Below are 72,089 nucleotides of genomic sequence, written 5' to 3'. Positions count from 1 at the left end.
TTTCAGCACCGAATTCACAGATTCAATGGTGGATAGGACGTGTGTGTGTTCTTGGTGTTTTAGTGTGTATATTTGAGAGAGAGAGAGAGAGAGTGTGTGTGTGGAATGATTGGAATTAAGTGTGTGTAAAAGTTACAGGTATGAATTGATTGTTCAAGGCTTAAAGTTCTCATGATTTCTAAGGTGTGAGGGGTTATTTATAGTCTAACTATACATTTATGCTAATTATCACATTTAGTCCTTCAACTTTAGAAATCATTCATCTATGACTTAACAACAAGTAAGTCCACTAACTTAAATTACAATTTATCACTGTTTTTTGATTTCTAACACAAATTGTTTATATAGTATGTGTCTTTTAACTAAATTATACCCTGTAACATGTTTATTAAAATAACGATTTATCATTATAGAAGATTGAATAAATGTTAACGTATTGTGGAGTATTTAAGTTAACCCAACACAATACAAAATAAATGTTTTGTTTTGTATTTGCTAGGTGTAATATAGAGACAACAATAACATTATAGATTATAAGTTATTATTGCTTTTCGATGTAGAGAGTCATAATTATGTAACTACTGATCATCAGGGCCGGTCCTGGTACTGGGCGGAGTGGGCGACGAACCTGAGCAGCAAACAAACAAAGGGCAACGATTTTTGATCTAACTTAAATTATATATATATACATACATATATATATATATGGGATTGGAAATAAATGAAATATACATTTGAAATTAATCAATGAATATATATATATTTAAAAGAATTTTTCAGGTTGCGTTTTAATGAAGATTTGAGAAATTGCGTTTTAGTTCCAGTGAATAATCGAGGAAGATGAAGTCTGCACCACTACTTTTTGTGTGGGGCTATCTACCCATAGTTGTTAGTATTGATACACGATACGTCTCGTACGAGTCGTAACATAACTCAAAGAAAAAGTAACATCTCGGTTAGTGTCTCAGACAAGATTTTGACTCAGTTCAATACGATACGAGCCGATACGACACGTATCGGTCCGATACGATACAATTCGTTATAAAAATAATATTAATTTTTCTACAAATACTCTTATATATTTTTTACTATACATTATATATTTTTACTATATATTTTTTATTTTTATGGTTCTTACGATACGAAACACGATACGATTCACGATTTAAAAAATCACAAAACGAGTCGACACACAATACACGATTCAACAACTATGATCTTACCCACTTCATGACTTTTTATATTCATTTTTCATTAAAACCCCTCTTTATTTATACATACTCAACTATAGCTCCTTGACTTTGTAGTTCTTCTCATTTGTTTGATATTAGTAATTTTCAAAATAAATACATATATAATCATCCATCAATGAAATGCAATAGTAACAACATGAGTATATTAACATGTTATCAGGTATAACGTGGTTAAAAAAGTATATTTTTAGTATGGAGACATTAACATTCATCAAATCTTAGATTAATTAATACAAATCGGTATAAAACTTCCTAGACGACTACTAAAAATTTTTATGGCGATGAAAAATAAGTATGTTAGCATGTTTGAAAATGATAAAAGTATGAAAGACTTGAATGAAAATAAAAATTTTTCACAATTCACAAATAATTTAAATATAACATATGTCGGGACAAGTTTAAGTTGACTAAGTTTAACTCTCAAAATAAGTTGTTGGTAATTAAAAAATATTTAGTGGGCATTTTTTTTATCATCTCGACCTGAGCATCCAATTATTTAGAACCGGCTCTACTGATCATCGTTAAATTCCATATGTGCCCAATAACTTCAAAGAAACATATCACTACTGTGACTATTTTTATAAGATTACACGTGACGATTTCGAATTGTCTGAAGATTTGGGTTTCATATTTTATCTCAGACGGTCAAACTAAAAGATTAATTTCAAAGAAAATGAGTTGAAAGCCATTCAAAGTGTTCAATTGCATAGCACCTCACTTAATGAAAGATAAAAGCGTCAAATTATTCCTGCAATAACGTACGTAGTGTTAGAATCATATTTAGCACATTCGAAGTCATTCGAGTTTCATAATTGATGAACCCGTAGCCAATAAAGGTTTTATATAAGGAAAATGTAAAACGTTAGTTATATATGGCATAAATTAATTATATTTCTATGTAATATGGTTATGATTTTGGTATACCATGTAACATCAATCATTATCAATTGCTTAATTTCGTGCTAAGAGGATTCATTTTATTAGATGTTTAACATTTATTGGTGCTTACGCTAATTTGTCGCAATAAATAAATTTGAAGGAAGAAACATTAACAAAATCCGCTGTAGCACAATTAACTTAAAGCGTTTATCACCACGGCTCCTCTCTTTGGAGTCCCAGGTTCAAGTCCTGTCAGTGAAAAATAATTCTTTTTTAAAGAGCTGCTCTTTTCAAAATATATTTGGACCAAATTGTTTATATTTTTGTCTTATAATCAAATTATAACCTGTAACATTTTCATAAAAAAAACGATTTATATATCATTACTGAAGAATGAATACATGTTAGCATATTGTCGAATATTTTAGTTAACTCAACACAATAAAAGACAAATGTTAGGTTAGTTATTTGCAGTAATATGAACATTATAGATCATATTAGACTGGTGTCTGCTAAGATTTTACAACCCGTTCTTGTGTTTTACGGTGTGTGAGAATGGTTTAAAATGGACGCTATATGAGTTCATATTACCCATTTTGCACATTATGTTGCTATAGAGATTCTTTTTCCATATAAATAAACTATGTATTAATACAAAAACAATGCATATCATTTGAATGATGCAATTCAGTCAGACAATCTCGTATAGACTAAAATAAATAGATAAGGTTTGATTTGCATTGTGTCAACTCTATCTTTATATGATTAGTGATGCAAACTGCTAAGCATGTAAAGTTTTATAAAAGAATGATTAAGCGGCAACGGCTGCATGTTCATTGTTGTTTGGTAATACAAGCTAAGTATCACTTTTTGAGATACTAAATTAAGTATGCTCGCTTTTTTCAGGACAATTTGGATGTCTGCAGTTTCATTCAAATAAAATGATATTCTGCAAAAGCAAACTGCTTTGAAGGCATATTTGAAATTTGTGAAGCCCTCTCTCTTTCTTGTAAGATAGGTTCTGTTTCTTTGTTCTTCTTGCCGCTAACCAAATTAAATGTTTCTATCTGCAGGGAGAGCGGAAGTTTTTTTGTTAATCTCAGCATCACAGAGGTGGTTATGCTTCATGTAGTTTTTATTATATCCATTGGTTTTACTTCCACTAATGTCAGTTCGGCCGTTTTTTAGCATGCTTTGTTTGTTATCTTGGTTACTGGTAAGATCTCGGCTTGGTTTCATATGTATCACTCAAGGTCTCAAGCTATAAGACCCATAAGATGGAATCTTAATATATAACCTGATAAATTTGTTCACCTCAGAGTCTATGCCACGGCAGAGGGCAATGGTGTTTTTAATGTTCTACAAGAACATGGGAGGTAATAATCGGAAGCAGGTAGCCTATATATATGATCTGTACCAGTTAGCTTTTAGTTTAAAGATAGTCGTTTTCCAAGTCTTTGCTTTCAAAAGATACTCATTGACACAAGGCTATATTCTTCCAGGGGCAGATGCTAACTCTGGTGGAGTAAATGTTGCTACTGTATCGTACTTTGTTGCCTACCCCCGTTTGCTACCGTTTTTTCTTAAATAAAGAATACGGAAGTATATTTTCATCAGTTACAATAGGATTGTAGGGGCGGGGAGGGGCGCCCGACCCCCCAAAATGTTTTACATCTTGTCATACAAGAGGTATATAACTTGCAAGTCTGACCCATTTACTTATCAATGTGCTGAACTGGTTAAATTTTATCTATGACAGGCAGAATGGGTAAAAAATAAGTACATAGGGAATGGATCAACTAGGATGAAATGAACAGATTGGAAGTCAAACTGTATTTTTAATGCATCGGACATGCTAAATCATTTTACTCACATGACCAAACCTGACCTGTACTAAAATTCACCTGTTATGACCTGTCACCAAACTCTCTGACTGATCATTTCGAACCCTGCAGATGAATTTACCGAAATACAATAGTTGATTCATATCAAAATACTTCTTATTCTAGTTGGAGCCTCTTTCTGTGTAGGTTTTGTTGGTGTTGGCTGCGTTAAGGGCCTTATCTTGTAAAGAGCTCCATTACGGCTTATCTGCATCTACTGAGCAGCTTAGCTGAAATAATTTGTACATGATGCATATTGTGGCTTACATGCTTTTACAGAATATAAAAGGAAAGTTTCCTTCTGAAAACAAAAAAATAGTGTTAATTTCAACCCCCACCCCCAATACATATATATAAAAACAGTTCCGTTAAAATTGCAATCATTTCGATGTTATGTCGTGCTCTTGAATTTTTAATCTAAACCTACCTGTTGGTCGTTCATCGAACAACATGACTAATCTCACTTTATGATAAATAAAAAGGGTTAGATTTGTTTGAATCATATTTAGCCCAACCGGAATTCTCCCATTTGGACTTGCACTGAAAACTCTGAAGAGCTATCCATTTTGACCCACTACTGCCTGAACCCACTATCTTTAACACCTTCATTATGTGTATGTATAGTTTCAGTAGTTGTCGTTTTACAGATTTGATCGCGAGAGAACATGTCCGTTACGCAAAGCTCTTGTGAAACCAGCAGATATCAAATCATATAGTGATGGATCAACAAGTCTCTTTTTCCAGTTCTTTTGTACTAAACAGTTGATTATGTACAACTAACTACTCTTAATAGAAATGGATTTATGTCATCAAAACCTTGGTGTCATAATTCAGTCGGGTTTTTCTTCTTCAATTGCTATAACCTACGCAAACTAATTTGCAGACAAAGATTGCAGACCAGTACTACGCTAGACTGATCATCGAGCAAGAGCCCCTATAACGATTGAACCGAGTTGCTGCTATCACAAAACTCTATTCGTTCTCAAGAGCATGTAGATGGAAAAGGAACTGGTTGGCAAGAACATATATAATAGAGAATAGACTGAATAGTCGATCAATCAACATTGAGAAATTGCCAAGTCTGGCCCTAAAATAAGCATACATACATGTACTACCAAAAAATCCACATTTTGAACAATTACATTTTACAGCTTATAAGTTACAGGTCTACACATATAACAGTTTGATGAGACATCTCCAATTACAACTGGGTTTATAATCCAAGGAGTCGTTGGGGTTACCAAGTTTGTACTGTGTTGTGAGGGAGTTGATGGAATATACTTCTGAGACCTCTTCTATCTTCTCATCTATGTACACCACATCCTTCATCGTTAGTTGGTGGTATTCCACTATTTCCCAGAGAAACCCACGTTGACCCATTCATAAGCAACTGGGTCAAAACTATTACATCTACAGAAGCATAAGATGCGTTGACATACCAGATAATGATCTTCAGGGCGATCCCCCTTCTTCTCCTCCATTCTCCCTAAGAATTTAATTTACCTCTTCGAGCTGAGCACAACACTCCTTTGCAAGATCAAGATCCGCCTTCACTGGTTTCAGCTCCCAAAGTAGAACCTTTGCTTTTACAGTCATCACCATTGAAACCTGTCATGCAACCCAAACCCATATCATACATCTCATTTACTTTATGTAATGTGTTCTGGGATTGCCTTGTAGACTTCCTTGCCACAAACACCAAATTACATATACATCTATTGCATAGGACATGATCGTGACTGGTTGTGGCAACTTCGACTCATGTACTTCAAAATGGGTTGCACTTTATCTTTAAGTTATCATACAGTATGACATATACATAAAAATAGCTTAGATGGGTCAAACAAGTAACATAGAGTAATTTGTATTGGACTAGACTTCCCAATCAGCTTTTTCGGAAGACTAACTATTGTTTACATAGTATATGTATATCGTCCTTAACACAATAATAAGGAACACAGATGGGATAGAGACAAAGTGCTTCAGGTCAAGCTAACAAGACTGTACCAAAATTTACCCATTTTGACCTTAACCTGCACACATTGACCAAACCTACGACCCTCCCATTTTGCTGCCCAAATAGAAATATAGCACTCCACATTATAATAAACCTAAATGTGCAAGACAGACATGTTATATGAACCAATGATACACTAAGCCACCTTACGTTGATAGGCCTTCAGTGGTTTTTATGTATCAGTTTGCATCTGTGGTTGAGTGCTCATCTGCAGTAATTGCCTTGAAGTCCCAACACTTGAACTTGGAGTTTCATGTATCACTATCCTGTTAGAGATACCAGTCTTTTTCTTTATATAGTTTGCGTGTTTCCTGAATGATGTACTGCAGTACCATTCTCGACAACTGTCATGCCCTCTTGTGAGAGTCGCATAAGAAAAATCTGAAGTAATTGCCAGAATATGTATTGACCATTGAAACATTTCTTAAACTGGAAACTTCTCTCATAATTTCTTTTAGCATCAAGGACCCCATTACAAATTATGTCAACTTATCAAACAAAATGGATACGATGGAAGCTTACCCCAAGCGCATGACCAATGGTGCCACCAATGTAATTGAGGGATGATGTGAGTGCATTTAGCCCCTAAATCAAAAAAAACTTGAAAGTTACAAACTTTATGCAATGAAATGAACACAGTGTATTTGATAATAAACGTTTGTCATGAAAGTTGTAACCCAAGACTGAGCTTAAACCAGATTGAAAAGTAATAAAGGTTACTTGTGTACAGATTGATTAGCCAGATCAAATAGTGAGAAAAGCAGCATAACTATTATCATCACTAGTGCCTGGGCCCTGGGATGAGAAAATTAAAAAGAAGGTTTATGTTAATATAAGATGCCACACGTATGAATTTGAAGATATATGACAAGTACATAAAAGAAATATTGTGTACATTTATAAAAGTTTCTATAAATCTTGCATGTTTCTATAAATCTTGCCTGTAATAGCATAATGACAAGTACATAAACGAAATACTGTACACTGGATAGTGAATACACATTCAGATTATATAGAAATACTTTACAAAACACAAGTTAACTGGAGATGCTTATACTATTACGTTCTTTACAACCTATTCAAAAACTGATTCAAAAGTGAACTTCTTGACTGTCACGTACTCATCTAATAAGTGCAGCATAAGCAAATGGTTCTGCGTGTTTCTTAATTTCCTTCTTGACCACATGGGGTGTACCAAACACGTTCCAAAATCGCAGCGTCTCATCAGCACCTAGAGATGCAACCCTATACCCATCTGGACTCTGAAATAGATAGCATAAAAACATAAGTACAAGGGATGATTAATTTACATTAATATCAGTTTAACTAGATGTCAGATTTATGGGTAGAAAGGTTAACTTCACGCACCTGAGTCATATGCAGCACTCTTAAAGTATGTTCACGGAGTTCAGTCAACTTATTCATAGAAGGATACTTCCAGAGAGTGAGTTCGTTGTCACTGAAACCATGAGAGCTCAAAAGTTCACGTTCGTGTCTACTCCAAAGCAAGCATGACACCTGTGACCCTGTGTCCACTGAATTCAAGCACGCACCTGTGTTGGAATTCCAAAACTTGATGCACTGATCATCTACTCCGCCACCAGAAGCTAGTAAATTTCTCTGAAACGGACACCAATCTAGAGCTTTTACAGCAGATGTATGGCCTGAGAAGCGGTGGACTCTTTGATTAGAAGAAAGGTTCCATATATAGACAAGGTTGTCGTTGCCACCGCTCGCTAGTTGTTGACCTGATGGTGACCATTTTAATCCACACACCTCTTGATTATGCCCTCTGTATGTCCCAATAATATTTGAGTTAATTCTAACATCATTGTTATTTATCAAACCGTCCATGCTGCCGGTTGTCAAGATATCATGATTCCAGTCGAGAGATCCGACCCTTGAATGATGGCCTTGTATCCTCAACTGATCAAGTAAGATATTGTTAGAAGTCTGAACTTTTATAAAAGTGAAAGTGGAAAAAGGGCAGTTCAGGGCTGGTTGGGTAACAGTAACTTTCACTATATACATGAAAAAAAATCTAATTTATAAAAATAAAAATCTAATTTAGAATAGAGGTGTTGAGAATTTAGATACCCTTTTTATTACCCATATCCATTTTCACTAATTCTTATAGCTTTACCCATTTCACCCGTTTCAGATAATACATGAATCAAATTAACTTATTAATTGGGAAGTGCGTCAAGAATTGCCACCAATAGATTATAACACCAAGTGACTATGCATCATCAGAACCAAAAAATAAACACATTAAAATCAGGTCTGTTTTTAGTCTCTAAATCAATGCCTAGGTCAAAGATGTATTGAACATTTGGACTGCAAACTATTTTGACAGAAATGTGTAAAACTAGCTGTTTTGGCAACAAAAGTGACAGAAATCCACAAAATAAAGCACAAAAAAAAACACGTACCATTTGTGCGGTAGTAACATCCCACAGCTGAACCTCAGAATTGTTCAAACCGACAGCTACATGTATTCCATTAGGTGCCCACTTTACACTTGTAACTGGGCCACTGTTTTCATCAGCTAATTGAATTTCATAAGGGGTTGACTTGTCTGATGCATCCAACAGATAGATACTATTTCCAAGACCGATAGCAATAGAATTGCTGCTACCCCAATCAACTAATTTCAAATAGTAGTCATCCACAAGATCAGGTGTATCCAAAGTCCTATCTGACTGTAATTTCCAAATAAAAATAAATATCAATACGAGTATACCAACTGACTACAAATCAAAAACGTGCTGTTATTCATATTCAAAGTTTCTGATTATAATTAGTATTGGTTATAAGTTGAAGAAAAAAGACTTACTTTAGAAATATATCTCCTAGGCTTCACATATGGCTCTAGGGAAGGTGGAGAAGTCTCATTAGGCGGCTTGTTTTTGAAAGAAAGGATCCGTTTCCTATTCATGTTGAAAACTTCAGCAAGCATCTCTAGGTAGTCTTCTCCCCATGGTGAAGGAGAGGAGCTTTTCTTTTGAACCTTCCCACCCGTAAGCATGTAATTCGCAAAGTTAAAATCCATTGCAGAACGATTGGGGATGAATCTGTCCAGCTGTTAATTCAGAGCGGAAAGAATAAGTAAAGGAACAAAAAAGATATAAACATAAACCTACATACCCGCAAATTTATATCAAAAAACCACAACAAAAAGACAAGGTGTAACACCATGACACATAATAGTGCCACAAAATCACTATTATCACAATATACAGAGCACATGTTTTCGCAAGATATGAATACTGCTTTTAGTAATCAAATTAAAAGTCTTAACTTTACTTCTGAATTTATCATAAGATAGCTGAAGTAGATAAAAAGCATTAACTTTCATGAATAGCGCTTAATCAGTAGCAAACTACGCGTAATCTATATCTATTCGCATATTGTGATTTGATTTTCATGAAAAGCCCTAATCACATCAAGAACATTCGACCCATATAACTTTATAAAACCCGAATACCCAAGAAACCTCATAAAAATACAAAACAGGGTACTATTAAAAACCCTAATTTTCATAAACCCTAATTAAGAGAAAAAAAAAGACTCAAAATTTATACAAGAATTATAGAAATACATAGATAATTAATAATAAAAATATGTAAAATCCTAATACCATTAAAAACCCTAATTAAGAGAAAAAGACTCAAAATTTATACAAGAAATATAGAAATACATAAATAAATTAATAATAAAAATATGTAAAAACCCTAAATTAAAAAAGAATCTTACATTCTCATCATGACGAGTTCAGGTTAGGCGATTTCTCGATGAAATTGAAGTTGTTGTTGCTAAAGAAATCAAACCTGCATCCATAATCAACAAGATTTAATTATTATATGAAATAAAATAACAGAAAAAAAGAAAATAATATCAAGAAAAAGAGAAGAAATAATGGTTAATAAAGCAAATGCAGATGAAATAATATAAGAAATAATACAAAAAGAGACGAAATAATGAAAGCAAATGCAGATGAAGATTGATTGATTGATCGGTCGCAAGAAGATGAAGAGGATGGAAATTGAGAAATAATAGTAGAGAATTGTGAATTTCGATTTTTGGTTTCAATGGCTGTGAAAGAATGTATATATATAGGTTGCTGTTTTTCTACGCGCCAATGTAACAATATGGGCTGAATAAGACGGCAATGATTAATTATGGGCCGATACGCGGTAAAAGTAACAATATGGGCCGAACACGCGGCAAATAGTTGAGTTATTTATTTACTCGTATATCCTATTTAAAAAGTTTTTGTGTTAACAGTAAAATACAAGTAAATTAAGCAACTAATCAATGTATCAATCACTACTCCCAAAATTAGTCGTGGGCCTGATCATCTAATTGCCACGTTAATAGAAAAAAAATACTAAATACAATAAACTATCAATAACATTCAAGTACCCAAAAAAATTTGAGTTCTTCAATATACATATTCAACATTTAATTTACACCCTTTCTAATTTTTTTTTTTTGCTTTCAAACGTTTATATATTAATCTAATATAACTATCACTTAACATTTAATAATCTTATACGAGTATGGTATCCACGTAATGCGGCTGCGAGCCGGCGATGACGGTGACGGATGGTGACGTTATCAATTGGTGTAGGTAAAGATTTAAAGGGGTTAGTAGAGATATTTTATAATATAATGGACTAATAGTGTAATTTAATACTAAGGGTTTTGGTGATGTAATTCATTAAGGGTGTTTTGGTGAATTCACATGTCCTATTTTATTTAAACTTTCAACATGAGATTATAATTTTTATATAGTAGTATAGATTGGGTTTAACACTTAAACACAACCTTAAACATTTCTTATTTAGGTTCCACATGTATCAGTCTACCCTTAATCTATCATTAGCTTACATGACTTCTTAAAAGATTATATGTTGTCTTTGTCCTTGGCAGATAACATTTTTGTTGCTTCAATTAATTCCCGTTACAACTTAATCTACAATTGTTATTCCTATTTCTTTTTACTTTTACTAGCTAAACACCTTATCATTTGCGAGTCAAAAGCTATAAGTTGGTTACAACTTTTGTTTTCGAAGTACTTAACCTACTCATGTACTAAATACACATTACATTATAATATAATTATAGCACTTTGCTAATCAGTAACCATTAACCTGTTTTAAAACATAGTATTACCAAAAACGTTAACAACATATAGCCATGTTGCATCCTAAAACTCAAAACCAAAGAATAGGTGTTATCCTCGGCCAAGCATAACACTAGTTACATAAAAAGACAATCATTTTTTACTAATTTTTCTATCAAGGTACTAATTTTTTAATCAAGGTAATGTTATTTACAATTTTTAATTTATAGATGTAACTTTGTTTTCTTTTTTGAAATGTACCTTAAAAATAAATTTTATTACTAGATCCCATCTACTAATAAACTAAAACAGGATTAAGATATTTTTAAAATGAAAAATGGCATAATCCTTGATTAACATGTGTTCTTTTAATTTATCTATTTTATTAATTAGTTTTTTAATTATATATAGATTCAATTTTCTTATTAGACTTAGAATTAAACTCTAACTCTTAACTTATAGATACAAAACACATAATAACATGAAAACTTCAACTTCTATTACTTAAAATAAGTTAATAACATGAAAACTTTAAAAAACTGAGTTTATGATCCGAAATCAAAAGCTTATTTACCGTCATCCATTATGCTTACAATTACCGATTTTGATGTAGTTTAAAAATTTTAAGGTAAATCCAAAACTTAAACTAAACATATATTATATTTATCGTTACTATTTATTATAACTTAGATTCAATCATTGGTTTACTTTAACCAAAATTTATTTCATACTCAAAAATTATGTATGAGACATTTGAATTCCTTTATGATACAATCTATATAGCTACCGTACATCGTAAGAGTATTAAGACTAGTAACACAGTAAAGGAAAAGAATTTAGTCATGACTTTAATTTTTATGATGATGTTTTATAACCCTAATTTATCTGACAAACACATACAGGTGAACTTTGTTTATATGGTCTGATATATTTAGTTTACAAAGTTACGTCTTTAAATTGAAAAATTAAAAAAAAGTACCTTGATTGGAAAACAAGAAATGTTTAGAACCTTTATGTCATTTACTTCTTACAAAAGTCTTTTGTTGAAAAAGGAAAACATAATTGTGTCCTTAAAATAAAACGATAAAAATAAAAATAAAAATAAAAGTACTTTGATTGAAAAACGGTAAAACCTTAAGTACTTTGCCCATGTTATAATGGTGAATTTGATTTTTGTTTGTGAAAGAGATTGTGAAACAAAAGTACTATAAAATAATAAGGATTTATGAGCCACAAAGGCCATATAAAATTGACTATCTTACAGCTATTCATAATCCAAAAGAACAATACGATGACAACCAAATGATACACCTCACTAGATGAACTCTTTGTTGCTTGAATATTCTTGGTAAAAATGATTCTATCCTTGTTAGTATACAAAAAGTGAAAATTAAAGGAAATAACTGAGATGCTAAGTCGAAAAAAAGATGTCCTCTTGAGCTCTCAAAATTATAAAGATAGCAAAAACTGCATGAAATGAACCAAGTGTATGACTAGACCCAAACACTGTAGATAAAGTTAATACTAAATTTAGTCTAGTAACTCAAATGATACATCAAACAAACACATAACTAGACTAATGTATGTCTATCTATTTCTCCATAAAGCTTCCATGTAAACCATCAAAATCTTCATCACCAGAGTCACCTAGAGCACCCACTTTGAACTTGTATAACTCCCCATCATTAGGTTGGTGCCTAACGTTATAGGGTCTGAAGAAAGCCTCAAGAAGGCCTTGAAGCAACCGTTGTGGAGAGTCTGACTGGGGAAAAATAAATAAGTAAAACGTAAAATGTGACATACCTAACGGTTGTGTCGTAGCTTTCATGTTTTCATTCTCAGTCCCTATGGCCATACTGGACCTTAATTAGGCTTATATACGTTAAGTTGGGCCTCCTTTTTTTTTTTTTTACTTTGAATACTTTCGCACTTAATATCTTTAAAAGTGGACATGTATTGTTCAAAGGGTAAAGTTACTCCCGAATTAAGGGAGAATGATCTTGTAATTAAAATGTAGATGAATTGGTTTTACTTATTGGCGATTTTCTATTGGTGTAAAGTATTTGGTTAAAGTTCATGTCACCAAGTGTATATTTAAGGGTTTTTTGTGTATGTTTTGTCAGGCCCTTGAATGGAGATCAAGGTCATGTATTTATAGGGGCTAAGGAGGGATCCGACCCTGGTCCTCTATCCATGACGTTAGAGATACAGGAGGTCGTTATTCGATATGTCGTTTAGTGTGTATGAAAGTTGACTTCGAGGAATAAGACAACATGTCTAAGAGTTAGAGATTCTCTAAAGTTATTCCAATTTTACCTTTAAACTTTAAATTAAAATTAATGGTTAAAATTAAAAGATCAAATCTGAATCCTAACCTTTGATTTTAATAAAAAAGTAAAAATGATCCAACTTTATCTATATAGTAAGATTTAACTTTAGAGGATTTTTGTTTAATTTTTAATTCATTCATTAAGTCCTAAATGAAGTGTCCACGTATGGGTTAACCAATACAACAAGAATGTAATTTTAAGTTAGAAAAGTCTGTTTGCATTATACTTGATATCTAAAATCAAAATAACGGTGATTAATAAAGTTACAAGCATGTCTGATACACACTTGACAATGAGTTTATATTTAACTCAGTACATAAGCGTTTCTTCTATGCTAAATAGTATTGACTCGTTATCGAGCCCAACAGGCAAGAGCCCCTATATCGATTGAACCGTGCTACTCCTATCACATATCTCTATTGGTTCTCGAGAGCATGTAGCTGGAAGACTGGAAGAATAACTCATAAGCATAAAGCACGAGATATTACCATAAGTTTTATAGGGGATAATTGGGGCACACTACAACAATGCCTTAATATTTTTATTCCATAATACTTTACAGTCGTAATTACTGGCAGATGCTTCATTATAAACAAACTTTCACAATTTATAAGATGAACTAGTCGTATCAGTTTTCTATACTGTAAAATGTCACATAATACGTGTTTGTAAATATAATTTTATAACGCCTAGGTCATCATATTATAGTATGACATATACAAGAACATCATAAGAGCATAAGATAGAGAATGATCTGAATAGATGATAATCAACATTGAGAAATTGTCAAATCTGAATCTAAAATAAGCATACATACATCATACATGTACTATAAAAAGTCCACATTTTTAACAATTACATTTACGACGTATAAATTATAGGTCTACAAGTAAAACAGCTTGAGGACCCCAAACCTATCAAGAAAGAAAAAAAAATCATATTTTGTGTTGTACATCAACAAAGGGGCTGGTGGGAGTAATGGGTAGAGATGAGACATCTCCAATTACATGCGGGTTTATATTCCGCGGAGTCGTTGGAATTGTCAGGTTTGTACTAGTTGTGAGGGAGTTGATGGGGTATACTTCTGAGACCTCTTCTCTATTCTCATCTATGTACACTACATCCTGCATCGTTAGCTGGTGGTATTCCACTATTTCCCGGAGAAACCGATTTTCCCTTGCATACACAGAATTCTCCTGTGCCAACCGAGCTTTCTCTGCTAAAAGTGACTCCAGTTGGAGCCGAATCTGCAAGCAAAACAATTAAAGTAATATGACTCGGCTTTCAGCTAGTATAATATCAAAGATGATGACATTATTACCATCGCTGTGTTTTTAATTTCTTTCTTTTAATTTAGGGTAAAAAATGGGAGGAGGGAGGGGGCTTGGAAATTCAGGTAGCCTTTTTTTTTGTCCGTTTTTAATGTCTAGGTAACATACTAATTATGATTACAGAAGCCATCTCTGACAACAATAATCTTACGCTTTAGAAACAAGTTACGTGGTTATATGCACATTTTAATATATATTTTTATAAACTTTAAGGGCTTTCAACCTATTTAACATGTTCCTCGTATAGCAAGACAAACCCAAGTAGGTCATACGCAAATGGCCAAATGGATCAAAACTGTTATCTCTACAGAGGCATAAGATTTGTTGACATACCAGATCATCATCTTCAGGGCGATCACCTTCTTCTCCTCCATTCTCCCTAAGGATTTTATTTTCCTCTTCTAACTGAGCACAACGCTCCTTTGCAAAAGCAAGATCCGCCTTCACTGTTTTCAGCTCCCGAAGTAGAACCTTTGCTTTTGCTGCCATCGCCATTGAAACCTGTCATGCAACCAAACCCATATCATACATCTCATAAATAGTATGTCATGTGTTCTGGGATTTCCTCGTAGGCTTTCTTGCCACAACAACCAAATTACATATACATCTATTGCAATGCACATTATAGTGACTGGTTGTGGCAACTTCAACTCATGTACAATGGGTTGCACTTTATCTTTAAGTTACCATACAGTAAGATATATAAATAAAAATAGGTTAAAAAGGATCAAACAAGTTACCTAGAGTGTAATTTTAATTGGACTAAACCTCCCAATCAGCTTGATCGGAAGACTAAATATTTTTTAAAAATTATATGTATTTTAACCATCCTTAACACAATAATACTGAAAAAAGATGGGATAAAGTGCTTCAGGTCAACCAAACATGACCGTACCAAAAGTTACCCATTTTGACCTTAACCTGCACATAGTGCCCAAACCTAAGACCTTCCTGTTTTGCTTCCCATATAATGATATAGCACTCCACGTTAAATAAACCTAGATGTGCAAGATAGACTCGTTATATGAACCAATGATACACTCTGCCACCTTACGTCTCGAGAGGCCTTCAGTTGAATTTCTGTATCAGTTTGAATCTGTGGCTGAGTATGAGTGCGCATCTGCGATAATTGCCTTGAAGTCCCAACATTTGAATTTGGAGTTTCATCAGGGATACCAGTCTTCTTCTTTATATGCAGTTTGCGTGTTTCCTGAATGATGTCTGCGGTTCGATTCTCCACAACTGTCATGCCCTCCTGTGAGAGTCACATAACAAAAATCTCAAGTAAATCCTAGAATATGTATTGACCATTGAAGCATTACTTAAACTGAAAACTTCTCTTATAATTTCTTTTAGTTACAATCAAGGACTCTTATGACAATTTTGGTCAACTTATCAAAATACATGGATACAATGGAAGCTTACCTCAAGAGCATTACCAATGGTGCCACCAATGTAATTGAGGGATGATGTAAGTGCATTTAGCCCCTTCTGCAATGCAGGATTATCCGCCTTTCGACGGTCTTCAGGCAACTGATACTGACTAGAATACTGCATATAACAAAAGAATAAGGCTGAGGTTCACATTCCACATAATTATGTAACTCTATTCATCACATATTACAAGCCTCCAAACCTGAATCAAATTATATAAGTATATGAAAAAATAACATTGCACATCATCATCATATAATTTGATACCTGGCCCTTTGCTTCTGTGTCGGACATTTGTTGTCTTCTCCTTTCAGGTGTTTCATATTGTTGGGCTACATCATCATCATCATCAATTATGGACCTTGCTTTTCTAGCAAGTGCACCCCAAAATCCGCGTCTAGGTTCATCCGAATTCTTCACAGATGTGTTATTGTTTCTTGTTGAATCATCCTACAACCACGAGTAACCATCTGCTAAGGGAACTGCATGATTACTTAGGCAGCATACACTTATATATAAGCACAAGACAATATCGTGTGATTTCATATCAAACTCTACTGGCCAGACTCACCAAACCGTGAATGTAAATTAACAGACATGTGATGAAAGACGGGGAAGACACTAAAAAAAAAACAAACTGAATTTGCTAGAATAAAAGAGTTGGTGACCTCTTTGGTTAATGACTGTTCTGTCTATAATTGTGACACTGTTCTTTTAAAATACATTTAGAAGGCTAAGGGGGTGCTCAGATACACGGGAATGGGTAGTGGAGTGACCGTACATGTTTTGTACATGGGAATGGCTTGGCATGGACTTACAAACCATTCCCAGTTTTTTTTCTAAACTAGCGAGGTAGACACATATTCATTGTCCCGTACAAAATTTGTAAAGACTTTTTCACTGTTCATCTTCTTGATTGACGACGTTGTTAGCCGGAAGTGAGGACTCTGATGTTTTAGGTATACCCATGATAGACCACCAAGATTGATAACATCAGATCTCTCTAGCAGATCTCACTAACATTTTAAGTTGCTAGTTGAACAAAGAAAAAACAGAGCACCTTAAAAATTTAGAGGAAATAACAGTTGAAAACAGGGGAAACAAAGAAAGAGGACAGTACCTCTGCTATTTTTTTGATAACAAAAGTTAGGACATAGTTAACTCTTTCGGCTGTGAATCCAGTTCCAATGTTGTGCAGTTAAGAACGCCACGTATACGGTGTTTTAGGTCTGGTTAGCTTTAATAATTGTTGGCTTTTAATTTGGAGATTACTCATAAATAATTTAATGGGCAATTATACAAAGCAAATAACACATTATAAGTGATAATACACATACCCATTCTAGTCTATGTTCAAACTTATACTTATAGTGATTATGACTGTTTAACTGCAAATGAAGCACCACTAAAACTCTGCATTTATTTAAAGACGGCTAATGCTGCTTTTATCAAAACAAATGCCACCTTATGCTATCAACTTATACAATATTGCACACTAACTAATCCTTATTGTTTTGCACACTAACCATTACTTATCATTGTTTCTCATTCTAGTATGCCTCTAGCTTTCATGAAGGATGCCTTTGCCGCCAAGGCATTTCATTATATCCCAAGCTAATTGATCACTATAGCTATACATTACCATTACACAACCATCACTCTAGTAAATCTTAGTATTGTATCCATTGCTTCTACTTATCATTCTGCATGCTTAAACTTGTGATCATCATGCATGTAATTCTAGGTTTACTACAAATACGAAATTGTCAGTAAATATTACGCTTTGATCTCATGCTAGATACCAACAATGATGACGTTGTAGCACATAAATCATAAAACGTGTTGATGTTGTAGTATCCTAAACCTTAGATCCTACAAAAAACCAACAACGGCCAAGCTTGTAAGAAAATCTTCAATTCCAACTACATTGGTGGCTATATATATATATATATAATGTGTGTGGTACAGTAAAGGGAAAATGCCTAATGTTCTACTACACATAGTTGCCTTGTTGGTTTCATGTTTTTTTGACTTCTCAGATTGTATCAGTAAAATGACCAAGACATCAAAGGTCTAGACCCAAAAGATTTTTGGTATATGATATACTTTGTTGGTTTATATTTTAAGGGAATATGGTAGGAAGAGAGGAGACAAATTTCGGTTCCCACTTCTTTGCATTTTGATTTCCTCTCATATGGTGAAGAAATATAAATTTGTTCACAATGAATTTTTCTGTGACCCGTGAGAAATTGCTTAAAGCTTATAAAAAGGGAGTATAAACAGCAATAGCATATGCAACTCACATTCATCCACATATAAAAAAGTTTCAAAGTCATAACTCTCCAATTTTAATGACCCTTCTCCACCACCAAATTTTTATATATGGTTGCTTTGCCCTCCTTCTCCCCCTTTGTTACTCCGTCGCTGCTTCTCAGTCACACTATTCCGCTATTTTGTTCTCGGTCTTGCAACCATCCTCATCATCATCTGGTAATTATAACCTTTTTATTAATAACGGTTTTAGTTATCTTCTTTTACGTGGTATTATAATGTCCAGAATCTTCAATCATTAGTTGTCTTGTACAAAACTTTACTCCTACAACATCCTGTAATGCAACCCATATTTTTTGTAATGCAACTCATATAACTTGTTATCTAGTAAAACCCTGTCTCTCTATTTACTATCCTTTTTATCTCTCAGGTAGGTATATGTGTGTTCGAGTGGAGATACTAGCGTTGTACTACAAATTGTTTTATCCAACTATTCGCTCATGTAAATTAATTTGCATTAGACTGTTGTAGAAAGTCTTTGTATCTAAATAGTTGGTACCGAAGATGCAAAAAGTAGGACACATTTTTTGTATCTGAAAAATAGTAAATTTGACATTATTAGTCAAAGGATACTAGGTTTTTTCCTAAATATTCTTGTGTTGGATCAGAATTCAGAAAAATGCCATTAAACCCTCGTATCTAGTAGCGACCCAACTATACCCAGATTCAAAAAGCAAATGCCACAATGAAGAGTTTGCACGACTGAACACAATCGTGTACTAGACAGAAAATTGAATGCCTGATTCTTTTTCATTTTAGCCAGTAGAGTTCTCCATAAAGCCATAAAGGTCATGTTGTAATTGTGGGATAAAGAATGTTATGTTCCGCTGTTGCTATTTAGATTCATTTTGTAATTTTGGGACACAGAATGCTGTGTTCCGCTGTTGCTATTTAGATCCAAAGATAGTTTGGTTAGATAAAAGTCAAGGGGTCAACATAGGTAGGTCACTGTTGTATTTTAATAGCTAAACAACTAACATATAACAAATGCAGTTAGTTGTTTCTTTGAGCAAAGCTTTTATATTTATTATTCTCAGTGTTCTTTTCTAGTGAAACATAGTTGTATCACAAACGAAACGGAAATCTTAAACAAAGAAATTGATTTCGTTGCCGTTGAATTATCAATTATCTATCTATCTATCATCACCAAACAGTGGAGTTTCTCAGCCAAATTCAACAATGTGTCAGTAAAACTTGCTTGGTGGTAATCATGTAGCGAGTACTCAGATTGAAATTTATATATAAATTTCGAAATTATACATATGACATGTTCCTATGATCCCAAAGATATATTCAGAAACATTTACACAAATGTTCAAAATACTTAAAACTAAATGTTTTGGCTTGATTCAGCTCAAATATCCTCCGTCACCGACCTTTTAGCATGCAATTATTCTTGTAATCCGATTTTTATAACGCTTTTTCAATTAAAATTCTCCCTAGTAAACGTGCCCTAAAGCAGTTACTTATTATACTAACACCATTCACAGAGGTGTATAACCACTAGTCCTACTCAACGTCACATAAACGTTTTACGAGCCGTCTAAACATCTAACAGCAAACTATAATAACAATATAATAATATAATTTACACACATCGCATACATAACAGATATAATAATTTAATAAACAAAATGTATATATATATATATATATAGAGAGAGAGAGAGAGAGTACCTTAGTATGAAGAGGTTTGGAGTGAAATTTACGAGGGGAAATAGCGGATTCAGTATAAGCAGAAGATAAAGAAGAATCACGGTGAGCAGAAGATGCTCTTATTGCTTTAGCAGCCAATGATGATGAACTATTGTTTTCCGCAATTGACGCGGAAGAAGAAAATTCATTATTATTATTATTAGTATTAGGGTTAGGGTTTATAATTGGAATTTCTTGAGAATTAAACTTTGAATCCTTGACAATAATTCTTTGCTGCTGCTGTTTTCTTCTATATGCCATACCAGATTATATATTTATATTAATATTAATTAGAAAGAGTGTGTGGTTTTTTGTTGAGAATCCACGGCGGTGAAATGATGTAGAAAGAGTCAGCGTGGATCCAAGCCTTCGCAGTCCAAACTGTGACTACAATAGTACTTAATAATTTGTCAACGCGATGAATTTCTGATCCTAATTTTCATCTTCTGTCCTGATTTCATTATTTTGTTACTCTTTTATACCATTTGTATATTTAATAATAGATATATTTAAATGGGCTTATTTGTGGGCTGTCATTTTATCTATATGACTTCTTTCGTTTAATGGGTCTATTGGCGTAATTACATTGTTTCTAGCCTTCTAGACTTTTGGCCTTACTACATTAAACGATTGACCATGTTAACTGGATTATCGGAACCAGTGATTTCAATTTCAATTTTCTAATTTTCTAATCATCGGAACCAGAGATTTGGATGAGGATGTGGGCGGCATCTTTGAATAATACCACACGTTAGTAATGTTAACGCTCCTTATGTTGTAACATCGATGTTATGGCGATGGTTGTGACATCGATGTTATGACGATGGTTGTGACATTGGGAGGGTAATCTTTTTTCGTTTTATTTTTTGATTACACCGTTTTTTGTGGGTTTTGATTGAGGCTTCATAATTGTGTTTTTCTTGAAGATTCCTCGTTAAAAATGTACTTGTTTGTAGCTCACCTCTTTATTTCACCCTGTTTGGGTTTTTCTAACGGCCCTTATTTCATCCTTTATGTGGGTTGGATTGATTTATATTTACTGTCGGATTATCGGTTGGCAGTCATTTTGTTGTCCTCAACGGCCCTTTTGTTGTAATTTCATGACGAAAAACATACTTGTTTGCTAAAAAAATCTTTTTGTAGCTTCTTGTGATTATTTAGTTTGATAGTGAATTGTGATGTCTATATGTATTACCTAACATGCATGTTTGATTGTGATTACTTGGTAGTATTGCTTGAGTGTGATTTCATGGTTGTATAGCTAGGATTGCTTGACTATGGTAATTTTATATTATTGCTAAAGTTGGTTGCATATGATTAATTTGGTAGTATAGTTGAGAACAAATCGTGTTGCATGGTTGTATAGTTTAACTAAATTTAAACATATTTGTATGTATTCATTATTATAATAAAATTAGTTATTTGTTCGCATCTAGTTCTATGCATGTTTAAAAAGTGTGTAAATTTTTATTAGAATGTTCGTTTTGATGAGGTATGCAAATTGTCCACATCGGATAATTCGTCCAATTCGAGAATAGCTATAATATCTTGAAGTTCTTTGTAACGTGATAAGTCTGAATTTCACATTTAAAAGTATGAATAAAAATATCCGTCTTAAGAAACACGTTGTGTACACTTTCAAGCTAATGTGAATGATTAATTATTCGCAAGATAAATATTCACACAAGTGCAGTAGTGCACAATAAATACTTGAACCATTACACAGCATGACCGATTTTCAAAACCAACAACCTACAAAATACATACATATCAAGTCTTTAGTTTTTACCATTTTACAAGTAAAGGAAATAGGTTCCATGGATGATCAAACGGGTCACTTATCTGCCATTACCCACATTGTCATAACAACCTTTATAACCATGACATCATTTCAACATATAACCACAGAAATTCAGGACTCGAGAACTTGAAATTGAAGATGTACAACATTTTCATCAAAAAGACATACGACATTATGAGCAAGAGTTTGAAAGGATTATCTATGGTTTCTAGCAAAATACCATTTATCCGCAATTTGGCGAAGTATCTTCAATCTACCAACAACTTTTAAGATCCACAACATTCCCTAGTGCTCTCTTCCGTAACTACCTATAAAAAAGATAAACAATTAAAAGGGTAAGTTAATGCTTAGGGTATGTTTGGCAAAAGTAGTTGTAGCTAGTAGCTGTAGCTTTTAGTTGGAGCTGTAAGCTGTAGCTTTTAAGGAAAGCTGTTAGCTAGAGCTTTTACTTTTTAAAATTGTTTGGTATGGTAGCTGTAGCTGCAGCTTTAAGATGAATTTGTGTACTTTTAATGACAAAAGCTTCATCGAAAAGTTAAAGCTCCTGAAACGCTACTTCAAGAAGCGTTTCATTTTGGAGCTTTTTTCTTTCAAATAAAAGCTAAAGCTAGTTGCATCCATACAAAGCTTTTAACATAAGAGGAGCTTTTTGTTCAAAATTAAAAGCTAAAGCTCCCCAAAAACTCTTGAAATTAAAGCTTTTGCCAAACATAACCTTAATGAATAGTCTTGCATACATATACAAATACGTCGAAAGACAAACATGTACATCAATCCTAATTCTCAACTAAAAACTCCTAATTTAATTTCTTCTCAAGAACTCTAATTCTCAAATAACAAGTAATCTAGGTAAATTTACCTCCAATAACAATGACTAGAAAAGAGATGGGGTTCACAAAAAAAAAAAAAATTATTCCTCATTGCAATTTGACACACACTCTCACACATCAAAACCGTCAAATCTTCCCTTTTGCTAGAACACTTAAATATTATTATTAATACTTGAGAAATTTCTTTTCTCACAATCAATAAAGAATTGAGAAAAAAGATTTCAAAGAAAATGAATTCGAGCTGGTGAAGGTGAAATGGAAGTATAAATTACTCTATTGAGATGTAACCTTTTTTTTTTAGATAGTTGGTACTCTATTAAGATTTAACGTTTTTTTTTTTAATCAAAAAAATATTATATCTGCTAGCCACTAAGATTTCAACTAGTTTAACTTTATATCATAAAATAAAATTTTTAAAAATTATTTTAAAGTCAAAACTACGATTAAGGTTAATTTATATACTTTTAAAATTAGTTTTTTTTTTTGAAAGGTGAATTTCGCTTGAGAACTTCGTGTCGCGATTCGACAGCGGGAGGTCTAACATACATTGTCTTAATTGGGTCCGCGTTAGAGAGCTCCCTCGAAGGCACGACGATCAATAGGGTAAACCCAGCCTCCTCAGACTTGAACCTGGATATACCCAAACCAAACCTTCATAGAAAGACTTCTTATGTACTTCTCAAGTCTTGAACCCAATACCTCCTGCTTGTAAGGCAGGTGTTCAACCACTTGAGCTAACTAGGAAGTACACTTTTAAAATTAGTTAGGTATTACAAATATGTATATCAATAAATTATAAAAATTATATATCAATAAATTATTCCTCAAATCTCAACCACTCATTTTTTTCTCTCTCCTTCATAAATCATTTTATTCCTCTAATTTATTCAAAATATTTTATCTCAAAAATCGTATATCAATAAATTATAAAAATTGTATGAGTGTTCTTAAAATTTCATGTTTTTTCATTAGAGATGTCATTCGATATACTTTCGACGAATTTTTAAATCCGAGTACGGAACCCGTACGTCTAAGGCATTTAGTTATCACACTCTATAACTTATCACCTCCTATGACCTATCATCCCCACCATCTCACCGTTGCATTGCGCAGGTACTATTGCTCGTTTTATAATAGATGTAATATTTTAATCTATACTTCTATATTATCTTACAATAAGTATCACTCTATCTTTCGCAAAAGTGTTAGATGCAAAATACTATTTTACCTTTAATAAATTAATTTACACTATCAATCCCTAAATATATTCAAAATTACCTCCACTACCTCTTTACATTAATTACATCTATATCAATTACTTACACAGTTACACCCACCGCCAATAACACAACGACGACCGCCGTTACCACCGACAGTCGGCGTCACCATCAAACAGCCGCTGCAATGCGCAAGTACAATGCTAGTTATTAATAAAAAGTGTTGTTTATTTAACTTTCAGAAAAAAAAAATATATGAAAAATAGAGGTTATAATGGTGTTTATTGAGTGTTTAATTGCATTTCCCCTTCAAAGCAAAATTCTTGAAGTTGACACTATTTAATACTCCCCCTATCTCATATTAAATGTTTAATTTTGACTTGTCAAGTTTTCTACTTTAAACTTTGACCGTAAAAATATTTGTTTACATTATACAAACTTCATATAAATTATATGGACGGATTAAGTTTTTAATGTACTTTTTATTGATATAACTTTCATCAACTGTTATATAACACAAACAAAGATATTTATGGTCAAATTTGCAAGCAGAATACATGACAAGTTAAAATTGGACATTTAATATGTGACGGAAGGAGATTTCATGCAAATGCATCAATTTGATAAATTTGAGATGCAAATAATCAACGTTAAGTGTTTATGATATGAGTGAAACTTTGTTTAAATTGTTCGGATTGAACCAAAATTGATTAGCTAGATATATTTAATTAAAGAGCTATTTTTTTTTCTTTTTTTAAATACAAAGTCGCCTGCTATACTATTTTATCCATCTTATTTATTCAATAATTAAACATACAAAAGCCGCGTGGATTAGATCAGTGGTAACACACTCTGACATTTGAAAACAAAGGTCAAGGGTGATTTTCATCCCATGCAAAGGCAAGAGGTCTTTTTCTACAATTTAGGTAGAATCTGGAATCAACATCTCTATCAAGATAGAGATAAGGTCTATCTGCATCTTAACCTCCCCTATATACCGTCTTAGTATTGTGGCTCAAAACCCGCAAAAGACGACAGCGAGCAACTTTTTTTTTTACCTAATATACTTATACTATCCTTAATGAAATAATTTATAACATGATTTTTCAAAACATAAAATAACTTATTTACGTCAATTATTTTTAAATTAATATACATAGTACTACCACCACCGTCAGCACACCGCCGCCAATATCACTATCGCCGTTGTATTACGCAACCATGCTTATTAAAAATTAGTTTTCAGAATTCTAATTACTTTACGCTAACGAAATAGGATACAACTTTATGTCCAAAATGAAACTAAAAACTTATTTTGATTTAAAATCATCCCTACACACCGACTATAAAATGCAGAAAAAGATACAACTTTATGTCCAAAATATATTGGTAAAAGATCTTCTTACATGTGTGTCCTTTTAAAAAAATTAAAATTTTATATTTAATTTAATAAAAAATATATCAAACTCTCATGAGGACAGCGACCCATCATCTTTCATCCTATTCTATAAAAACCCTGTTTTCCCTTCCGCAATTTGTGCTTCTCCCTTTTTCTTTCCCCATTTTCATCATCAATCTGCTACAGCAATATTCACTTTTTTTCTTTTCACTCCAAACCTTTTTTTTATTTTTTCTTCCTTCATGTTTCTCAATAAGGCCCATATGAATCTGTCACCAAAGCAGCTTCAATGGCGGTCGATCCAATCATACCCATATAAGTTTTCTTTTGTTAGCTTTAGCTTTACAGAAACACATATGATTTTTCATTTTTGATGCATGCCCTTTACGTGACAATATTTGTTATTTAGATGATACTTTATATTTAGTTTGACTTATATTTTTCTATATATGATGATCCTTTTCTTGTATGATATGGGAATGCTTAAACTAGTGTTGTTTCTTTGGTTTTTGTGTTAAGTATCTATTTTACTTCTTAATTACTTTTTAGGGTTAGGGATAGGGTTTCTTAATCACCTGATATGTAGTTGCATTGTTATTGCTAGGAGTTTATGCCTAGGGGCGAACAAAAGTTTTTGTTTTGTTGGTGGGCGAATTAACTTTAAACTAAACTAATACATAAAAATAATGATAACTTAATTCATATGCCTAAATAATCAACCAGTTAAGAAAGAGAGTTAATGCAATCCATGCCAAATTTTTAAACTTTTGAGTTGAATTTTAGGCATATCAGTTAGGTTGATTGATATGGCTCCGGCCAGTCTTTGGTTTTACAAGTTTTTTTTTTCATAGTGAATTTTAATTTATCAGTAGCAGGCTGATTATCAAACTGAATAATTTCAAGATTTGTTTTTGAAATAACTAAAATAGTTTGTTTTCAATAACACAAGAATAGAAAAAATTCACTGGCATTATCGTTTTATTTTTTTGTAATTGTATGCTTACTCTTTGGAGTTTGGACTAAATTATTAAGTATGATGTAGTATTATACGAGTAGCATTTAGTCTTTATATTGAAGATATACACTGTATTCCGAAAGATACATAGCCCATTATTATTTTTGGATCATTCTTCATTGAAAATAATTTATTGATTTTTTCGGGGCCTAGTAATATATATCTAGTCATTTTTTAAAAATTATTTTCAGAAACAATCAAATGGGTGTTTAAATTTTCAAGTCAATCATTAATACATTGTATAACCATTGGGCAGTACATATATGTGAGATTCAACTTTACGTGTAGTGTTTTTTTGTATCAACATATAGTTGCGCCCCACAAGTGACGCGATATGGTGATGTGGTATGTAGATAGTCTTGCCTCTACCCTAGGGTAGAGATACTCTTTCTAGGAAGACTTGTGTGATGCAACTAGTTTAATCTGGTATGAAAGACTTATTTTCATATAAACTGCATTCTAGGTAAGATGTATTATGTGGTTGGTTATGCTAAAAAAATGGCACAAAGGGAGCTACCTTCAGTCCACTCATAGGTGGGTAGAGGATACAAATTTGCTGCCGACTCATTCATTCAAACACGATAGAATGGACGTAGGTTGACCTATTGTGAATGCTTGAATGATGCGGGAGACAAATTAATCCTTTTCTTTTCTGTGCTTGGACTGAAGGGAGCTCCCTTTACCAAATGACTAGCAGCCATCATCTCCAAATGACTAGCAGCCATCATCGGCTGTATGGTGGATCTACAAGTTGTTCAAGGTTGTGTAAAAGTTACAAAACAGTGAATTTACGTATCGATTTTGCTTGTAGAAATTATATTACATATCTATGTTGTTTATTATTAGTTATGCCTATATACAACCATAAAAATTCTCCAAACCACCACTCATCGCACTGCTATATATGAATGCTTAGTTTCTCTTTTCGATTATTGTCTTGCTTAGGGTTCTTTTCATTGTGATTATAGTATTTAAGACTTGACAATTTTTTTAAATTTCTACTTTTGGACTGCTGGTTGAAAAGCTTTTTCGGATTTTTTATTTGGTTACTCTTTCCTTATAATTTGCTTCCTGTCAGTTTGGGATCATTCCTTATGAAATACTACTAGATTTGTTTAAATTTTAATAATTATATGTGGTAGATTTATTCTTTTGTGCCAGTTTTCTTGTCCCCACATTCTTTATCTATGATTGTGTCTACTTCTAGGTTCACCCAAATGGTATTGAAGCACCAATGAAAGCACAATTGGCGCTTCTGTAAACTGCTTAACTTGTGTCTAATTGCGTTTTGGTACTATTCATCATGTGCATCAAATGGAACTGTGGATGTGGATGTCACTGATTATGTAAACTTCACTTCCAACCGAACTATGGAATTGCCTAAATACCTCGATGAATGCTTGAGATTCAGGTATCGATCACTTTCTAGTACCGTTGTTCTTTTACATTTTTACAAGTTCATATTGTTTTCTGCATTTTAGTAAAGTTGTGAAGGAAACCGACACATAGTTGATGCTTGTGGTGTCGCTATTTTTTTAACTCTAAACGAAGTTTTTCGAAACCCTAATTTGCTTCTAATAAATTTCATTGAAATAGGATGGGTGTTTTTATTTGTTTACACCCCTAATTTACTTCTAATAAATTTCATCGATATAGGATGGGTGTTGTTATTTGTTTACACCTTTTTGGGACAAAGAGACCGATTGGAATATTGTACACCTTTTCTTTCTTGTGTAATGGTTTGCTTATTACGAGCATAAAGTTAATTTGTACATTGAATGTATGTGATGTTTAGATTTATTTTTTAATGTTAAAAGGATGTATATTTTAAATGTTGGGGATTTTTAAGGTAGAAAAATGAATGATAAATTTGTTTATATATATATTTTTTTAAATGGCAAGCGTAAAATGTTAGTAATAATATGAACCTCAGTAGTGACATCCAAGGTGGATCATATGCTCGAAGTTCGACTTGTGCATGTCTGCAGAACATGAGTGAAACGTATGCCCACACACTCAAGAATAAAATGCCTGAAACCAACATCTCGTTCGTGAAGAATTAGTTACTAAATTGGTTGAAAAGAAATGAACAAAGTGATTAAGTTTGTTGAAAACAAACGGTCTTTTAGCGATTTAAAAATGAAATGTTTGCGGTTAGGTATGCTTGCAAGTGATGGCGTGACGAGTAGTGTAGTTTATTGATGTAAAAGAGTTGATGTAGTTATTTTAGGAGTAGTTTAAATTATAGGTATTTTTAATAGATATTGTAGGAATTTTAAGCGGATATATTTAAAGTAATGAATATAAAGTAGTGACATTTTAGGTAATACTTGGGGGAAAAAAACAAATGCTTTATAAAGCATTATAAATACTTTTGTAATTAGCGATTGAAACCATTAAGTCTAATATCAATGAATGAAGATTATCTCAAGTTATCCAACCCCAAGTTATCTAATTTGACTAGTCAAATTGAAAAATTCTTTACCATTGGATTAAAATTAAAGGTCAACCTTTAATTATTATCTTTAAATCTTAACTATTGATTTTTATTCAATATGATTCTAAATTGATCTCTCAACTCTCTAGTTTGAAAATACTCCATGTTAATATGAATATTATTTAAGTTAATTGTAACTATGAGACTCAGCCTTTTTAAAAGTTTGTTTAGATAAAATTGACAATTAAGAAAAGTGTAAGAAATTCCTAAATGTTTCACATGTATCTTTTCTTTGTGTGTATTTTTGATAAAAGAAATGACATTAGTATCATTTTTTAAATCAATCTACCTTTAAATACAATATATGCAACAGAGCTGAGTGTATAAGTCAGTAATACAATGTTGTGGTAAAAATATCATTAGTGAAAACAAATGGTACGATTATCATCCCCTTTTGATAACTTGATGCAAACTTGAACCCACCATCTCTTTATATGTAGAACAACTAAAAAATAAATAAATACTAGGTCGTCCTAGGATTATATGTTTGTGTTTTTTTTTTTTTTTAATTTAGCTTAACGGGGTCTATGCTAAAGAGCCTTTAGCCGAATAAATTTTCAATCTAAACCTTTCTGTGAAAAATATCTATCATCTAAAGATCTAAAAGAAAAAATTCATCCACACTTATCATAGGTGGATATGTGACCACCTCCAGATATGAGGTATGTTGGGTATGACTCTTTAGTCTGTTTGTGTTACTCCGATCCGTATTAATTAGCTAAGTTAATAAACTTTTGGTTAAAAAATAATTTACTTTTCGAATAGTTATTCATAACAGTTATTATGGTTCTTTGGATTGTTCAAATAAAAAAGCAGCGTTTGGACACCAATGTTGGAACTTGAAGCTTATATTTAAATATACGTTTGAGATTTCTTGGTATGTACAATTTTTGTTTTTGAAAGCAAATTTATTATTAATTAAATGTACTTTTTTTTTTTGTTTAAAGTTGAAACCCCCCGCTTTATCAAAGTCTATATATACTTTCGATACAAAATTTAAGATGTATCTATACATTCTCTTGATGTAATAGTTCTTTGTGGATTCCAAGTATGATGGCAACTATGGTCTCCATAAAAATGCATATATCGTCTTAAGTTCAGAAGTCTAAATATGTTGATGGCAAGTTTTTTTGACTTTGTAAAATCTATCAGGGTTCAAATCTCACTTCCTATATTTATAGGAGTGAATTATTAGGGGGTTTTCGAGAGTCCTGGTTTCATCCTAAACATGCGTGATTCAAGCTCTGCATATTTGCCTAATTGGATGTCACTGTAGTGTCTCGAGCAATAATATTATCTGTTAAAATTGAGTTAGATTTTACAGGTTTGAAGTTATACATTTTAGGCTGATGCATGATTTGTTCATGACATATATGAATACTTTTATACAGTATAGTTTTTTTGTGTTTATATCTACATATATGTATTCTAAGATTTTATTTCATTCATTTTCAAAATAATAGCTAAAAATATAAATAAGTATGTCCCGAAATAATTTTACATTTCTTAAAAACTGCATCCTTTATCGGATTTTTTTGTACAAATTATCATGGAACACCATTGTCCGTGTACCACAAGAGAAGGACAGAGGGTGGTATTGTATTGGCGTGGTGAACGCTCCTCTTTGGTGTTGCCATATACCATAATTAAGGTGCAGATATGTTGCTCTTTTTCTAACTCTTCTTTAAGAAAAGATGCAAAAAGATGTAAGGCGAAATGATGTGTATTTAATTTATTAGGTATAATTGGTGATGTAAGATGAAATTATGCGTATATGCTAGGTACAACGGTGGCGGTGGCGGCCGTAGAAAAAATAACTTTATATGTGACGACTGAAGTGGTGAAGAGAGGAATGTGCCCGTAGTCCCATACCTAGGTACTTTCCAAAGCTCATGAAGCTTAGTAGAATGAATAGGTTTCGAAAGTGATACCTGATGAAACAAATATATTTTAGAGATTTGTTTATAAATGTGTAGGTTTTTTAAGAATTAAGAATAACTCTAAATGAAAAAGTTAAATTTGCTGCTTCAGAGTATTTGGCTTAATTTAAATATATGCTATAAAGAGCATAAAACTATGTCATCAAAATTTGGTAGTGCACATCGTGACGGATACTATTAAGGGGAGTAATGTATCTATAACAATTTTTTGCCGTTCACAACAGATATACATGTTATGTTGTACAATACAATTGTATAAAGCATACCTTTTTGTGAATAACTATAAATTATTGTATATATACCATTTATACTTTAAACGCGACTTTATGAAAACAAGACATTAGGTCATATCAAATTTTTTTATAAAAAAAAAAGTTCAACATAAAGAACTCTTTCGATGAGCAAATTCCTTTGATTAAATCCTTCGTAGAGGAAAAATCCTTCGAAGAAAATCATGTGACTGGTTCAAAAAGTATCCTCCGAAGAGGAAAAATATAGCCCTCTTTACATAATAGAGTAAATTACACTTCGTCCATTAAATTGACATGTTTTTCACTTTTGATCCTTAAACTTTAAAAATTACAGTTTTGACTCTAAAGTTCGTAAATTTTTTCAATAATCGTCCTTTTTGCCTTATGGCGTTGAAAAGTGGTCGTTAACGTACGCACGTGCTAGACACGTGAGGGCACTAATGTCATTTTACCTTACACCAAGGGACGAAAAGTGAAAAAATAGCTACTTGAGGAACGAAAAATGAAAATCATATATACAAATAAGTTTATTCTTGCATTTTTTATTTTCCGATCATCTTCTCCAATCATTTTTACCGATGGAATTTTCCGACTAGACATTTATTTTTCGTTCCTCAAGTAGCTATTTTTTCACTTTTCGTCCTTCGATGTAAAGTGAAATGACATTAGTTCCCTCACGTGTCTAGCACGTGCGTACGTTAACGACCACTTTTTAACGCCGTAAGACCAAAGGACGATTATTGAAAAAATTGGTTAACGTTAGGATCAAAATTGTAATTTTTAAAGTTTAGAGATCTAAAGTGAAAAAAGTGCCAACTTCAGAGACGGAAAATGTAATTTACTCTAAATAATATCATATGACTAATATATTTCAATGTCATGGACAAGAAACTTACTCCTAAGTAAATTAACTTACTCTCAAATCGATCAACATATTCTCTTGTGCAATTAAACTAGAACATAAATGATTCTTTACAAACATTAAATTAAACAACATACCGTATAATTGACAAAGGTTAACTCGGGTTGGCATCCTTTGAATCCATATTCCCAATTAAGTTCTTGTGATTGGATGTAGAACTAACTGTTTTTTCCAACTCACAGGAACTTATAACTTCGAATCAGAAAAAGTTTTAATTGAAGAAAGTCATCCGAAACCAAAAACCTGGTTATCATTATGTGTTTTTTTTTTCAAAGAATACTTCACTATAACAGATACAAACAAAAAGCTAGGTACATTACTAGCATATCAAAGATTATACATATTTAGACAAGTACAAATTGAGATTATACCAATGTGACCAAGAAATGCTTTTAAGAGGATTTTTGGTCCAAAGATAGCCGGTTGAACGAATATCTTGGATGATACTTTCTGTCGACATTAAGCAAAGATCGAGTGTTGGCTTTCAAGTAGCATTGAATACAACTTTGATTTGTAAAGAAGATGCATTTTGAAAGGCAGTTTAGCTCATCTACTCGACATCTTGTAAACTGAGTATTATTTTATTTCACATCTTTGAGGAGTAGTATTAATATACTCCATTATTTGTTCATTCTTGTAAAACTACTATTAGTTTTATCTATTTTAAGCTAATAACCTTAAAATATGTTGGAGCAAGCTAGCTAGGTATATATATTTATAATGATTGGATCTATTAACTTTAACCCCTAACAATTTAAAACAATTATATATAATGAACTCTATATATTTTACATAGTATCCAAGAAACGACGGCTAATGTGTTCACACCACTTAAATTTGTTTCCCAATGGCTTTTTTCCGTGCCTCATGCCCTCATTTTATTAAAAACGTATATCACAATAGAATACTCTTAAAATTCAAGTTGAATGTAAACTCTACTTTTATCCATGTTATCACCAATTTTACTTTTATGGTACCATTTATTTGACTATATTCACGAGTCTGGAAAAATAAAATGAAATTGGCATGGCATTCCTTCCATTATGGATGTTGCTGGGTGGAAGTCAAACGCCACCCAGAACATGTATTAAGAATGTTGCCACTAAAATGATGCCTAATATACATACCTAATGGTCCAAATGTTATATTTTATTTAATGATTATATACTTAAAATGTTTGAAGGTGAGATTTACTATTCAAAGTTATGGGTATATGACTATATGTCATCATAATCTCGAAGTCTAAAAAAGTTTGATTTGTTGGGGCAGCGTGATGAATCGCGGGTTCAACTTGTCTTTTTGAGGCAAAGCTAATAAACAAATACTTTGTTTTGTAGAATTGCAGAACCTGAAGTGGGTACTTTTGATTAAACTAACCACTTATGTTTGTAGCGTTCGAGATTCAAAGTACAACTTTGAGGCTTTTATTATTCCTACAAAGGGGCATAAACCAATGCTCCTTCCCTTTTCCATGTTATTCAATTCAGTTTTAATATAGCACCAAGCCACCAACTACTTTTTTTTTTTAAAACGAGACGATGATTTGATAACAATGTATGGAGTATAGTAGTATTGTGATGTAAATAAAATTAAAATAAAAAATAATCAACATTATGACATATACTGTTTGTAACAGATAGACTATATATTATTAAGCTATGTACTATACTAGAGAATAAAGAGGTAATTAACGTGGTTAAATGAAAATGGGGATCTTTTGGATGATAGAATATAGATGTTAGATTATATGGAACTGAATTTGTGAACATCTATACTTACTACATTAATTATAAAATATTTTGCTTTATTCATATTTTTCAATTAAGTTGTTTATAACCTCTAAATGGTCTTTAATATTAGTAATTTATTATTTTAAACATCTCTATTTTATATATCTAATCTAATTAAAATCTTTATAATAATCTTAATGAAATTAATCTAAAACATCTGCTTTTAACTTATAAAATAACTATACGATTCCTTTTAAATCAATAACCTACATTACTTGCCGCCACAAGCACCAATCGCCGCCGCCGCCACCACCACCACCATTGCCGCTACCGACGCGCGCCTCGTCGCCACCACTAATCGGCGCTGCCATCACCATCAACATTGACCAACGCACGCCACCACTATCACCGCCACCATTACACCATCACATCATGCAGATATATTGCTAATACATATTAAATTAAATGACTTGGATATGAACAAACCAAATAAACTAAAATGACCTCAAACTATGGAAAAATGAATTTAACCACGATCACTCCATAGTCCATATTGTTTTCATTTAAGAATATGAATGTTAGTTAAAGTTAAGAGTTAATTTAGCAAAAACTCCATCTATACTATCTTATAAAGTATTTTGTCCTTTTTTAAAATCAATTTGAACTACCTAAGTTATCCTCATTTTTTATTTATTAATTTAAACATCTCTACTTAATATACCTTTAATAACCTTAAATCTCAAGTAGTCATTTTTTTCTCTCCTCAAATCTTTATCACTCATTTTTTTCTCTATCATCCATAAAGCATTTTATTCTTCTAATTTATTTAAAATCTTTTGTCTCAAAAACCGTATATCGATAAATTATAAAAATTGCATGGGTGTTCTTAAAATTTCATGCTCTTTCATTAGAGATGTCATTCGATATACTTTCGACGAATTTTAAATCCGAGTACGTAGTCCGTACGGCTAAGACATTTGGCTATTACACTCTATGACTTATCACCTCCTATGACCTATGACCCCCACCATCTCACCGCTGCATTTCGCGGATACTATTGCTCGTATGAAAAAATAAGAGTTAAGCCGTTCCTTCTTTATTTCAATGAATTGAAGTGTAATTTATAACATGATGATCATGATATATAGGTCAACAAACTGAGATACTTAACTTGGGGCAGGCCCAAGGCCCAAGTTTTGCTAAAATGACATATGAGTAAAAGTTTTGCTAAATTGAACATAACTTAAAGTACAGAACTTTGTTTCAAGCCTGAAACCAATCGAATCGATGCTTGAAACAAGGCGAATGCCTAAGGGGCATAGGTCATTTTTCCCAAACGCTGTATTTTAGGAGTTATTTGCATATTTGTGTACATTTTAGTTTGTTGGACTTGTTTGTGGGCTAGTTTTGGGCTCGTTGTTTAGGATATATAATACGGAGTATTTACTTTTTTTTTTTTAAATGATAAGGGGTATTTTAATTTTTTTTTTTTCAAATCTCAAAAATTCGTGTTTCAGTAAAAAATCAGACTGACTATTGGTATTCGTTGATCCAATTATATCTTGAAGAATCATTTCTCCCACTTGTGAATCAACACGTTCAATTCCTATTTATCACATTCACAGTCTACATCATAACTCATTAACTTGTTTTTTTGTTTTTTTTTAAAGGTGAATTTCGCTAAAAACTTCGTGTTGTAATTTGACAGCGGGAGGTCTAACATACGTTGTCTTAACCAGGTCCGCGCTAGAGAGCTCCCTCGAAGTAGAATTGCCTATTTCAAATACCCGATAGGGGGAAAACCCCATGTTGAAAATAATATGATTTGTATTGTAAATATAATAAAAACATGATAATAATAATGTGTACCAGACAATCTAGAGGATCTTGTAAGAGCAACAATGCTTGTCATTGATGTCGGGTTCCCAAAACGAGATGATTGATTAAAGATGGGATGAGGAGAGAAAACACACAAAATTATGGTGGAAGATTAGGTTAAAATGGTTGCAAATGGCTCTCTATTTATAGAGAGAACATTTACAACTTTAGCCCCTGGTGTTTATTATGTGCAATATAAGTCCCCGTAGTTCCAATTATCTAATGGGAAACCCTATAATATGTCTTTAAGAGTAAATACGCCCATCGTATATTTACTAGACATAGGGATTTCAGTTATCGTCAATTATCATATCACGAATGATAAACGATCAGTGACGGTCACATTTAACGTGGTTCCAACATTCTCCCACTTGACCAAGCAATCATTTATCTATGAGTATTCAATAAGTCCGGCCGGGATAATACTCATTTTGTTTTAAACTGAAATCATAGTCAATAAGTACAGCCGTAGAGAAGAACATCAACTCAGGACCCTTACTAGTCAAACCATGACTCAAATTTAAAACTAATAAACAATGATCAATTGACTAAGATAAATTTTGTTATAATAATGTCTGTACACCGTTATGAGTACTCAAAGTGTAATTATCAGACAAACAAAACTTGAATATAGAGGAAAAATTTGTTAAGAAAATAATAATGACCAATAAGTACAACATGCTATTATAATAGGTCATTTAATAAGCCTCATCTTCGACACGTGTCCTACGAAGATTTTAGGAGGAAGACCTTTGGTCATTGGATCCATTAGCATATTATGTGTACTTATGTACTCAATACAAAGAACATTTTCCTCAATCCGTCCGCGTACAAACAGAAACTTTGCATCGAGATACATCTCAGCGCCAGTTGAACTGTTACTGTTCAAGCAAGTTACGATAGCTGAGTTTATCACAGTGAAGCTTCAATGGTCTATAAATAAAGTTGACGATTTTCAAGTCCACTGACTAGGTTCATTAACAACATCTCATGACATGAAATTATGAACGTCCAGACATCATGGTAGACGTGCAATCAGTTTCTACTTATAACTCCGTCAAAAGATAGGTTTGCCAGCTAATCAAAAATATATGTATCCAGAAGTAGATTAGAACATCCCACTACTTCTAAGTTGTCACATATTCTATAAGTTAATGTGTAGTCTTTGGTCCTTAGCAGATATCGTAGAACCTTTTATCTGTTATCCAATATGCTGATCCGAGATTAGATAGTTAACTCCTAAGCATACCGGTGATATAAGCGATATCTGAAAGAGTATAGACCTGAGCGTACATAATGCCCTTAACTACTTATGAGTAAGGTATCATCCTCATTTGCTCCTATTCAATGTTTGGACTTTGGAAACAATTACATACGTGTCCTTTTACTACTAGAGTTATAGTGGGTGTGTAGTGCTGCATGTTATGGCGTTCTAAGATGTGTTCAATATAAGTCTTTTGAGAAAGAACCAAAACATCATTACGCCTATCTTGATGTATTTTGATACCTACGACATAAGAGGTATCACCGAGATCTTTCATGGCGACATTATGCGAAAGTATACGCTTCGACTCATGCAACATATCCAAGTTGTTATTTGTAAGTAGAATATCATCTACATACAAAACAAGGATTATAAGTTTACTCCCACTGATCTTGAGATAGGTGCATTGATCCACTTGATTCTTTAGGAAGTCTTGTCCTTTTATGACTTCATCAAACTTTAGGTACCAATTTTAGTGATGTTTGCTTCAACCTATATATGGACTTAATCAACTTGCAGACCATGTGCTCTTTACCTTCTGGAATGAGTCCTTCAGGTTGTCTCATGTATACATTGCAAGTTTCCATTCAGGAAAGTGATCTTGACATCCATCTGATGTAACTCTAAATCATAATGAGATATGAATGTCATGACGATCCTTAAGGAATCTTTATGAGACAGGAGATAAAGTTTCTTGATAATCGATTCCTTCCTTTTGAGTAAAGCCCTTCGCAACTAGTTATGGCCTTATAGCGTTTGACGTTCCCATTCAGGTCTAATTTGTTTTTGAAGATCCATTTACAACCTACAAGTTTGGATGCTTCAGGAAATTCAACCAACTCCCAAACGTCATTATGCTATATGGAATTAAGCCCTTAAATCATGGCTTCATTCCAATAAGTGGGTTGATTGCTATTAATGGCTTATCAATAGAGGTAGGATCAGTAAGCTTTCCAATGTCCTCAACTTCAGTGTAAAAAGTTATGAAATCATCAAAGTTTGTGGCCCTGCATAACCTATATAATCTCTTGAGTTGATTTTTAGGTTTAGTAAGAAAGATGCTTTAGCATTAGTAGTATCTTGATTAGGAGGATTTTGATTAGGAGAAGGTAGATCAGTAATATTAGGAGCAGCGTTGGGTATAAGAGGAGTTATCGGAGGAGTAATTATAACCGACGAGTGGTTCCCCCCACTTCTTGTACTTCTTGAAAATTTAAAGTTATGATTTATCGTGCTCCCACTGATCTTTTAGTTCTCGAGAAATGTGGCATGTGGTGCGTCAATAATGATAGTAGTGTGGGAAAGACAGTAAAACTGATAACCGATAAAGAAACATGTAAGAATTTTAGGATACAATTTCTTTAAGTTAGGGTTATAGACTTATGCTTTGGTAGGACAACCACATACTTTCATATATTTTAGACTCAGTTTCCTGCCTGTACAAATTACGGATAGATTTTGATGAAACCCTATTGAGTATATGAACGGTTGTTTTTTAAGGCCTCAGTCCAAAGGAAAGTAGGTAAGTTAGTGTTGGCAAACATATTTCACACCATGTCCATTAAGGTTCTATTTCTCCTTTTAGTAACACAATTTTGTTGAGGAGAACCAGACATGGTGTATTGGATAATTATGCCATGTTCCTTTCAAAAGTTATGGAAAGGACGAGGAGCTTGACCAATATCAGTATGTCTACCATAATACTTACGTCCTAAATCTGATCTCACAACTTTTATTTTACGATCAAATTGATTTTAAACCAAAGTTTTAAAGATCAGTAAAAGTTTGTAAGGATTAAGATCAGATATAGGTGCATCTAACGAGAATAATTGTCAATGAATGTAATAAATGATGTATGTTCTGTGATGGATGCGGGATAAGAACCACTAAAATTAGTGTTATTATTTCCAACAAGTTGGAACTTCTAGTGGCTCATTTCTTATTCCTTTTAGCCATTTTGCCTTTGAGGCATTAAATACATGTTTCAACATCACTAAAGTCAAGAGAATGTAATATTTCATCCTTTATGAGTCGTATCATACGAACTCGTGAGATGTGGCCAAATATTTATGCCACAACATGGAGGAATTCTTTAATTATTTAGGTGATTTTGTCTTTGTTTTAGTTATGTTATCAGTATTAGGAAACAACAAAGACTGTGAGAAATTATGACCGAAAGTCATCCCACCATGTATTAATTCGAACATCAATAGTAAAGGAATCAAATATTACATTAAGTAAGTTACCTTTCTTAGCTAGCCATTTTTGGATATTATGGCAATCTTTCTGACTGTGCCCTTTGAAACAACAGAATTTACAGTTACGATTGCTCATCAAGAACTTAGAGCTAGAGGCAACTGCACCATGATAAGCCTTTTAAACTTTATTCGCATCTTATTACTGTTGTTACCCTTCTTCTCATTGAAATTCGCATTAATAGTTAAGTGAACAACTTCATGGTTGGCCCAACTTGAGGCGACCCTTTTCTTGCACACACATTGTGATTAGTTGTAACACCCATCGTTTAAAAACAGGGATTTCCAAAAACTTTCGCCTAACGGCGTTATTGAAAGCGGAATTAAACTTTAAAAGTCCAAACCAGCAAAATCTGTTTGGTTTATTCATTAAATGGTGTTACTAGCCATATCATCAAAACAAATCTAAATGGAAATCCATCGGTTGCCCAACATTAAACAACCGACATTATAGTAAATATAAATCTTAAATATCTAAACATAAATCAACGTCTAATGCGGGTAGCCACTATGGGTAAATTACAGCCAGCTTCAAGATCATGTACCCATGTCTCACATCTTCTCACATCTACCTGCTCACTATTGTTGGACCTGAGTGCACAACACATTTTAAAAGAGCAAGTGTTAGCTAACGAATTAGCTAAGTAAGATAACACATAGTTTATAAAACGTTTGTCCATTTAAAACATTATATAAAAGTCATATTAAGTCGTTAAGGCACATATCATCAAACATATCGTCTCACATACATATCATAGCATCAACATCTTTCATATTAGGATGGGTCATCCTAAATGTGCCTAGTCATCTTTTGCATCTCCACATATCACATCTAAACATCTTTATAGTTGTGACAGAAGTCACGCATCTCATATAACATATGCATCTTTATAAGTGTGACATAAGTCACACCCGACTGGATGGACAAACCTTACGGCTGTACATCATTGTCGTTAAGGAATGGAAAGCCAATCCAGGAGTAATCCGTATGTACATGACAAGTGTGGTGGGTCAGACCTCCTGTATTACTCTTCACATTTTTGACCATGTTGCAAGGGGCCACTCAAGCAACCACATCTACGCACTTAGCCGGGCAAGGGCAAGTACGGGTTAAGCTTAACACTTTCACATCTAAATTAAGAGATCGATTTCACATCTCATATGGTTTAGGTGTCCACATTACCTAAACGTCATCACATAATCATCTTTTACGTTTGGGCCCTTAAACGTGCACGTGTCATGGCAACTAGATTTACAAGCCATGTAATCATGCACATTTAACATATCATCAACATATATCACATTTCAATTCATCTCAAGACATTACATAGCATTTCATAGCATCTCCTGGCATCTTATCTAAAAATATATCATATCATTGCATATCATAACAATACATATCATCTCATATCATTGGGGTAGCATTTCAGGCTTCATTATTCATCTACATAGCCCATATTACCTCCCGTATAATCCCGAATACCCATAAACAAACAAGATACCATTTGGGATGTTATTATATGAAAACTATGTTTTTGTTGAACCCTCAGCGTGTCAAAGTAGTGTATCTTACCTCGTAGAAGCACACAACAAATGATAACGTAAGTTACCGAGCTTTGCAAGTATTCCCGACTACCTATAATCATTAAACGACATAATGAGCTATCAATTACCCACTATTTATGGTCATGACTCAAGCCTAGATACCTATAAATATCACCCATGACAAGACTTGATGCATCGGAGGTTCGTTTAATACTTTAGAGCTTACATAACTTGACGGAACATGGAAATCACTCACTAAATTAACCTTTCTGTAAACTTGACATCATCCTCAACTTTAAAAAGCATTACCATTAGAAAGTAGACTCTCTCACAATTCTGTGGATAGCTTATTTATCAAAAATAGAGTTACGGTTCAAAAGTTATGGTCGTTTAAAAATGTTAACAAAATTAGTCCCTAACGGGAGTTACGAAAATATGTAACGGGAGTTACGAAAATTGTAATTGGAGTTACAGGGTAGGTGTATCACAAGTTACCCAGCTAACGGGAGTTACACAATCGTAACGGGAGTTATAACGACCAGACGTGAAAAACAACTCCAAAACCTAACCAAACACATCCCAAACGACCCCAAACCTTATGAACGACTCTTGTACCTCAAAATTCATCATTTTAAGATCATAATGATGCAATGAAATCATTGATTAACCCTTAATTGATTTGCATCACAATAACAAACGTTTTAGGTTACCGAATCGATCAAAACACTTGTTTAAGACATTTATTGATCCTCTAATGACTTAGATCAGTTATGGATCTGATTATATGATATAAATGATATACAATCAATTTTGTTATACCTTTACTACATGTAGATTACAAGAAGGATGCAAAAGGCTTGATCAAACACACCCGAAATCACACGTTTTGAAGGCTTTTGCAAAGGAATCGAATGGAGAGGAGGGGGAACAGTTTGGAGAGGCCAACAACTGATATTTTTGTTTATGATTAGGGCTAAAGGAACCCTAATCAGCTGGACCAACCTTTCTAAAGCTTACACTTAAGCCCCTCAACTTTACATCTTCACGTCTAAGGCTTAAACGACTTAACGGGAATACTAACTAACACTTTAATCACATTTAATCATCTTAAACACATTAACACATGAATCATTAAGGCTTTAAAACCTTACACATAATGCACATTAATCACACATAAACATTAAATCTCTTAGAGACTTAACGGACACGTTGTGTTGACTTAACGACTCAAGTCAACCGTTAATTAAAAGTTCGGGATGTTACATTAGTTCACTCATCGACAACTTATCCTTCATAGAGTTATAGTTAATTTTGAAGGTGTCGAAACAAGTAAGCAATGAGGTCATTATAAAGTGCGCAAGAAAATTGTCAGAGACTTCCATTTTTAGGACTCTTAAACTTATGAGTCATGTCAGTCTTATTCATTATGTGTTCACGAACACTGCTATTTCCTCTTAGACGTTTACTTAAAGTGGTAGCTCCTCGGATACTGAGATTAATGGAGTTCTTGACCATTATTAGTGACAAGCGATTTGCCTTATCCAACTTTTTGAAATTTGCTTTGTGAGCTGCGAAAAAGTTTGCAGTAAAAGCAGTGGGCTCATTATGGCGAATGACATAGTCAAGATCTAGAATCTTCAGAGTTAGAGGTAATTAACCTTTTCATGAAGCAAAGTTTGCACTGGTTAGTGGTCCAATTCCTAAGTTAGGAGATAATGAGGATATAGATTTATGATACAAATAATAGAAGATTATTATAGTAATGCCTAAAATAAGTAGGCCTAATAGTAATGTTCTTATAGTGACATGATTAGCTATCTAAGGCAAACTAAGTAAAATCTCTTAATAATAATGGAACTAAAATAATGTCTAAAATAAATAGGCTGAATAGTAATGTTTTTTATAATAATAAGACTATGACCATTATTATAGTAATGAAGCTAGTGATGGGTAAGCCTATTGTAAACACCAAAACAATAAGCTAAAATAAGGCTCTACTTAGATGTTACATCACCTTTGGGCATAAATAACTAATATCTAAGTACAAATGAGCATTAGGGTCATGCAACACAATGCTTATTTTTTGACCTTTGGGCACAAAATTAAGAATCGTGTATATTATGCATGCAAATAGTCCTTTTGGCAAACAAAGCATATTAAATCACCTTTGGACAAAATTAATATACTTAGTGTTCATTATGCAAAAGGAAAAAAGAGCGCAACATGAGAATCACATTTGACCTTTGGGCACAAATGATGAGACTATGTACATTAGTGCGAAGCCCCTACGTTACGGGGTCCGAGGTAACACCCTTGAAAGCGGGGTCCAAGGGGCGGCAGCCCGTGGCGACTAAATCAAATTTCATTATTAAATTATTTATTTATTTATTTTAATTTCCCTTTATGTGTTATGGCAAAAATGTCATAGAAAGGAATTATTTTTTTTGAAATTTGAGTGACAAATTTTGCCATAAAACTTTTAGGTGATATTGTATTTGACAATCAAAGAGAACTCAACAAGTAATGATCGATTTTGATAAGTTAAAGTCAAACTAGACAAGATTAGGTCTAACTTGACTTTGAAACATTAAGGTTGAACTGGATAAGATGTTAGGTCGAATTCGACAATAGTTTAGGTCGAACTCAACTTAGAAAAATTAGGTTGAACTTGATAGATAAGTTGACCTCTATAAATACTTAGGTCGAACTCAACCTTTATATTGAAATCGACATATAATAAAGAAAAATGTCATTGTTTAAATGACATTTATATGTAATATTCGCATAAGTGGTCGAGTAATTTAGTTCAACATCGAGTAATTTAGTTCAACATGTTTTACATAACGACATTATATATAATAAAGTAATGTCGAATTTAATAAAGACTATATCAAATTCGACTTGAAATAACGTCAAGTTCAATCAAGCTAAATCAAAATCTTAAAATAAGGTCGAATTTAATAAAGACTAAATCAAAATCGACAATTAAGGTCGAATTCAATAATATAAAAATAAGGTCGAATTGAATAAAGACTAAATCAAAAAACGACTTGAAATAAGGTCGAATTCAATAAAGACTAAATCAAAATCGACTTAAAATAATGTCGAATTCAATAAAGCCTAAATCAAAAAACAACTTATTTCATCGAATTCAATAAAGTCTAAATCAAAAACAACTTACTTCATTGAATTCAATAAAGTCTAAATCAAAATCGTAATATAAGGTCTTATACAATAATGCAATAAGGTTGAATTCAATAAAGACTAAATCAAAAATCAACTTCAAATAATGTCGAATTTAATAAAGACTAAATCAAAATCAACAATTAAAAAATTAAATTAAGATTCAAACCCGACAATTAGAAGTTCGACATATATGTAATGTGGGAACAAGATATGAATCAAAATTAAAGATTCATTTTTTTTTCCCGCACGGTCCAGCATTTCAAAACCAAAATAATGGTTTTGTTAGTTTCACATACAAATTAATATGTTGGCACATTAATTAGAAGTTGACCGACCGCTTTTCTTTTTCTATTTGTTGATTGCTTTATTAATGTTTTCATAACACCACAAATATTTTCAATTAGGGGCTGCGAACAAATTGATTCAGTTCAAGATCTAAAATTAGATCCAAATAATTAAGATCAAAAAAGTTATGTCGGTTTTAGATCCAAACAATTTTCGGCCGACAATTATTTTCCTTAAACCATGAATGATTAAATCCAAATAATTTAAGATCAAAAATCATTTGGGTTTTAAATTATCATATCTTCCTTTTTTTCAAAACAATACAAACCATTAGATCAGTTGATAACCATTTGGCTCATGATACCATATATTGGAAATAATATGATTTGTATTGTAAATATAATGAAAACATGATAATAATAATGTGTATCTGACAATCTAGAGGACCTTGTAAGAGCAAGAATGTTTGCCATTGATGTCGGGTTCCCAAAACGAGATGATTGATTAAAGATGGGATGAGGAGAGAAAACACACACAAAATTATGGTGGAAGATTAGATTAAAATGGTTGCAAATGGCTCTCTATTTATAAAGAGAACATTTACAACTTTAGCCCCTGGTGTTTATTATGTGCAATATAAGTCCCCGTAGTTCCAATTATCTAATGAGAAACCCTATAATATGTCTTTAAGAGTAAATACCCCCATCGTATATTTACTAGACATAGGGATTTCAGTTATCGTCAATTATCATATTACAAATGATAAACGATCAGTGACGGTCACATTTAACGTGGTTCCAACACCCCATACTAATCTGCCCGAAAGCACGGAAATTAATAGGGGTAAACCCTGCCCCTTAGACTTGAATCTGAGTATACCTAAGCCAAATCTTCATCAAAGGACTTAATTCCAATGTCATGCTCAAGCCATAGTATAGTCAAACGGGTTGCACCTAAATTGCGTGGGCTCGCCAGCAAAGATTATTTATATTTTGAACCTAGCACTGAAACTTGTATTACTTGAATTTAAGAGTTGCTCAATAAAAATCCAGCGGGTTATCTAAAACATTATTGCATACACTAGAAAGTCCTTGAGGTTCTTAATTTATTAACCAAATCTAAAACATTCATATTGTCTAATGCAATAACATGTAAATAGAAAAACATAAACTTCAGAAATGTCTAAGAAACACACTTCCCCTCAAATAACAACTTATTGAAAACTAATTTGCTTTAGGAATCATGTCTTTTCAGCTTACTTAAAATTGATCAAATACCCGGTGGACGATATTGCAGGTTGTTGTTTCCCATCTGAAACCCAGATTCTTGATGTGTACCAACTGGTAACGAGTAATATTGCTCCGGGTTTGCACTTAACTTTTCCATTTGAGACCACTTTTGCACTAAAGTCGGCGTCAGTAGTTGGTCTTGTAGAGGTAGTACTTGGTCCGGTTGCAGAAACTGGTTTGGCTGCAGGCTAGGTGCCCACAAGTTTTGGGCCCAAATATTTGATTCTTGATCCATTATCATCATTTCCTTGTTCAGAGCCATTGCAAGTTGCAATTCTTGTTCGTTAAAGTAGTCGTTATTCACAACTTGATTCTTGGTTTCAAATAGTGTCGGATACCAATTTTGCAGTATCTGCATTGTTGAAGGCTGGTCCATGGATGGCAATTGAATCCATGGGCTTGAGCTTCCTTCACCATTTAGCCCTCTTAAGGGGCTAAATACCTTCTTGGAGGGCTGCACATATGTTGACGGATACACAAGTGAATTCGGTTTTGGATTTCTTGGAGTTACTTCACTTGGTTTCCAAACGTCTACTAATTCACCACCATCACTACTCTTGTTATAATTTGGAATAAACGAACCGAATGGGTTGGTGTAAGTTTGGTTATGGACTTGCTGGCCATAACCAACATTCTTGTGAACAAAATCTTTATTATCAGATGAACCATTTCCAATTTTAACACCGCCTTTTTGCTTGCCAAACAAGAACTCCAAGTCATCAAAAGCGTCCCATTTGTTGCCCTCCCTTTGCCCATTATCGACCATTATGTTTTTCCCTTTATAATTTGTGCTAGAATCTCCAAATTTGATTGGTGCTTGACTAGATTGGTTTGTATTATTGGTGTATCCCAAAGACTGGTTCATTGAATTTAAGACCACGAAATGTGGGTGTTGCATTGGCTCGGTTAAATGTCTAGCCTGGTCGGACGTTGAACCTTGTCGTTGAAGCATTCGATGAGCTACTTTTCTTGCGGTTGGACCCAAATCCTTGCTAAACTTCAATAGACTTTCGCTGTAACTTATATCTTTGTTCACCTAGAGTATTTAGTTGAACCGTATTTAATTAGATAATAATGCAAATAATATACTCGTATATGATAAGAATTAAGAAGACTCCTAACAGTAATGTACTATTGTCCAAGCAACCCGTATCATTTTTCAGTTGCAAACTGACGTAGTAGGCAACGGCAACGCCTTGTCAGTTGGTTGGTTTATCGGTTAATTGACGAGGTAGAGACCCGAAAATTGTTTACTTCTCATTTATTAATTCACCATTAACAATCTCCAATACATATGTTTATAAATACATATACATTTAGACTCGTGTTAAATACGAGTATATAATATTTTAAAAGTAAAATAAATTATTAAATACATGTAATGATGTAAACAATAAAACAAGACACCTTCGAATTCAAATTTAAAATTATACGAAAAACAATTAGGTAAACTCAAATGTTAAGAATATACGATTCTATTTTTTTTTGGAATACTTCTTGGCAAACGGTATTTATTGTATTATTTTTGATATATCATTTTTTGGAATACTTCTTTGGTTCTTCGCAAACGATACTTATTGTATTTGAAAAAACCATATTAATGATTTGGTTTTTGGTTGCATATAAAAACCCAAACCATAAAAACCAAACAAAACCATATTATGTATTTCATAAAAAAGTTAGACATTACTATTTAATATACATGTATATCTTTAAAGACGATAGATTTTTAATTTAAGCATTTAAAGTCTCATATAGATTATGAAAGTAGACTTTGAGTATTTTAGGTGTATGAAGTCATGAATATTTGAATAGCTTGCATCTTAAATTAGTTGTTCAATGAATGATCATTTAGTTAGACATTTGATATTATGCAAAAAAAAAGTTACTATACGAAATTCCTTTTGTTATGATATGGTTTTAAGAAAAATGCTCATACATATGAAACAAAATAAAAACAATTATAAACCAAAAAAAACCAAAAACCAACTCAATAAACCGAAAAATCAAACCATTATAAACAAAACACAAATGGTTTGATATTTTAAAAACCCAAATAATTGGTTTGGTTTTTGGTTATAACCAACTAGATTATGCCCCATGCAATACATGATAATATATACATTACATTAAATTAATTATAAATATAGTATTTTAAGTAATGTTACTAGAAAACAATGACTAACATATATGCTTTAAGAGTATAAATTTATTTACGATAATAATCTAATTGTCAATTTAAATGACATGGTGATTTTTTTTATTTTATAATAATAAATGAAAGCAATGTAGGATGTAAAACAACAGAATAATGAATAATTATGTGTGCACAAATAATAATAATCTATATATAGTGTACGTATTTATATATTTCCTGTAAACCTACGCTTATTTATATGTAGGCACAATCAAATAAAAACAATTTAAAATAAGAAAACGGTGAGAACACTTAAAAACTACTTTGATGTATTAAAAGTCCATAAAAATAGCATAGTGTATAACTAATTATTATTATTTAAGTGTTTAAAACACATTGATCCGTCAAAATCGAGAAAAACATATATTTTTTTTATTGAGTGCATTCATCTTGAATGCATATTCATCAAAATGGTGCATCCAAATGTGTTGTTAAACACTTAAATAATCATAATTAGTTATGCACTATGTTAGTTTTATGAATTTTTATTGCATTAAAATGATGTTTTTGAGTGTTCTTACCGTTGTTATTTTAAGATTGTTCTTACTTTAGTGTTACCATATTTTTCTAAATAATATATATATATATATATATATATATATTATTTAGAAAAATCATGGATACGGTTAACCCCTATAAACTTTGTAATATCGTTTTTTTAATCCTACAAAACAAAACTAGAAATGATATTAAATAAAATTGAAAACTTGATTAAACAATTAATATTGAGAAAGTAGAAGAACAATGTAAAATAAATATTTAGATCTTAGAGATAACGAATAGAGAATAATAATGTAGGAAGCTTTGGTATTGATAGCAAAATAATAGTCATCCAATGAATAATAATAATAATAATAATAATAATAATAATATTATTATTATTATTATTATTATTATTTTTATATTTGTTAGAATATAATATTATAAATTTTGACCACACTTAAAAACTTGATAAACTTAACATATAAAATTCCATATTATTATTATTATTATATAATCTCTCTCTATTATTAATAAAACAAGATTGTTTTTTATAAATATTTTAAGAAAGTTTTTAATGTGGCATGTCCATATTTTATCTTGAAAAAGTTTTTATTGAATTATGATGTCATATTATGAAAAGTATAAAGACAAACCCTTATATGTTGGATAAAAATATTAATTATTTATTGAAAAGAAAAAAAAAATATCTTATATAATTTTACAAGTAAGATATCTTTATTTATTTACTTAACTCAATAGTTATTCTTGTTTTAAAATTATGATTGTGTTTATTATGTTAATTGAATTATTTGTTTTATATCAAGTAATTATAATATATCAATAACAAACATTACATATATTCTTTAACATATTTAAAAATTTTAAAATTTTAATTAACATACCTGGGTTGATTAACTAGTATTCTAATATTTGACCATACTTAAAAACTTGATAAACTTAACATATAAAATTCCGAATTCTGGATTTCAAAATTTAAATATTTATATATATTAATTGGCATTTATTAGTTTTTAATTAGAATATAATAATAGTTTTTAAATGGACTATAATTAATTGCAAATTAAATGAATATTATCTAGAAATATATTAAGTATGCAAAAATTTTAGTTGGCAAAAAATATAAAATAATGACATATAAGCCGGCATATAAGCCTTATCTTTTTTAGTTTTATAGAGAGAAAACTACACCAAACCAATTCATATTCACCTCTCCGACATAGACACATAAGACATGTGTAATACAATAAATTAGTTTGTGTAACTTACAACTTCAAGTTGGTTTTGACCATAGAGTATTGTTGCAACTTTTGGCTCTTTTATAATGGAAAAATTATTGTAAGAGTCACGTCTTAAATTAATATCTGCAGTGGAATCAAATGACAAATTGGTTAGAACACATATATTAAAGACTACCATAACCAGCTTAAATTAAATGAAAAATACCATAACCAACGTCTTCCTCGCTTCTCAAATTAGAATCTTTGTGTTTAACATTTGTATCGTGCGTTGACAACTTTGATTTAGGTGGTCTCCCTCGTCTCTTTTTAGGCATGCCTATTCCTTTTAAAGAATTTGGTTCAAGAAATTTTGGATGTTCTATGATCAATCGATCAACGTTTTATAAATGGGTGGTCGTGAAAATACTCAGATATCAATCCGTTATATAGGCATTTTTTATGTTGTATTAGATTTTAATCCCGTGTGTACGTAAAATAAGTTAGAGTAATAACTCTACTTACTTTTTTTGGTTTTTTTTATGTTGTACTAATGTTTTATATAATAAATTATCATGAATGGGTATTGATAAATTAATCTAACAAATCAATCAAAAAATATCAATTTAACAACATGGATGATACTTGGTATGATCAAAGGAAAAGATTAAAAAAAAAGAAAGAAAGTAGATTACGCTTGTCATGTGATAAATACTTTAATTTGATTAATAAATAGATTTGTTAAGCTGATTAATTATTTTCTTATTTTTTTATATTTATTTTATAGACGGATAGTGTGTGTAAGCTAAATACGTGAAAGTGGTTTTTATAGAATTTCTGTGCATTAATATTTTCAATCAAACAATTCAATGGAAAATCTTGTTGACAGCACAATTAGTGTATGCTAAAATATTTTATAACTAGCGAATTTACCCGGGTTTAACCCGGGTATATTAATTAAAATTATAAAACTAAAAAATATGCAAGTAATTTTTGGAGATAGTGAATTGAATAACACAATATTTATATATTGATAAATTACTTATTGCATTAACAAAACATAAAAGAACACTTATATATTAGCGAATTTATCCGGGTTTAACCCAGACATTTTAATTAAAATTATAAAGCTAAAAAATATACAAGTAATTTTTGGAGATAGTGAATTGAATAACACAATATTTATATATTGATAAAGTACCTATTGCATTTACAAAACATAAAAGAATATTATATACTATATAAAATAATTTTCTTTGTTTATAAATAAAAGATTAATAACTTTAAATAAGCATTTAGTGACCTATTTTTAATTTAAAAAAGTGTAAATTATTTATGACATCATAATTAAAATATAGACCTTTTAAGTAAAATTATAGACTTGGCACATGACATTTTTTCTAAAAATACTTTTAAAAAACAATTATCTTTTATTTATTATAGAGATTATTAAATAATATTTGAGTTAATTTTATTTGGTAATATTTGAGTTAATTTTATTTGGTAATATTTGAGTTAATTTTATATTTGGTATATATAAACACGTACAATTAATGTTTTGTTTGTTTAGGCACCCAGCCGTCCCGCCATAACTTATTTTTGTGATTCATAAAATGAATCAGGGTAAAATCCTTTTTTATCCCAATTTATTTTATTTAATATATAAATTGTATTATAATGAAATTCGAATATGTCCCATATATGATTTGTGAGTATGAAATAAGATGTGGTTAAAGTAAACAATCGATCGAAACTAAGTTATAATAAACAGTAATGATAATAAATATAATATATGTTTAGTTAAAGTTTTAGATTTATCTTAAACTTTTAAAATCACATTAAAATCGAAAATTGTAAACATAGAGGATGACGACAAATAGCCTTTTGATTTCAGATCGTAAACTTAACTTTTTTTTGAAGTTTTCATGTTATTAACCTATTATAAGTAATATAAGTAATAGAAGTTGAAGAATTGAGAAAGAAAAAGATACAACTTTATTAATGAGAAAAAAACTAAGAGCTATAGTTCAATTTTAAGTCTAATAAAAAAATTGAATCTGTATACAATTAAAAAAACTAATTTAATAAAATAGATAAATTAAAAGGATATGTGTCAATCAAGGATTACGTCATGTGTCGTTTCAAAAATATATCAATTCTGTTTTCATTTATTGATAAATAATGAAATTAAAATATGCTAAAATATTGTTTTTTTTATAAGGATTCATCACAATGTAATTAGTGCACATTAAAATATCTATTTTGTGAGTCCCTACAACAAGATATACGTCAAGTATAACAAGTATATCAAATAAACCCGACTGACAAGTAATTCCGATCTAGAGAAGTGACTAGTTCAGAGTACGAACCAGATAATGGATATGAACAAATAACTGAAAGTAATTGCAAGAAACTAAGTGTTGAAACTATATAAATAATACATATATAATCAAGTATGCGACATTGAGACACGATGTACTTTTCAATGTATTTGATTTATTGATATAAACAAATACAAAGGTTGTTGCGGAATAGAGATAATCACAAAGGTGAAAATATCTAAACAACCTTGAAATACAAGTGATCTAAATAACTTGAAAATACTCATAAAAATTACTTAGAGTATATCTCACAAGTTGCAATGTCAAAAGTTCCAACTTGTTGCAATTTGTCAGAAGCCTTGTATTTATAGACAAAGTCCAAGTTGATGTGGACTTGTCCATACAATACGTGGTTGGGATACATTTTAAGGAATTTAAAATGATTCCTTAAAAGTGTATGTTAAGGTTAAATGTGAAAGTTATTGATGTGACATTTCACACTTTATTCTCAACCTTTTACTCAATCTATCACTTTTCCAGGTGTTATGGAAATGACTGGATAAAGAGAGATAAAGTAAAAAAGGCTTCCTCGCAAACAATGTAAAGTGTTGTAGTACTTTACACTGAGATGCTTCATTCTTCGATCAGGTAGAATCTTCTTTGAACTCATCTTCTGAGATGATTCTCTTTCTTCAGTCTTCGACTTCAGAGTGAATGCTTTCAAATTGGCTGATCTTGAATTCTGAAGTGAAGCTTCACTGAACTAATTCTGAATGGTTTCAGAATTCTGTACAAGTATCTTCACTGAACTTCAGCTATTTCTGAACAAATCATACTTGGTCGATTTTCGACCTAACATATTTATACTCCTTTATACTTTTTAAATTTTTTAAATTATAAAGTGGATTTGCAACTAATTAAAGAAAAACAAAAGTTCAACCAAATAAGTAGATTGAAATACAAATAAGAGTTATAGCATTCAATCTCATATTGCAAAAAATCCAAGAATTTCTAGGGAAGCTTACACACACATAGACCAGCCAAACAACTAAACACAACATAACAAATAATCAAAAGAATCACTATCGGGTTTGGTACCAACAAAAGTTCAACCAAATAAGTAGATTGATATTTAAGATGAACAGAAAACAATTTATTACATACATACATATATATACACAATTGCAGTATCAGGATTAGAGTTCTTTATTATTTTGTTTATATATATATATATATATGGTAGAGTTAACGTGAGAACCAACATATATGGTGAGAACCAAGAGAACCATTGGTTTTCCTCATATTTTTTTTTGTATGGTTTTTTATTTTTTTTAATTTTAATTTTTCATTTTTTGAAACTTTTTTTGTTTTTTATTTTCTTTTAACAAAAACCCATTCCAGAAAAATATAATTTAAAAAAATATATAAAAAAATCATGTGTTACGTGTTAAGAAAATGTATGGATACGGTACAGGCGTTGCCCTACATCCATTCTAAAGGGGTTGTCACCGAACGCATATTGGAATGGTATGGATTTGATGGGCGGCGATCCAAGAGATGGTGACGGTTGTTACGGTACGGGCGTAGCCCTTAATGCTAAGGGCAAAACACTTAAAGATGATTCTTCAATGGTTCTCACGGTTCTCACCATATATGTGGTTCTCACTGCAGTATTGAGATTAGAGTTCTTTATTATTTTGTTTATATATATATATAAATATATAAATATATATATATATATATATATAAAGGTTATATTAGGAAATCAAAAAATTGCAATAAGCTTTAAGAAACTTATTTAAATTGAAAATATTTACTATATGATTATTTACACATGTTCATATAACTATATAATTGTTTACAAATGTTCATATGACTATCTATATACATTTGATTATCACCTATCTCATAAAAACATTTATTTACAAAGTATTTATATACTTGTGATCGACTTGCATACATATATTCATTGCACTATTCATGTACATCTGATATCCACATAATTGTATAACGAATGATAATATATGTCTCTACAAATTTATAAAATCCAAAACAATCAATACTACAAAATATTAACGTGATATAATATAATATAATTTTGTATGATGCAATATAATTTACAATAATACAATACAATATTATATTGTTAAAACTATATATTATTATAAAATAATTGATGATATACACTATATATAATAATATTATATAACACTATTATATAATATTATAATATAATATAATACAAGACAAAAGTGAATATAAGGTTATCCTACGTTTAAGTTTAAAACTTGAATCTCTCACATATCAATTTTAAATATTTTTTTTAAAAATAAAGATGATTTGTGATATGTCAATTTATTTGATTAAAAATTAGAAACGTGAGATATTTTATATCTAAGCTTACACAACAACCCGCCACTCACCTCCTCATATTATAATATTTATAACATAATAACTTAACCTATCTATAATATAATTTAAAGAGGGGATGAAGGTACACTTGACACCTCTAATCTCTCTCTTTTAGTCTAATATTATCTCCTTATTAATCTTCTATTTTTTTAAAAATATTTATCTAATAAAAAATGACCATCTTTTAATAAAAAAATCTTTATTATTATTATTATCTATATATATACTACCTAAAAAAAACCCTCACATATTTTTCAAATTATATACTCTACACTTTTTGTTTCTCTTTTTATTTAACTAAAATTGGGAAAAAAAAGAAGGGTAAACTGAAATCAATATTTATATGGAGTTAATTTTCATATGTTTCTTTTTTAGCTTTCGTATTGATTAAGTTGTGATATTGGTCATACACTTTTTCTTTCTCTTTTTATTTAACTAAAGTTGAAAAAAAAGGTAAACTAGAATTAATATTTATATGGATTTAATTTTCATATGTTTCTTCTTTAGCTTTCGTATTCATTAAGTTGTAATATTGGTCATACACCTTTTATTTCTATTTATATTTAACTAAAGTTGAAAAAAAGGTAAATTGGAATCAATATTTATATAGAATTAATTTTCATATGTTTCTTTTTTAGCTTTCGTATTTATTAAGTTGTGATATTGGTGATATACTTTTTGTTTGACAATTATTATAAGATTTATATATTTTAAGACTACCCGTCCAATGTACGGACCTGAACACTAGTCTATCAATATAATTAGAACAGACGTAAAGCTTTGAAAAAGGTATGAACTCACAAAATCTAACGTAAAAGTTTAAGTGTTTAAGTAATCAAATTTAAGTGATAGCACACTGATATGTCCATTTATATGCATATTCCCATATCGTTTCTAAGTCGTTTTAAGCTTAATCATGTGCAAATTATATGTAGATTCGATGCTTTGAAGGTATTGTTAGTAATTTCAGGCTTAGAACAGGTAAAATGGTTAGAAACAGCTTTTAGAGGACTAGAAGATGCACTAGGATGGTTCGTGGACGCATATGAGTGAAGACGGAATGAAAACTACAAGTTTTGGCTGAAAACAGAGCATGTGTGTCTCACCTAGTATAGTGGTGCGGAGCATTTTCTCATCAGAAACTTGGAAGTTGTTGAAAAGCAGGGAGGTGCGACGCACCAACCCTGTGGTGCGTCGCATATCGGGCAGGATTATTTTTGGAAACAAGGCCAGGTGCGCCGCACCTGAAGCTTGGTGCGTCGCACCTGTAGGTCGGTTTGTGAAGACTTTTTACAAACTCTATAAATACAAGACCATAACCCTCCCATTCGATACACAATCACTTCCAGTCGATTTTAGGGTTCTTTGAGGCTATTCTCAGCAGCTTTTTCGACCATCAAGGTCTAAGGGTTGTTCGTGAGCTTCAAGGCATTCGGTTGTCGATTTTCTTAGCGTTTAATTGTTTTCTACACATTGGTACAATATATTCTTCTATATTTTTACTCTTTATGCTTTGTTTTTGATTATGAGTAGCTAAATAATTCGTCATCCACTGAGATGAAGTGATACATTGAATAATGGTTGCATATATCTTTTGAATTCAAGTTGATTTGATTTAATGTTGTGTCGTAATCTTAGCTTATTAATTCTTTGTTATTTAACTCTTAATTGCGGATAGTTTTTGCATGATCTCAGTGGTAACTAGGTTGTGTAGAAGTTATTTTGATTGCTTGGTTAGAAGCAATTGTTTCTATGGCGGGTATGGTAGAAAGTAATTAATAGTTAATAAGGGTTAACGGGTTAATGGTTGGGTACAATCAATAGAAACAATTGTTATCTAATTAACCAAAACAATTAGTTGGCTAGGAAAGTTATGAAAGACGTCTTGGGGTACCGGTCTTAGTAATGGAACTAGTTAATTAAGGGAATTGAATAAAGTAACGAACTTGACGGGTACGGGGTGAGTCTTTGTTTAGTTCTCGGTTATAAATCAACATATTTGAATTGGTTCTTAAATTATATGCAACCTAAATAATGTGTATCATGGAGTCGAAGTGGATGATCTTCTCATCCTATTTGACTTAAAACAATTTTCTTTTCGATAAATTCTACGGAACTTCTAACTCTTTCAATCAACTAACTTTCAATTTAAAATCAAGATGACGTGGTGTCTTTAAAAACCAAACTCTTTCTAAATTACTTAAAACTCGCTAGCTCTTATTAGTCCCCGTGGAACGAACCTTTACTTACTTAAAATCTATATTGCATACGAACGGGTCCACTGCCCGATTGTGTGTGGTATTCGATTCGGAGTATTTATAAGGATTTTAATTTAACTAGATTTTCACACATCAAGTTTTTGGCGCCGCTGCCGGGGACTAAATTAAGAGTTTTAGTTTGAGATTTCGTAGTTGATCCTTTCTTGTACTCAAGTGCAAGAAAGTTACTTGCTTTCTTAGGTTACTTTTCGATTTTTAGTTTAAATTTTCTGTTTTGTTTATGTTGTGTAACTTGGTGCGTTTTACAGTTTTCTTTGTTTGTGTTTTTAGGGTTGTTTCTTAGTTAATGACCACAAGGGCTGCCGGTATTCCACTAGTAAGCCCTCAATCTAATCCGGGAAAGACGAAGAGACGAGGAAGGAAACCTTCTAAAACCGTTAACCTTTCATCTAGCAAAATAGATACCTTAAACTTAAACGTTGAAGCCGAAAGCTCCACAGCACCGGAAAATAAACCACAAACTCCACCAAAGACTTCACCTAAAAATTCACCAAACTTAACACCAAACTCCACTCCACCCTCTACACCTCCTACTACACCTAAAAACATGGCCGAAGACATGGTTCATCCTTTTGATAGGACTATTGGGGAGAGTACTCGAGTCATTGCACCTAATAGGGGCTCGGCTATTCGTCCGCCAACCACCGCTCCAAATTTCAATGTCAAAGGTAATCACTTGTCTCGGGTTGAAGAGAATCAATTTGATGGGGTTGTTAAGTGGGATCCGTATGAACATGTGGAGAAGTTTGAAAAAGTTTGTCGATTGTTCAAGTATGGGGAGACTCAAATGCCACATGTTAAGCTTGAATTGTTTCTGTTGTCTCTCACGGGAGAGGCGGCAAATTGGTATAAGAATCTCGATGATAACATATTTGAAACATGAGAAGAGTTGAGGGAAGGACTCATTGAGCGGTTCTTTCCGGCTCAATTGGTTGAAACAATGAAGTTGGAGATTCGGACGTTTAAGCAACTTAGTGGTGAGGATTTGGTTGATGCTTGGAAGAGATTGAAGGAGTTGATGAGGAATTGTCCGGGGCATGGTATTCGATTGAATGAGCACATTCTTATTTTCTTCCGGGGTTTAGATAGCCGCACTCAAAGGGAATTGGATTGGGCTTGTGGAGGTAACATTAATAATGTCACTTACAGTGAAGCCTATAAGATTATGGAAGATATGGTTCGTACTAGTGTGATTCGAGAAGCGGGTATGACTAAACCGGATCTTGTGAAAACGGGAAGAAGAAGTGTGGCTTGAGTTGATAGTGGTGGAAGTAATGATGTAGTGGCTGAAATTAAGGCATTGGCAAGTTACATGGATAAGCAATTTGCAAGCATGGATGGTAGGTTCGGGTTGATTGAAAAGGATTTGAAGACGGCGGTTGCGGGTTGTGATATTTGTGGTGATAGGCATTACACGGAAGATTGTGATAAAGCGCCACGGAATGAGGAAGTTGATTATGTTCAAAATCAATATCAACCACCGATTGCAAATCGAGGACTATTTCAAAGGAATGGAGCTTATCAAAACCGGTACCAAGGTAATTCTAATCCTAATTTTAATTCTAATGGTGCAGGGAATTATAGGTCCACATTGGGAGCTTCATGGCAAGGAAGAAATCAAGGAAGTCCTTCGGTTCAACCGGTTGAAGTTGTTGATCCTAATGCCGAGCTTAGGGATCTTGTGAAGAAGTTTATGGTTGATCAAGACAAGAAGAATGAGAATTACCGAACCGACATCACCGCTTTGAATGATAAGATGAATCAAAATATCAAAAGTCAACAAGCGGCGATCAAAGATTTAGGAGTAAGGCTTGATAGAATGGGTAATTCTAATCGTCAACAAGGATCTTTGCCAAGTAATACCCAACAAAATCCTAAGCCTTCCAGTTCGAATGATGGAGGTAATAAGTATCAACACCCTAATGTTAGGAATGAGCATGTAAATGCCATTACTACTCGGTTGGGTAAGGTAGTTAATTCTCCTATTTCTAGTGCTACTAATGTTCCTACGCAGGTTGATAGTGAGGACGAAGAAGATGAACAAGTTGATGAAGAGATTGTAATGGAGCTGAACCAAGCCGTGAAACCACCGGCCGTTCCATCTACATCTACTACTCCGGTTGCTACACCGGTAGCTAAACCAACAATTGATGAGCCTCAAGTCAAGCCATATAAGCCTAAGATTCCTTTCCCTCAAAGATTGAAGAAGGAAAAGCTCAAAGAAGAATACCGTAAGTTTGTAGACATGATTAAATCGGTTTATATTAATGTGTCTTTGGTTGATTTGCTTTCAAGGATGCCGAATTATGCTAAGTTCATCAAGGATCTTGTAACGGATAAGAGGAAGCTAGAGGAAGCCAAGGCTACTGTCCTTAACGCAAAGTGTTCGGCAATTGTGCAAAATCAAATCCCTCCTAAGCTTGAAGATCCAGGGAGTTTTCTTATTACTTGTTCTCTAGATGATAAGCTTAATTGTGATGCTTTGGCCGACATTGGTGCAAGCATTAATTTGATGCCTTTTTCGGTTTATAGGCGATTGTCTTTAGCGGATCTTAAGCCAACTCGGGATGAGCATTAGGCTCGCCGATCATTCTTTTCAATATCCCATGGGGATTGCGGAGAATTTGTGTGTTAAAGTAGGCCATATTGTCTTTTTGGCCGATTTTGTTATTCTTGAGATGGAAGAGGATGCCAAGGTTCCTCTTATTTTAGGCCGACCTTTCTTGTATATGGCCGATGCCATCATTCGTGTTAAGGATAAAATTATTTCATTAGGCATAGGAAATGATAGAATTTTGTTTTCAATTGATAAAGCTTTGCAACATCCTTATTCTACCGATGATTCTTGTTTCAGGATTGATGTAATTGAAGAAGACGAAGCTTTGGAAATGGAATTGATGAGTTTCTTGGACATGGATGAAGGAGAAGCTTTTCTTGCTTGTAGTGAAGAGGAGCAAGTGATGGTTGCGGACATGGTAAGAGAGATTATGGTGGTAGCACGGATGAATCAACACTGGAAGATGAGACTTTTGAGGAAATTGAGAGGAATGGTTTGAAGATTGAAACTTCGGTGGACAATCCACCAATCGATTTAGAGCTCAAACCACTTCCCGAGCACTTGGAATATGCATTCCTTGAAGGTAAGTCACTTCTTCCCGTTGTCATATCATCATCACTTTCAGATGATGAGAAAGGTAAGTTAATGACTGTGTTGAAGGCTCATAAAAGAGCCTTTGCTTGGCGTACAACTGACATACCCGGAAATAGTCCCGAATTTTGTAAACATAAAATTAATTTGCATGAAAATTTCAAACCAAGTGTTCAAAGACAAAGGAGGCTAAATCCGAATATGGAAGATGTCGTTAAGAAAGAGATAATTAAGCTTTTGGATGCTGGTATTATTTATCCTATCTCTGACAGTCCATGGGTAAGTCCGGTCCATTGTGTACCGAAGAAGGGGGGAATGACCGTTTTCACTAATGAAAATAATGAACTTGTACCTACTAGAACGGTTACCGGGTGGCGGGTGTGTATTGATTATAGGAAGTTAAATGATGCGACCCGTAAAGACCATTTTCCTTTACCCTTCATTGACCAAATGCTCAAACGGTTAGCCGGAAACGAGTATTTTTGCTTTCTTGATGGTTTTTCCGGGTACTTTCAAATACCCATTGACACCAACGATCAAGAAAAGACGACCTTTACATGTCCTTTTGGCACGTATGCTTATCGTAGGATGCCATTTGGATTGTGTAATGCTCCCGCCACCTTCCAAAGGTGTATGATCGCGATATTCCAAGACATGTTAGAAACATCTATGGAGGTTTTCATGGATGATTTCTCGGTCTTTGGTGACTCTTTTGACAAGTGTCTTTCTAACTTAGATAAGATGCTTGAGTGATGTGAGCGGGCACACCTTGTTCTTAATTGGGAAAAATGTCATTTTATGGTTAAAGAAGGCATAGTGTTGGGTCATAAGGTGTCTAGTGTGGGGATTGAGATAGATAAGGCTAAAATTGATGTTATTACTATATTACCTCCACCAACTAATGTAAAGGGCGTTAGGAGTTTCTTAGGTCATGCCGGTTTCTACCGTAGGTTTATTAAAGATTTTTCTAAGATAACCCGACCTATGACTCGTTTGCTTGAGAAAGATGTGCCTTTTGAGTTTAATTCGGATTGTTTAAAGGCTTTTGTTTAGTTGAAAGATTGTTTGACTCACTCACCCATTATGGTTTCTCCCGATTGGTCTCAACCTTTTGAACAAATGTGTGATGCGAGTGATTTTGCAGTTGGAGCAGTTTTTGGGCAAAGAGAAGGTAATCATTTTCGTCCTATTTACCTTGCTAGCAAGACTCTTAATAGTGCTCAACAAAAGTACACTACTACTGAGAAAGAGTTGCTTGCGGTTGTGTATGCATTTGATAAGTTTAGGTCGTATTTGGTGCTTAGTAAGACCATTGTTTTTACCGATCATTCGGTCCTTAAGTACTTGTTTGCTAAACAAGATGCTAAACCTCGTCTCATACGTTGGGTCTTGCTTTTGCAAGAGTTCGATATTGAGATAAAGGATAAGAAAGGGGCTGAAAATTTAGCAGCCGATCATTTGAGTAAGTTAGAAGATCCTCACCATGAGGAACCTAAGGGGGATGATATTGATGATGCATTCCCAGATGAGTCTTTAATGAATATTGAATCTAATGTTCCATGGTATGCAAATTTTGCTAACTATCTTGTTGCAGGGGACTTCCAAAAGGATGGACAAATCAACAAAGGAAAAAGTTCTTTTCCGATGTTAAGCATTATTATTGGGAAGAACCCTATTTGTTTCGTGTTTGTGCAGATGGAATGATTAGAAGATGTGTTGCGGGAGGAGAAACTTGTTTGATTTTGGATGGATGTCACCGAGGGCCAACCGATGGTCATTATGGACCGACCGTTACTAGTAAGAAAGTGTTTGATGCAGGTTTTTATTGGCCAACAATTTTCAAGGAAGCTTAAACTTTGGTGGATACTTGTGATGCATGTCAACGTCAAGGGAACATCACAAAGAGAGATGAGATGCCTCAAAACTTTATCCAGGTTTGCGAAGTTTTTGATGTTTGGGGTATTGATTTTATGGGACCCTTTCCGCCTTCAAATAAGTGTCTTTACATTTTAGTGGCGTTTGATTATGTGTCTAAATGGTCCGAGGCTAAGGCCTTACCAACAAATGATGCAAGGGTAGTGATAGATTTCTTGAAACAATTGTTTTGTCGTTTTGGTTGTCCTAAGGCCTTAATAAGTGATCGTGGAACTCATTTTGCGAATCACCAACTTGCTAAAGTGTTGGAGAGATATGGTGTTCATCATCGTTTCTCTACTTCTTATCACCCGCAAACAAGTGGCCAAGTAGAAAATACAAATAGGGCATTAAAACGAATTTTAGAGAAAACCATAGGTGATAATCCTAAAAATTGGTCAAAGAAACTAGATGATGCATTGTGGGCTTTTATGACCGCATTCAAGACTCCACTTGGGACTACACCTTATAGGTTGTAATATGGGAAAACATGTCATTTACCTTTTAGAAATAGAGCATAAGGCTTATTGGGCTCTTAGGAATTGTAATATGGATTTAATTGAAAGTGGTGAATTGAGAATGTTACAATTGCATGAGTTAGATGAGTTGAGATTGCATGCTTATGAAAATTCAAAGTTTTATAAAGAAAGGACAAAGGTTTGGCATGATCGTAGGTTAAGGAAGAAAGATTTTAAGGTAGGAGATAAAGTCTTGTTGTTCATTTCAAAGTTTAAATTGAAACAACCTAAATTGACTTCAAGATGGATGGGACCCTATGTCATTAAACATATTTATCCTTCGGGGTATGTGGAATTGTATAAGGGGAATGGGGAAACATTTATTGTCAATGGTCATAGGTTGAAGATTTTTAATGAAGAAACTTGTGTTGAAAGAGTTGAGGTGGATCAATTCTCGTTTTATGAAATTGATAAGTGATTGGGGAGGTGAGTCTAGCTAATGACTCCTAAACAAATTAAGCGCTTCTCGGGAGGCAACCTGTGTGTTTTTAATTTTAGTTTATTTCATTTTTCGTTCTTTATATTGAAAAACCCAAAAACATTTGAAAAATTGAAAAAACCAAAAAGATTTTTGTTTTGTTAGTTTAGTTATGTTTATTTTTCGTTTTTATAGCTTTTTGTTGAGATGTGCAGGTTCCAAAGTGTCCAAAAGTGTTACGGTAAGTCATAACGAGCCAAGGTAAGTGCGAAAGGTAAGTTTGGCTAGTGGTACGCCGCACCAGAAGGCAGGTGCGCCGCACCTGAAGGTGTATCAGGAGAAGTGCAGATTCTGAAGAGAAAATGCGACGCACCAAGTATGGGGGTGCGCCGCACCACCTATGGTTTTGACTGCATTGACCCAGTTTGACTTGCATTGACCTATTGGATTGGGTTGGGATTCTTGTAGGCCTGAAAATCTGGAGAATAAGCCTACCCATTTGATTTCTTTTCTTCCCCTGGGACGACACAAAACACACACACTTTCATAGTATTCTTTGTTTTCTTTGTTTACAAAAAGCTTTCAAAATCTTCAAACCAAATTCCAATTTCTCTTTATTACTTCATATTTCTTCAAAGATGGTTAGGGGATTGTTCTCTAGGGTAAGTATTCTTCCATTGTTCTCCATTGTTCATTCTCTAATCCGAATTAAAAGGTGTTTTTAAAAATTAATGAGTTTAAGACGAAATTACTTGAATCTTTTGAATGGGTTTTGTGTTTTTCATTGTTTGCACTATTAATGTACTAGTAATTTCATTCAATTTGAAGAAATTCGGATTAGGGTTCTTGAGAAGTTTGGAAATAATTTGGGATTTTTGATGTTAGATGGGTTAGGATGGTGTGTTGATACTTAAATTAGTGTTTAATCGCTTTAATTTTGAGTAATTTTGTGTTGCTTGTTTAGATTGTGATTGAGGAGTTTTTGAAAGTGACATATATTTGAAATAAAGTGGGAAGATTGTTTGTTTGCTCATGGAATTTCTGGAATCAATTTGAAAATAAAAGAATTTTTTTCTGAAGAAGGTGCGCCACACCATGTAGGGGGTGCGACGCATATCGGGGGGTGCAGGATTTCTAAAATGAAGCTGGTGCGACGCACCAGTATGGGGGTGCGCCACACCAGGTTGTCTGGAATTTTTGTTTTTGTTCGTTTTTGTTTCTCGTGATTTATGCTTGCTTGCTTTGTTGTTTGTGCCTATTTTTACAGAAAGGGAAGCAGGTGAAGGGCTCCAGCAGCAGTGAGGAGTTTGTTCCGGGCATAAGGCGTGGTTATGACTTCGGAGAACCCAACCCAAGTGACAACCACCGTTTTAGAGATAGTGCGCTTACCATGAGTGCCAAGACCCATCCCGCTGAACCACATGAGTGGTTGCGCTTCCTTGGAGTTACAGGTAATGAACGCATTCATTATATGAACCGCCTTTAAGACCTTCGGTATAAACATGTCATGGAACCGAAAATTGTTAGTTGGGGGAATTTTGAGAAGTTGAATATAAAGGAACCTATTATGAAGATGATTACTTGCAAGAGTAGGAATGCAAATGGGGAGATAAAAACGTATAGAATGTGGGAAAATGTTTTTAATTGTGATATTACACCGGTCCGTGAATGGTGTCTTGAATTTTTGAGTACAATTAGAGTTGATACAAATTTGAAGAGGGAAGAGTTCTATACTAGGAAAGTGATTCATTTTCGAGCAGGGGGAGTTCAAAGGCATTGTACGGTGCCTGAATTTGCTTACTTGACTGGGATGGTTTCGGGAGCTGAGTTGAATGATATGGATACTTATGAGTTTTTGAGGAAGGGTGTGTTTGACAAGGATATTACTGGTTTTGATGATGATAAAACGACTAAGGATTTTTGGTTCGAGATTGGTGGAAGTGGTAAGTTAGCCATGGCGGTAAGTAAGGTATCGGAAATTCAGGTACCTATCTTGAAGGTTATCCATCGGATGATCACCCATTGTTTCTTGGTTCGAAATGATCACAATGAGAAGGTTTCACCGACTGATGCTTGGCTTATGTGGTTGTTTTATGAAGGTTCTCCTTCCACTTTTGCTTGTGCACCTTATGTGTTGGCGAAGTATCTTGCTACACATAAGGATCGTGTGCTTGTTTGTGGGAACTTTATTTGCAAGGTTTTTGTGATGTTGGGGTTTGATACAAATCGGAATACAAGGAGTTTGGTGAAGATTCCATGTAGTGGATTTGGAATCAATGATTTGATTAGTTTTGGTTTGATCTTTGAGGTGGATGGAAGAGATGTATTTGTGGGGGATTTACAAGAGGAGCATCGGCCGGTAGGAAAGAAGCGTAGGGAGGATGGATCTAGTGTTCCTCAGTTTGCAGCCGGTTCTTCTTCATCTTCTTTTGACTTATCTTCTTTACAGGGGGCTGTTTTTGGTCTACAGGGGTCTACAGACATGTTGCTTGATAATGCCCAGACGTCGAATAGTATGCTTCACCGAGTGCTTGGTCAGCAAGAGTACTTCCGTCCGATGTGGGAAAGGCAATATGGCAATTTCACCAGCAGCAATACAGTCAAGTTGGTGAGGATGAGCGCCCGGAGATCCCTACTTATACTCCTCATGAGATAGTGCCTCCTAGCCAAGGTACTTTTGATTGTCTCTTTCCTTCGCAGGGTTATCAGCAGGAGACATATTCGTATAGACCTCCCGATTTTGATTCAGCTACTCAGACTTCGGGCTATGGGATGTATACTGGTGCTCCTCGATATGTAGGAGATTTCTTTAGTTATTCCACACCGAATGGAGGTGAGACTAGAGGACATACGGGTATGGGTACTCCTCATGTTGCTCCGGGAGATAATTGGTTTGCTGCTGGGCGTAATCCTGATGGTGCTGACAATGTTCCCTCTGTGTTCCCTGATCCTTGATTTTGATGATGAGATGGTGATGAGATGGCGGTGCCGAATTCCGTGGGCATTTAGTCATCATGATTATATTTGGTTCACTTTGGTTGATGGTTCTTGAAACATTGCACATTTTATTTTTCGATTTGGTTGTAATGCCCTTTGTTGGCACTCATATATTTTTACTTTTCCGTATTTAGGTTAGTTTATTTGGTATGTAGGGTAAACGCTAAGTATGGGGGGGGGGGGGGTTTGGTTGGTTATTTCATTTAACTAATTTTCTAATGCTTATTATGTTTGAGTTTGTTTTGGTTGTGTTTTATGCTTTTGGAGAGGAGTAATTCATATGCATATGCTGGCAGTAAGTTCAGCGCCCTTTCATTGTGACAATCTACCTAGCATATCAACATTTACCAACATCCGGCAAGTTTTCGTAATTCTTTTCTTTTGTTTTTATTTTTGCTTTTACCTATTTCCCATAGGTTGTCTTTAGTTCATTGTACAATGAGGACATGGTACAACTCAAGTATGGGGGGGGGGTAGGTAAATAGGAAAAAGCCGGGTGAAATTAAGACTCTTTTGATGAGATTGAATAGATTTTTAAATTTTGATTGCTTGTCTTATAGTTTAATTACTTTTGTCACATAGGTTTAATCATATTAGTAAGTAATTGAACTATATTCCCTTTGGTAAAAAATTTTAATTTGTGAAATGTGTTTTGAATGATCGTTAAGGCAAATCCATTCGGGATTGATTACATGACTAGCACACTCTACCACAAAACACCAAATATGTGAGATTTTGATTCATTTAAAGATTTGATAGGTGTTACGGTTTTGGTTTAGTTGCCCTGTAAATTTGTCCCTCTCATAGGCTTTTGGATTTTTCCGGAAGTAAAAGTCTCTTTTAGAGCTTTGAACCATGATGTGCAAGTTTGAGGTTAATTTATTCCATTTCCGCTTTTCTTTCTTTGATATGAGTGTGCCAGTGATTGCATTGATTCTAGAACTTGTCTTAATTGATCGTCCCGTAGTTTGCTAAATGATAAAGAGGTAAATTTAGGATTAAACCCGTTTTCTTTGTTTATTCACCATTTGTTTATGTTTATCATTGTTACCTATGTTTGTATGCATGTGTTTAAGTAGCTAATCACATTGGTTAGTGAATTTTCCTTGTTAAACCTTTGTTGCACTCATTTTTAGTACAAGATACACTTAGAAAACATGTTGAGCTTAACCTTTCGTTTGTCTTAAATCCACTTAAATATGTAACCTATTCTCGCCATACCGATAGTCAAAATCCTCGGTTGATCATTAGTTGCCTATGCTATTTGGATGGTTTGGGGTTGTCTTGATTGTGTCGGGTTGGTGTATTCTCTATAGGGGGTAGATTGATGTCGTTATAATTATTGATTAAATCTAGATTATTCGGATTAGCATGATTGTTATGATTTGTCAACAAATTTCAAAGTTGTAAAAAGGGGATACCAATTAGATAGGGTAAAAGTAGTTCATTAAAAATAGAAAAAGAGAATGAAAAGAATGAAAACCAGAAAAAATAAGAGAAAAAGAAGAACTTGGACTATCAATTGGTATTTCCCTAATCTTTGGCAAATCAATGTAGAGTTGGTACATAAGTTTAAACCAACAAAGTGTTCTTTGATTGATTATAATCTTCATTTGAAGTTAGCAAAGTTCGTTAAAGCTAATATGGGTAAGACTTGGTGGTTAGAAGTCGTTTGAAGGTAATACACCACAATGGTGTCGATATTAATCATTCTATTGGGGAGTAATGTCGGGAGAACGTCTTTTGGGCTTTGGATAGATGGCAACTAGTGATATGGGTTGTGTTGGATTAGACTATATGTAAAACTTTGTTAATTGTTTGTGTTATTTCTTTTTAACACCAATTATATCCTTAAATTCCCAAACACATTGTTAAAAACCCTTGTGAGCCTTTGTACATTTCAACCATGTTTTTACCTCTTTTGATGGACCTTATAAGGTACTTGTGCCATGGCGACATAGGAACGATTCTATTACAAGCCTATGGTTAAAATATATGCATCACGACTAGGCTTCGAGTGATCGATATGATATTTCAACCCAATAGTTTGTCAGTTGGAGAAAGTTAGTTGAGATGTTCTTCTTTCATTTGATTAAAGTGCTTAGTCGTGTTTTCGAGGCTTATGGATCATTTAAATATTGTCAAACATTTCAATTTTTATTTAAGATTAAAACTGCTTAACCATTCTCATTTGTTTTTTTAACTTTCATGGTTTAGCTTCTTTTTGGATTATTGTCATGTTTTCAAATTGAGAACCAAGGGAAGGATTGTTTTGAAATTTGAATTTGCTTGAGGACAAGCAAGGCTTAAGTATGGGGGGATTTGATATGTCCATTTATATGCATATTCCCATATCGTTTCTAAGTCGTTTTAAGCTTAATTATGTGCAAATTATATGTAGATTCGATGCTTTGAAGGTATTGTTAGTAATTTCAGGCTTAGAATAGGTAAAACAGTTAGAAACAGCTTTCGGAGGACTAAAAGATGCACTAGGATGGTTCGTGGACGCATACGAGTGAAGACAGAATGAAAACTACAAGTTTTGGCTGAAAACAGAGCATGTGCGTCGCACCTAGTATAGTGGTGCAGAGCATTTTCTCATCAGAAACTTGGAAGTTGTTAAAAAGCAGGGAGGTGCGACACACCAACCCTGTGGTGCGTCGCATATCGGGCAGGATTATTTTTGGAAACAAGGCCAGGTGCGCCGCACCTGAAGCTTGGTGCGTCGCACCTATAGGTCGGTTTGTGAAGACTTTTTACAAACTCTATAAATACAAGACCATAACCCTCCCATTCGATACACAATCACTTCCAGTCGATTTTAGGGTTCTTTGGGGCTATTCTCAGCAGCTTTTTCGACCATCAAGGTTTAAGGGTTGTTCGCGAGCTTCAAGGCATTCGGTTGTCGATTTTCTTAGCGTTTACTTGTTTTCTACACATTGGTACAATATGTTCTTCTATATTTTTACTCTTTATGCTTTGTTTTTGATTATAGGTAGCTAAATAATTCGTCATCCACTGAGATGAAGTCATACATTGAATAATGGTTGCATATATCTTTTGAATTCAAGTTGATTTGATTTAATGGTTGCATATAATTCTTTGTTATTTAACTCTTAATTGCGGATAGTTTTTGCATGATCTCAGTGGTAACTAGGTTGTGTAGAAGTTATTTTGATTGCTTGGTTAGAAGCAATTGTTTCTATGACGGGTACGGTAGAAAGTAATTAATAGTTAATAAGGGTTAACGGGTTAATGGTTGGGTACAATCAATAGACACAATTGTTATCTAATTAACCAAAACAATTAGTTGGCTAGGAAAGTTATGAAAGGCGTCTTGGGGTACGGGTCTTAGTAATGAAACTAGTTAATTAAGGGAATTGAATAAAATAACGAACTTGACGGGTACGGGGTGAGTCTTTGTTTAGTTCTCGGTTATAAATCAACATATTTGAATTGGTTCTTAAATTATATGCAACCTAAATAATGTGTATCATGGAGTCGAAGTGGATGATCTTCTCATCCTATTTGATTTAAAACAATTTTCTTTTCGATAAATTCTACGGAATTTCTAACTCTTTCAATCAAACTAACTTTCAATTTAAAATCAAGATGACGTGATGTCTTTAAAAACCAAACTCTTTCTAAATTACTTAAAACTCGCTAGCTCTTATTAGTCCCCGTGGAACGAACCTTTACTTACTTAAATCTATATTGTATACGAACGGGTCCACTGCCCGATTGTGTGTGGTATTCGATTCGGAGTATTTATAAGGATTTTAATTTAACTAGATTTTCACACATCACACACATACAAATAAATCAAATTTAACTAACCAATAATCTCATATAAATACATGATTATCAAAATATTATTATTAATTTAGTTATAATGTATAAAACTAAAGCTATTTTATTTTAATTTATATGATAATAAACAATGATAATTTATTTTTTTCTAAGAAATAAATTATTATTCATGTTTATTACTTATTATTAGGATTATCTACCAATAAACTAAAACAGGATTGACATGGTTTTGAAACGACACGTGCTGTAATCCTTGATCGACACGTGTCCTTTTAATTCATTTATTTTATTAAATTAGTTTTTTAATTGTTAATAAATACAATTTACATATTAGACTTATAATTAAACTTTAACTGTTGGCGTATAGATAAAAAAACACATTATAACCTTATATGACTGATCATTTTCTCATTAATAAATTTGTTTTTTTTTCTATATTCTTCAACTCCTATTACTTATAATAAGTTATTAACATGAATACTTCAAAATTTTGAGTTTTTAATCCGAAATCACAATACTATTTTCCCGTCATCCATTATGCTTATAAGTTCCGATTTTGATGTGATTGTAAAAATTTAAGGTAAATCCAACACTATAACTAAACATATATTTTACTTATCATTACTATTTATTATAATTTAGCTTCAATATTTGGTTTATTTTAACCATAATTTATTAGGAAGTGATATATTTACAACAATTATTAGTTATCTACAACAATATATACTTTACCCAGTTTGTAACTGTGTACGATGGCTAATAATGGTTGTAGATTTGTCACTATCCCAATTTATTTCATACTCACTAATTATGTATTTGGCATATTCGAATTTTCTTATGATACAATATATGTAACTACTGTACATCATACGGGTATTAAGACTAGATCTAAAATATATGAAGTATTTGATTAGTAACTTTTCAATAATAAGACTAAGTAAATCTTAATCTAATTAAATTATAAGGAAAAAGAATGATAAATTAAATGTAAAAATAATATAAAACAACAATCTATTTTGTAATTTGTCGATGCATGTCAAATAACTCAATATGCTACCAACTTTTTTTTTTCTTCCGGTTTTTCGAGACTTAAGAGATGGGGCAAATGAAAGAAAGTTTACTTTTCAAACGGAATAAAACTTTTTTAGTTTTTTTTTCTAACAATCCTATCTATATCTATATCTATACTATATTAATAAACAAACAACCCCCTTTGAAACTCTCTACCTTTACAATACCTAAAATACCCTAAATATTTTTATTTTTCAATACATTTTTAACTCACATACTAAATCTTCCCAATATATCCCTAAAATATTTTACACTCATATTTATCAAAAATATTTATCTCCTATATTAATTCATTTATATATTTCCACCTACTATTTAATATTCTTAATAAAGTTATTTACAATAAATACATATTTTAACCATAAAATAACTACACTACCATTTACGCCAGTTACTTTTAAATTAATAACCACATCGCTACCACCAGCACCACCCGTTGCCGCCACCACCGCCGCATTGTGCGGGTACACATCTCATACATTAAATAATGAAAATCATTCCAATTTCCTATTAATATATGAATTGTGAGTAAAAACAAAGGTCGTGTCACAATTTTTACTAGAAAGGTGCCCGTGCGTTGCAACGACAATGGTTTATAACGCGTGAGATTCCGTAACGATAATACAAGTTACTGAGATGCCGTAACGATGATACAAGTTGTTTAGGTTATTTTCTTGAGATGCGGTGAAAGACATTTAACTGAGGTTATCATTTTAAATATAAATCAAGGATTAGATGCAAAAAATAATAAGGTAGAAAAATTAACCATTTTAAATATATATGTTAAGATTATGTAGGGGTAGTTTGAAGATATTAAAAAAAGTGCTGAAAAACTTAAAATAGAGATGTCAGTTTATTTTAAAAGAGATTATAGATATAGATTATAGATAGTATTACATATTACAAGTTTTCATCCAGTGGTTTTACAAAGAACCTGATCTTAGTTTCCTAATACTCAATCGTCTTGTCCGATTTTCCATATTTTTTTTACATGCTCTACCGTTGCAAGTAAAAATTAAAATATATATAAAAAATTTTGGTCACGCCAGAAATATTTTTTAAAACAACCTACATGATAAGATATTCAAGCTTTGCAAGATATTAATAGGGTTAATTGGTGTGCCTAAAAATAAGCTTAAGAATAAGATGATGATCAATTGTATACTAAATGGTAAAGATTAAACGGGAGAATATATACTCATGATATATGTGACAAACATCTAATAACATAAGACATATCTTTAGGTCTATGTTTTATGTCTATTAAATTTTACTTTTATTCATAATAAAACTTTGCATTTGATATGCACAAATTACCGTTGTCCTAAGGGGGAGGGAATACCCCTCGGGTTCGAGTCGGGTTGATTGAAGTCGATCGGTAACACCATTGCAATCTATCGGGTACGAATTGGGCAAGGCAAATCGGGTAAGAATTTGATTAGTGAAACCGATACTTGGTTATGCAATTTTTGACTGTCGCTTGTGTGGAACCCCCCCTCCCCCAACCCAAAAAAAAAAAAAAAAAAAAAAAAAAGAAAACTCGACTAGTTGACATACATTTAAAAAAAAAAAAGAAGCTTTTCTCCTTTTATATATACACTTCACCTTTTAATTTTAAAAATACAACATACATACAAATTATTCACATACCACGTCTACCAAATAATCAATACTTTTCTACACTACAACTTAAAAATGTCT

At 32.7% G+C, this 72,089-nt stretch overlaps 3 protein-coding genes and 1 pseudogene across 3 annotated transcripts; 2 read left to right on the top strand and 2 right to left on the bottom strand.

The window, feature by feature from the left end:
- The first annotated feature begins 3,021 nt into the window (after positions 1-3,021).
- On the top strand, positions 3,022-4,795 carry LOC122591655 (annotated as a pseudogene).
- Positions 4,796-5,024: 229 nt separating this feature from the next.
- On the bottom strand, positions 5,025-9,281 carry LOC122591654 (cell division cycle 20.1, cofactor of APC complex-like). The gene is made up of 8 exons (XM_043763910.1): positions 9,180-9,281; positions 8,869-9,114; positions 8,459-8,734; positions 7,401-7,958; positions 7,154-7,294; positions 6,753-6,827; positions 6,183-6,617; positions 5,025-5,623 (listed from the first exon to the last, which is right to left on the bottom strand). The coding sequence occupies exons 1-5, from the start codon at positions 9,279-9,281 to the stop codon at positions 7,154-7,156; spliced, it is 1,323 nt and encodes a 440-aa protein (XP_043619845.1). The 3' UTR covers positions 5,025-5,623; positions 6,183-6,617; positions 6,753-6,827.
- Positions 9,282-14,240: 4,959 nt separating this feature from the next.
- On the bottom strand, positions 14,241-20,724 carry LOC122594465. Its single transcript, XM_043766916.1, has 6 exons — positions 20,264-20,724; positions 16,523-16,705; positions 16,247-16,372; positions 15,876-16,076; positions 15,155-15,322; positions 14,241-14,737 (listed from the first exon to the last, which is right to left on the bottom strand). Exons 1-6 carry the CDS (start codon positions 20,540-20,542, stop codon positions 14,426-14,428), a joined length of 1,269 nt encoding a protein of 422 aa, XP_043622851.1. The 5' UTR covers positions 20,543-20,724; the 3' UTR covers positions 14,241-14,425.
- A 37,100-nt stretch (positions 20,725-57,824) lies between these two features.
- On the top strand, positions 57,825-59,090 carry LOC122591652. Its single transcript, XM_043763909.1, has 3 exons — positions 57,825-58,413; positions 58,567-58,747; positions 58,808-59,090. Exons 1-3 carry the CDS (start codon positions 57,825-57,827, stop codon positions 59,088-59,090), a joined length of 1,053 nt encoding a protein of 350 aa, XP_043619844.1.
- Positions 59,091-72,089: the final 12,999 nt, after the last annotated feature.

Source organism: Erigeron canadensis, chromosome 3 (genome assembly GCF_010389155.1).
Source record: "Erigeron canadensis isolate Cc75 chromosome 3, C_canadensis_v1, whole genome shotgun sequence".
Taxonomy (NCBI): domain Eukaryota; kingdom Viridiplantae; phylum Streptophyta; class Magnoliopsida; order Asterales; family Asteraceae; genus Erigeron; species Erigeron canadensis.
This window is presented reverse-complemented; position numbering and strand designations above follow the sequence as displayed.

What these genes read in the sequence shown, in the direction of transcription:
- LOC122591654 (XM_043763910.1), bottom strand. Translation starts at nt 9,281, where the DNA reads ATGTGCTCTGTATATTGTGATAATAGTGATTTTGTGGCACTATTATGT. An exon ending in TTTTTGATATAAATTTGCGG is followed by an intron (nt 9,115 to 9,179) that starts GTATGTAGGTTT and finishes CTGAATTAACAG; the next exon opens with CTGGACAGATTCATCCCCAA. An exon ending in CTAGGAGATATATTTCTAAA is followed by an intron (nt 8,735 to 8,868) that starts GTAAGTCTTTTT and finishes TGGAAATTACAG; the next exon opens with TCAGATAGGACTTTGGATAC.
- LOC122594465 (XM_043766916.1), bottom strand. Translation starts at nt 20,542, where the DNA reads ATGGCATATAGAAGAAAACAGCAGCAGCAAAGAATTATTGTCAAGGAT. An exon ending in ACACAGAAGCAAAGGGCCAG is followed by an intron (nt 16,373 to 16,522) that starts GTATCAAATTAT and finishes TGTTATATGCAG; the next exon opens with TATTCTAGTCAGTATCAGTT. An exon ending in GCCCTGAAGATGATGATCTG is followed by an intron (nt 14,738 to 15,154) that starts GTATGTCAACAA and finishes TTTTGCTTGCAG; the next exon opens with ATTCGGCTCCAACTGGAGTC.
- LOC122591652 (XM_043763909.1), top strand. Translation starts at nt 57,825, where the DNA reads ATGGATAAGCAATTTGCAAGCATGGATGGTAGGTTCGGGTTGATTGAA. An exon ending in TTCCAGTTCGAATGATGGAG is followed by an intron (nt 58,414 to 58,566) that starts GTAATAAGTATC and finishes AAGTTGATGAAG; the next exon opens with AGATTGTAATGGAGCTGAAC. An exon ending in CTCAAAGAAGAATACCGTAA is followed by an intron (nt 58,748 to 58,807) that starts GTTTGTAGACAT and finishes TTTGCTTTCAAG; the next exon opens with GATGCCGAATTATGCTAAGT.